The 72,089-nt window shown below is 40.6% G+C and overlaps 1 long non-coding RNA gene across 4 annotated transcripts; it reads left to right on the forward strand.

The window, feature by feature from the left end:
* Positions 1–4,328: 4,328 nt before the first annotated feature.
* On the forward strand, positions 4,329–53,893 carry LOC112929931 (uncharacterized). Of its 4 annotated transcripts, none has more exons than XR_011998350.1 (6): positions 4,340–4,443; positions 22,574–22,646; positions 36,872–36,943; positions 44,741–44,873; positions 51,201–51,251; positions 52,646–53,893. It is a non-coding gene; the product is annotated as an uncharacterized lncRNA (long non-coding RNA). The 4 variants fall into 4 exon arrangements; XR_011998351.1 differs by lacking the exon at positions 4,340–4,443 and adding an exon at positions 4,454–4,617; XR_003237017.2 differs by lacking the exon at positions 44,741–44,873 and having other exon boundaries at positions 4,329–4,443.
* The last annotated feature ends 18,196 nt before the right edge of the window (positions 53,894–72,089 follow it).

Raw genomic sequence — 72,089 nt, forward strand, 5'->3', positions numbered from 1 at the left:
CTTAGTGTGGGTTGCTTGATAATGGACCTTTTTATTGGCTGCCTTGTTTTTCTCTGGCTTACTTCCCCACTCCTGTGTGGGTGTTTCTAGGGATCACTTCCTAAAGCAACCACTTGTACTCTGGCCCTTATCTCAAGGTCTTCTGGGGGAACCTGCACTAAGACCCAGTCTGTTGGTGGGGAAAGCAGACAGACTGACCAGCACGAAGAGTACTACAAGAAGTCCAACTGGCTTCACGTTACGATCCTTTGGCTTAATTTTCTGTGTGACATTCAGAGTCCTCTGTCACGAAGAAGAGCAAGAGGTAAAGAAGCACTTATTCTGCTCTTCATGGTACAAGGAAGAGGTTTCACTGCTTTCTGGAAGAAAGAGGAATACGATTAGGAATCCAGCCATGAGCATGATGCTTCTGCCCTCCACATTAAGAAGGCTGGGGATGCTGCAGGTGTGCATTGCCGAGTCTGGCGGGGGGGTGGGGACTACAGGGCTCTGTTGGGCGGCAAGGAGAGGTGAAATGCAGGTCATAGTTTCAAGGCCTTTGGGGTAGGTTCAGTAACCTGAAGCACACGCTTGATAAGTTGATATGTCATGCTCTTTGTTAGCCTTTAAAACGAAAAGCAAAAGGATCCAAAGTAATAGGATCGGGGCTAAAGAAAAAAAAAAAGAATCCTGGGGATCCCCCGGGGGGCTCAGCAGTTTACCACCTGCCTTCGGCCCAGGGTGTGATCCTGGAGTCCTGGGATCGAGTCCCACATCGGGCTCCCTGCATGGAGCCTGCTTCTCCCTCTGCCTGTGTCTCTGCCTCTCTCTCTCTGTCTCTCTCATGAATAAGCAAATAAAATATTAAAAATAAAAGAATCGTTTTCTGGGCAGTTACTGACCATTACAAAGGGGCTTCCTTGTGTTAATAGTGACAAGCCACCAGTCTCCAAATTATTTATTGCAGTGTAACAGCTGCAAGTCTATGACTATGGATGTATTCCATAAAACCTCTTAAGCCTCCTTTCAAATACTGATTTTATTAGCATCAGTGATCATGTCTGTTGAGTTGTTCAGCACAGAGTGAGCTACACTGTGTTTAGCCAAGGCTCAGAAAATGTGACTTAAGCAACGCGGAGGAGAAAGCCATTGTGTTTGGGGCAGCCTGGCTCACATCCCTGGCCCCTCGGTTAACCTGCGATTTCCCTAGTGTGGAAACGGGGCACTGCAGCGCAGAAATGAGAAGTGGGATGTGAACCCCCCTGGGCGTCCCTGTTCAACCTCGCCACCCTCTTTGGCTGGGAGCAGCTCCTTCCCGCGGGAACCAGGAGAGGGGTGCTAACAGCGTGGGGGTAAACTGCGCTCCGAATCTTGAATCCTGTTCTTCCGGGCCGGCTGCAGGCCTGCGCAGCCTCCGAGGACCGGGGTCTCCTGTCCTCCCCCGCCCCCCCCACCCAGCTGGGCCAGAGCGTCCCAGGCTTCGACCCTGCAGGAAGAGGAGCCGGGAGGAAAAAGTCGAGGCTCGAGCTCCTTCTTGAAGGCTGCTCAAGGCGCCGGAGATTGACCGCGTCCTCCCCACCGAGAGGATCTCCGCAGGCACGTCCCCTCTGATCCAAATATAGGGCGCGCGCAAAGGCGCACAGTTCGGAGCCGGCACCCACAGCCGCTTAGTGTCACTTTCAAGAAGAACCTTTCTTCTTCTGAGAAGCAGTAGAAAGTTGTTACTGTTTGCTCGCAGGGAGGATAATGGAGATCTGGATGCGACAGAGCCACGGATGCGGCGTAATGGGGAGCCCTGGCAAACAGAGGCTGCCGATTTCACAGCAAATGATTTGATTTCTGAAATTGTTCCTTAAAGAGCCCATTTTTTTTTTTTAAATGAGGATTCCACCTGCTGTACAGGGAGGGAGGAGTGAAAGAAAGTCGCCAGGAATTGAAAGCCTGGTGAGGGAAATTCGAGATGGCGAGTATTCTTAAGGAACCGTAGCTAACGCTGGGCACAGAGGTTGGCGCTGGAAGGGGGCCAGCCTGAGCCACAGGAGCCCACTGTCCTCCTCGCCGACTCCAGTGGGCACAGAGAGCAGAGGGGAAGCTGCAGAAAAGGGCAGTTGAGGAGGGTAAAATGTGAATAGAAGGGAGACTATTAATTCAGAGTCTTGAAGAATCGTTTGTGCTTTGACATGGCAGCTGTTAAGGGAACCAAAGGGGAAAGAAAGGATAGATCCCCAAGTCTTCTTCGAGAAGAGTTACCAACAAAAAACACAGACCTTTCTCTGTTGCTTCTTCATTAAGCTTTATTTGTTCCCCGCATAATTCTCCCTGGGTCTTGCTCCTCCACGGAGATCTGATGCATTAAGCTACGCTGGTGTGTCATTCAGGGTTGCATGCTCGCTGCGTTTCTCTGCTCAGGTAGTATGTTTGTATTTAAAAGGGGGTCTAGGGGATCCCTGGGTGGCGCAGCGGTTGAGCACCTGCCTTTGGCCCAGGGTGTGATCCTGGACTCCCTGAATGGAGCCTGCTCCTCCCTCTGCCTGTATCTCTGCCTCTCTCTCTCTCTCTCTCTCTCTCTGGGTGTCTCATGAATGAATAAATAAATAAAATCTTTTTAAAAATAAATGGGGATCTAGACTGGAAGAAATAATTTATCATGGGGGACTGGTAAACTCAATTAGGCCAAAGCCAAGTTTTATCACCCCTTTCTTGCCACAGAGCCATTGGTTGTGAGCTCAAGAAATACCATCTCTCTGAATTTCTATTGAACTATTCATCACATTCCTTGAATGTGTGGAATGCAAAAAAGGAAATATCATTATAGAAAAATGTGAAGAAATAACAAAAGCAGGTTCCAAGACTGAATGGCAGAGAGCTTACCAACGCCCTCACCCCAATCAGCCCCATGTTTGGCTGCGGGCGTCCTCGGAAGCTGCAGGTTTTGCTATTGTGTGGGATCTGAATTGAACTGCATCAGAAAGCTCCACCTCCAAGGGACTCAGGCCGAGTTGGCCTCTTGCCAGAATTTTCCAGGCTACAATGGCTTGTCCTGGAGCCTCTCTATGCCTGTGGCTCTTTGACAGGTAACCACCCAACTCGTAATTTACACCCTGAGGTACGAGCTGAGGTATAAACCCCACCAAATTCCAGTCTGTAATGCACAGATTTATTTCAATGCACTCTAAGGTAGACCAGCCCTGTCCAAAACATAGCCAAAACATAGCCATTAGCCACATGTTATTGGAGCACTTGAAATGTGACTAGTTTGATCGGGGAAATGGATTTTACATTTAATCTAATTTTCATTAATTTACATTTTAACAGCCACATGTGGCCAGTGGCTGCCGTGTTAGACACAGGACAGAAGCAAACCTTGGAAAATGATAGCAATGCTTATCTTTAATGTCAGAGAGAAGCCTGATACCATGGAGTCACCCATTTAAATGGCCTTTTTTTCTGGGTGGCCATGTCTGTCCCTGACTTTGAGTGGGTGTCATGCTACTGTGTCTTTGGGGAACATGTAAATTTGGTGTTAAGGGTAGAGTTCCCATGTCTTTTTCTACAGCCTCCAGATCAGACTAATGCGTAGGGCTGTTTTCTCCTCCAGACAATAGGCATTGCCTCCTAAAGCTGGATCTGTTCTTTCAGTAAGAGTGAGAAGCTGGAGTCTTTCCAAGGTATAAAAGCTTTCCTTGAAGACAAGACATTCTGCCTAAGAATGACAGCATTAGTGGTTTGAATACGTTAAAGGCCGGATCACTCTATGCCCACTCCAGGCGGATCATATATATATACATATTTTTAATTCCTTGCCCTTGGTCAGCCAACATAAGGGAATTGGGACTGAAATCCCACGTGAGCCTCCTTGGAATTTAAAGCCCACTTTGCTAAGACAGGATTAGGCAAGATAAAGGAAAAAGCAAGAAAATGAACACAAACACAATTAGACTAGACCAGCCCCCGAGTCAAGTCATGTGTAATTTCCAATACAAAAAGATTTAATTATGCCATCATGACCAAAATCACTTATTAAGTGCCCATTTATATGTGATGCTGGACCAGGAAGATATACAGAAAAAGTCAGCTTCAGTCTCAGCCCACTAGACAGACAATAATGAAACAGAAAGATACTCAGGATGGGAATTAAATACATTAATGAATATTTACATTCAGTGCAAATGTAGCCCCCACAGAGCAGGCTTGAAACTCCAAAGACCAAAGAACAAAGCTCTGGACTGTTCTCCCTTGGATGCAGAAAGTGGGGGAGGAGGAGAGAGAAGGCTGTATGGATCTCTTATTCTCTTTGCAGTGTGCATGAACAAGCTCTTTGTCCTTTGGGAAAGGTGTGGGGGGGGGCAGGGGGGGTTTCAGGATTTTTGCAGCCTGGAAGCTGTTCTCTTCCTGCTCCAAACCAGAGAGACACAGTGAACCACCACCTCTCCCTGCAGCATGCACGAATATAGGTCACAGAAGGTGAGTGGATGAGAGAGAGAGAGAGAAAGAGAGAGAGACAGAGACAGAGATACAGAGAGAAAGAATGAGAACACTGGCAAGTGAGACAACAGAGGAACTCCATTTGCTACACACCACCGGGAGTCCCTCTGGACTGAGGGTGAAGCAGGGATTTTCTTGCCCAAGGTGGTGAAGGTGAGACGGGTAAACTAGACTTAAGGTCAGCCCTGGTAAGAAGCACAGAGCCAGGAATCCAGAAACCAGAAAGATGGGAAAATTAATATAAGGAGGAAAAAGAGGAGAAATTGGGGGCAATTTCTTAGAATAGTCCCAGTTGTTCAAAGCTTGTTTTTAGGCTGGCACATGCTGCGGTGGCTTGGCTAACTTTGAAAAGTTTGATGGGTCGGTGAGGTAATGACAACCAGTGGCTTTGTAGCTTATAGACGGGAAGTTCCAGCATTGCACGAACCTGTGCAATAGCCAATTAGAAACCTAGAGCTTTAGGATAATCCATATTCAAACCAAAGTGGCTTCCTTGAGAGATTAGGGAAAAAGTGTGAGGATTCTCTAAGTGCGATGACTCTGATACAAAGAAAGTGGCAGGAGAGGTGGAAAATGGGATGCAATGAATTGGCATTTTCAAACACCAAATGGCCTCTTGCACAGAAGAGCTAGCATATTAGTTGTAAGAATTCGGCTGGTCTGTTTGCAGTTCAGTCTCCACATCTGGTGTACAGTGAACCAGTGCCTTGCTCATATTATTACTGTTCTTAAATAGTTGATCTTATCCCTCACCTCACGTGATGCAAAACTCTTCTTTGAGCACGCTGCAGTAAAGTAAATCTCAGAGCATGCTCCAGCTACCTGTCACCCCAAATTCCTCTATCTGCCTGCCCTAGGCTTCTGCTCTGCTCTGAGTAGCCATGGAGCCTGTTCTGCCTTCTGGTAGAAAGATAGTTCAGGCTGGTTATTATGATTACAGCTGTTATTTATTACTAACATTTATTGACTTCTTACTATGTACGGGGACTGTATGTGTATTTGTTTTTAAAGATTTATTTATTTATTTGAGAGAGAGAGAGTGTGCAAGTGTGTAGGGGGAGAAGCAGAGGAAGAGGGAGAGGGAGAATTTCAAACAGACTCCCTGTTGAGCACAGAGCTCCATGCAGGCTCAATCCCAGGATCCTGACATCATGACCTGAGCCAAAACCGAGTCAGACACTCCATTGACTGGGTCACCCAGGTGCTCCCATGTATTCTTTCATTTAATTTTTACAGTAACTTCAGAAGGGCAGTACTATTATCTACACTTAAAAAAGATTTTTTCAAAATTATTTATTTGAGAGAGAAAGAGACTGAATGGGTAGGGAGAGGGACAGAGGGAGAGGCAAACTCCTCACTGAGCAAGGAGCCTGACCTGGGGCTCGATCTCAGGACCTTGGGATCATGACCTGAGCTGAAGGCAGATGCTTAACTGATTGAGCCACCCAAGCACCTCTCTTATCCACATTTTACAGGTATGGAAACTGAGGGTTAGAGGGAGTAATGGGTTGAACAGTGTCCTCCCACCCCCAAATCCATGTGCATCCAGGACTTCAGAATAGGACTTCATTTGGAAATGAGGTCTTTGCAGATGTAATTAGTTAAGATGAGGTCTTATAAGATTAGGGTGGGCCCCTAATCCAATGATGGCTGTCATTGTAAGGAGAGAGCACATGGTGATACAGAGAGAAGAACCCATGTGAAGACAGTGACAAGGATTGGAGTAATCCAGCAACCACCACCAGAATCCAGGAAAGAGACATGGGACTGATTTCTTCCTTAGAGCTTCCAGAAGGAATCCATCCTGCAGATGCCTTGCTTTAGGATTTCTGGGCTCCTGAATTATGAGAGAAGACACTTCTGTCATTTTAAGTCACCTGGTTAGTGGTAATTTCTAATGGCAGCCCTGGGAAATTAATACAGAGGTGGTAAGTCACTTGTCTAAGATCACACTGTTAATAAAGATCACATTGTTGAGGCCATGGCTTGAAACAAGGTCGGTCTGATTCCAGAGCCACAACATTGAACACATATGCTCTCTTTTTTTCTCTATAGTACATCAAAACCCTTCCACAACCCAGAAATTGTCCCTTTTATGTTATACTAAGAAAGCAGTAAGCATTCTCCATGGCCCTGAGAACCTGGGTTTTGCTCTTGACCATTTCATACCCACTTTGTGTGAGTTACACCAGGTCCTCTGGTTAAAAACATATGTGTAAGTACAGATGTACGTGTAAATACAGATGGAGAGAGATATAATGAAAATTCAGTGTAGAGAAGGTTTTCTCTCCTAGTTGCCACGTACATGGTATAGTGGTCTCCATAGGTGACCAAAGTTTGATAAAGTTTGATAATTAATTAGAAAAGAAAGAATGTATATCTTCTCTTGAGGGCCTTGTAATCTCATTCCAAAGATAAAGTAAACCACGAATCCCAAGTCTGTGCATCTAGTTAAATAAAGTGAGGAAAGCTTAGAAATTAATTTTTTTAATATGCAGCAGTGAACAGCATGGGCTCTTGAATCACTGGTCCTGGGTTCACTCTCATCTCCACCCCTTCTTAGCTGTGTGTCTTTGAGCAAGTTGATCTATCTCTCTGAACCTCCTTGTCCTTATTTTCAAAATGATGCTCATAATAGCCACTGCATAGGGTTTCATTAGTATTAAATGAGTTTATGAGTAGAAAACACTTGGCACAGTACCTGGCTCATACAAAGAGATCAGGCATGGTGGTTCTCAGAGTTGTAGATGTACATAAACTATGGCAGATGCCTTACTAGGATTTTAATGAGATTTTATATATATAATATATATACAGAGGACTGTAATATATATATATATATATGTACGTATATTTTAATTGCTACTAAAGTTGGATTCAGTTATTTTCAATGAACCTTTGGGTTTTCTTCATATAGTCCTCTGTTAGCAAATCCCTCTAGGTCGTACTACATATAGAAAGCTCCAGATTTACCCCAAAGATACAGATGCAATGAAATGCCGGGACACCTGCACCCCGATGTTTCTAGCAGCAATGTCCACAATAGCCAAACTGTGGAAGGAGCCTTGGTGTCCATCGAAAAATGAATGGATAAAGAAGATGTGGTCTATGTATACAATGGAATATTCCTCAGCCATTAGAAACGACAAATACCCACCATTTGCTTCAAAGTGGATGGAACTGGAGGGTATTATGCTGAGTGAAATAAGTCAATCAGAGAAGGACAAACATTATATGGTCTCATTCATTTGGGGAATATAAATAATAGTGAAAGGGAATAAAGGGGAAAGGAGAAAAAATAAGTGGGAAATATCAGAAAAGGAGACAGAACATAAAGACTCCTAACTCTGGGAAACGAACTAGGGGTGGTGGAAGGGGAGGAGGGCGGGGGGTGGGGGTCACTGGGTGGCGGGCATTGAGGTGGGCACTTGACGGGATGAGCACTGGGTGTTATTCTGTACGTTGGTAAATTGAACACCAATAAAAATTAAATTTATTAAAAAAAAAAAAAAAAAAAAGGAAAGCTCCAGAATGGCAATTGCTGCTATGTTCTTGGTGTACTGAGTGGGCGGAGGAGGTAAGCAATCCCTTCTCCCCCAGGAAGCTGGTTGCCTTCATTAACTACCTGGACACCCATGGATGATGTCCCAAACCTTGTGCTATCACAATGCCTGCACTTAGCAGATGCTGTTTCAACGTGTCTGTGCCTTTAACTGAATTCTTATTAATACCAATCTCTCCGAAAACTGTTGGTTGGAAATTGCTAGCAATTACATATCTAAAAATTTCTCAGTAGGGGAGAGCTGGGTAATATCATATAATTGGAAGGTACTAGTGATCTGGCTGTGACTGCTTTTGCAGAAGGCCTGGCATCTCATCCATTTCTGGGCCTTCTAGATGAAGCAAAGGGCTCAAGTTCTGATGCTCCGAATGCAAACTCCTTGGTCAGCCAGTTACTCAGATGCAGGCCTGGATAAATCTCCAGAGCTCTGTTTCCCTTCCTGCAAAATAACATTCTTCTTCCTCACCTCTCATTTCTCTTGCTGAGTGGGGAAAGTGATATCTTTATGACCCTTAGAGGCAATGCATGATTTAGAATGGCTAAGTAAAGAGAGCTATAAACAATGGTTGGGACGCAGAGCCCTCACCACCTCCTAATTTATTTTCTCTCCATCTGACTTCCGACGGGAAAGGAAAAGTTGCTGTTTATTTGCAAGAACAATATTTTTATGGCTCAGCTTTATCAAGCTAGGTTTTGAGTCTGTTTAACATAGATGTCTCAGAGTTAAATCTCAATGGCATTGAAATTTGCTCAGGTGGAAGTATAAATGAAGTAAAAGTTGGGCAGGACAAATATTTTGGTCAAATCATCTCTATATGCCCTCTGTTGAGGTTTTGGGGCCAGATGGGCCGAATATACCTGGAGGAAGGTGGATAGGCCCTCTCCCCCGGTCCTCAGACTCTGGTAAATGGGGCTGTGTTGATCCTACAATATCTTTATACCATGAGATGTTTCCTACTTCAGACTTGATCTCCTTCTTGCCAGTATCATGCATGTCTAGTCTATTGTCTTGGTTTGGATCATCCTCTACCACTCCCCAAAGCAGACCCTGAGATGGGGATTTGGGGGCAGGTTATTTGGGAGGGGACCCTAGGAAACAGCATGAGGGAGAGAGAAGAAGTGAGACAAAGAGGTTGGGGGGGAATGCCAATAAACGAGGTGTAAGCAAACAGGTTACTTCTGTGGGCAGCTAGGCAAGTACCCACGGGGGTGCTTCTAAGAGACCGTGGGAGGTGCCTCAGGATAAAGTGGCAAGAAATGGGGGTATTTATCTGCCAACTTCCATCTCTCTTTGGTTGATGGCTGTTCCCAGGGACCTTAGTTAATTTCTTGACACTTGGGGCCTGTCCTGCGGTTGGGCTGAGCAGTCTTGAAGCTGGAGAAAGCCAGCAGGCAGGGGGCCTGCTGCAGCAAAGGCCTTGGAGGTGCGCAGAGACACGCAGGAACTTGTCCTCTGAAGCAGCAGGTGACTTACTGGCTGGGTCACCGGATTATGGACGGGGAATCACGGCGGTTGTAACACCTCATAGTTTGCCTCCTGCATCTCTGCTCCATCCTCTCTCCAGCCCCACAACCCCAGGCCACTCACCCTGCCTTTCGAATCTCATTCGGGTAAGCTCAGCCCCACCCAGCAGCGCCCACTTGCTATTGTACCATGCTGCTCCCAAATCACATGCTCACCTTCCCTGCTTGGCTCCTGGAAGCCTCTTTCTTTCTTTCTTGCTTTCTTGCTTTCTTGCTTTCTTGCTTTCTTTCTTGTTTTCTTGCTTTCTTCTTTCTTTCTATCTTTCTTCTGTCTTCCTTCCTTCCTTCCTTCCTTTTTTTTATTCTTGGAATAATTAAAGAATGGACAAGGCTGATAATGGATAGGGTCCGGGGAAGCGAGAAGTATTTGCTGTGCCTGTGGCTTAGAGTGGCCGGAGCTGCCCGGGTGGCTCAGCAGTTTAGCACCACCTTCGACCCAGGGCATGATCCTGGAGACCCAGGATCGAGTCCCACATCGGGTTCCCTGCATGGAGCCTGCTTCTCCCTCTGCCTGTGTCTCTGCCTCTCTCTCTCTCTCTCTCTCTCTCTCTCTCTCTCTCTGTGTGTGTGTGTGTGTCTCGTGAATAAATAAATAAATAAAATCTTAAAAAAAAAAAGAGTGGCCAGTGCTGAAACTAGGAGAGGAGATTGGAGCCAAATCATGAGGCTTTGGAAAACTTGCCAAGGACAAGGTGGATCCATCACCTTACAGTGGTCAACTGAATATCAGGGGCAGGCCGACTCAACATTTTGGGAGAGACCAAGAAACTGCTGTGAGCTCTCCACGGGAAACCTTTCAGTTTCGAAGTTTCTTGCTCACAGGACTCATGGGCTCTCTAGGACATAACACCGACAGCATTTAGATACTGTGCATTCAATGGGCATTTCAGTCGCTGCCTTTCCTTATTTGTTTTCATTGTTGAAATAACAAGCTTTGAAAATATCATTGATGTCAGAGACATATGCCTTGACCTTCACCACTGGTTCCTGGCAACCCACAGGGAAAGCAGACAGTACAGTGAGCAAGGGCTCAATCCAAAGCAGGATTGTGATTTATCCTTTCTGGAACACAGACTGAAATGGACGCCATGAAAGGTACGAGTAGGTATGATTACTGCTTGGTGAGTTGAACCACATGCATCTTCTTAGCAGTCTAGCAAAAAAAAAAAAAAAAGTCACCATCTACAACATTTTTTTAAAAGATTTTATTTATTCATGAGATACACAGAGAGAGAGGCAGAAACACAGACAGAGGGAGAAGCAGGTTCCATGCAGGCAGCCCAACGTGGGACTCGATCCCCGGACTCCAGGATCACACCCCGGGCCTAAGGCAGGTGCTTAACCACTGAGCCACCCAGGCGTCCCTCCATCTAGAACATTTAAGATAATAAGCTGTGAGAAACAATAGTGTAATGAAATGCACTTTCTCCACTAATTCTCCAGGACTGCTTTTCTCTTCACTATGATTGAGTAGGAGGAGAGAGGTTTTTAGGAGGCTGCTTTGTTCACTCTTTAGATGTTTACTGAGCACCTACTATGTACAAAAGATTACTCTAGACCTTGGGCAAACCGCAGCAGCTCAAGGCCAAGAATAAAAAGGGAAAGATGGCATTCAAGGAAAGGGGTGGGAGTAGACTCTCACTTCTCCCATCCTTTGTCTTGTGCTGGTTCTTTTCCTTCACTGATCTGAAAGGATAAACCAGTAATTGACAGCCTGAGACTTTCCTCCTAATCCCCTTGTTATTTCTGTGGCAAAGAAGTGCTCAGAGCTTGTGCTGAGTGTAGAGTGGTGGCAGCCTCCTCGCAGGTGACGTTCCCCTAAGGCTTGGGTGGTGGTGGTGGTGGTAGGGGGAGCTGACTGAGAAAATACCACTTTATTGCAGGAAGCGTTTGAATCGATTTTGGTGTGCCCACACCTACTTCAGGAGCACACCATTGTCTAGAGCACAGGCTTTCTGGGAAAAGTCAACTGCGGTGGATGCCATGACGCGCAGATCCCCCTTCCAGAACAAGCATTTGCTCCTCCAGCCACCTGCAGGCAGCTTTCAGCTGGTAGTCTTTGCAAGTCTGCCCCCACTGAAGAAAGCTGCCTGGCCCAAGATCTTACCCTCTTCTGGGGGAGCCAGCATCTGATGACTGACTGGTGTGCAGATAGGAAAGCACAACCCACTTGTCCTCATCTGAGACAATGCTGAAGGCCACCCTGACACCATGGATCCCTGTGGGGCTGACAGACTCTTGCATGAAAGGCCAGGGGACCGTGAAAAGCAAAAGAGGCACAGAGATTAGTGAGCAAAGTATTCTTTGCTCCTGTGTGCATTTGGAGAACACCTGTGTTACGCGCAAGTGGGTGGGAGGCTGCGGGTGTACATTGTTAATGTTTTCCCCTCTGCAGTGGATGACAGTTGGCTGATAGAGCTGGAGGTAGGGATGGGGGCATGAATATAGGACTTTGCCAGAGTATTGTCTATAGCTGTTTGCAAGCAGAGACTCCAAAAACCCGGTGGCTATGTGGATGCTGCGTGTGCCTTTCTGGCTGGTGTGTTTGTCAGTTTTGAGCATTGCACATGCATTCTGATGTCTTTGGCAGATGGCATTGGGAAATGCCTATCAAACCTCTGGCTTATTTGAGAAGACGAAGGGTTCTTCAGTGGAGTGGAGGAACAAAAGAAGGCAAAGAACTACCTCTAAAAATATCAAAGGGCAAGGGGACATAGGAGAAGTCTAATGCAATAATGCAGGCAAGCACCTGCTATGTTAGTAGCTGCTTCAAAGCCAGTAGCAGAGAGTATATGAGGGAATCTGGGCAGAGAGGTTGAGCATGTGTGACAGGGAATGAGAACATGCTGCTGAAAAAGTAGAGAACACCTTTGATTTATTCATCTCTCCATCACTAATGCTTAGCACAGTGTCTGGTACATAGTTGGCGCCCATTACATGTTTATAGCAGGAATGAACAAACACACTGCTGTGATAGGTGAGTGTAAGCATATAAGCGCTGCAGGGGAGGAAAAGAACATATAGTCGGGATTGGTTTAGGAAGGCTTGCTGGGCTTTGAGATGGGCATAGGTGGGACTGAAATATTTGGCATGGTATAGAACAGTATCTTAGGTGGAAGAAGCTGTAAGGGTCAAGGTAGAGAGGCCGGACTTTCAGGGTAGAAAAGGAGAGAGGTCTGTAGGAGGACACATTCTGGGCTGGTGACCAAAGCAAGGAAAGAGAAGGGTCTAACAGTAAAGTAGGACCATTTATGTGGGACCTTGAGGGCTTCATCTGGCTTTGATGTGATGATCAGTGAGGAACCATCCAGGGCTCTTGAAGAGAGGACACAAAGGGATATTTTACAAATGTAGGTATCTTTATCTTGCTTTACAGGATTTGTGTTTTCCCACCACCATCACTATCACCACCTTCAGCTAATATTTAATATTCAAATATGTATATAAAAAACAAGAGTCAAATGCCCCTTTACATTTGATGAGTTGAGCACATGCATGTGCTTCCTCTTCCTCCCAGCACCAAGTGACAGAAGTGGAATAAAAATACAGAAACTCATGGCAATGAAGAGAATGAGAGAGAGAGAGAGCTGGGAGCAGGTGAGGTAGTGCAAAACATCTCCCGAAGGCAGAAAATATACACAAGAGTTAGTCGCACTAAGGAAGCAAGTGAAGGATGCCAGAGAGCCCATAGCATGCATGGAGGGGCTACAGCAAAAAAAGGCCACAGCCTGCCCTGCAGAACTACAGACATAACAGAGGGTGATCAGGGGGAGACATTGAGGACTTGTTGGTAGTCTGAATATGAAACAGAAAACTCCCCATCCATCTTGATTGTAGCACATGTATCATGTCTATCACTCAAGCAAAAAATAGGAGACTTCATCTCAAAACAAACCTAAGGTCCTGAGATAAAAATTTTTCTCCATTCTGGTATTTAACAGCCACACAGTCTGATGGCAGAGGTTAGAGGTCAACAATATCCAGATATGCAGGGCTCCCCTCTTTTACTCCCTCCCCACCTCCAGCAAGCATTTAAGGAAAAACTCCAATGTGAAAAGAGATTTAGATAAACAAATAGAAAAAAAAGCAGTTGGAGAGGCGATAGAGAACTGGAGGAAGAGAAGAGAGTTTGAAATCCAGAAAGAGTAAAGTAAGTATTGTATTAGTGAAACAAGTATAGGATACTATGAAAAAGGGAATGTCTGAGAACAAGAAAGTATACTTAGAAATTGAAGATGTTATTGCTAAAATAAATTACATGGAAAAGAATTAGAAGAGGAGGTGAAGGAAAATCTTTCAAAAAGTCTAATTTAAAAGACAAAAAGATGGTATGTGTGTCAGGGTTCTACCAGAGAGAACAAACTTTATATATATACATGAATTGATTTGTGTGAAGGTGCGTCTGAAGGTCATGAGGAAGGGCAGGCGGGAAATCTTTGATAGGAGCTGACCACAGGTAGAATTTCTTCTTCCTCAGGAAAATTCCAGTTCTGCTCTTAAGGCCTTTCAACTGATTATGCCAGGCCCACCCACATTGTGGAGGATCTGCCCCTTTACCTAAAGTCAACTGATTATAAATGTTAACCACACCAACAAAACACCCTCACAGCAGCACCCAAGTTAGCATTTGATTGAATAACTGATTACTGTAGCTTAGCCAAGCTGGTACAAAAAATTGACCATCACAATGTAAGTGATAAAACACTGAATTATACTCCAGAAACCAATAGTGCACTGAATGTTAACTAAGTAAAATTTAAATAAAAAAAAATTAAGTCCTCAAAAAAATTTGACCATCACAGATGGAAACCACAACAAGAGCAGAAGAAGAAGATCCATTCAGGATGTCCAACATCTCTCTGATTAGGAGTTTTAGAAAGAGACGATGGGGAAAATGAGAGGGGGAAGTTATCAAGCCAACAATGTGGAACCTGCAGATCAGGAGCATGAGTATCCACATGAAAATGCCTGCTATGTGTCCAGCATAAGGAATATACAGACAACCAAACAGAACCCTGGTCTAAAGAAATCACCAGGGATACATTTAAATTCTTAGAAATTTTCAGAGAGTAAAAAGAAATCACTCCCTACAGGAGATAAGAATAATATTGGTATCAAACTTTTCATTGTCGATACCATATGCCAAAGGATATGGTACATTGCCTTCTAAGGGATGAGAGAGAGAGTAATTTTCAACATGTGACTTTTCACTCAGTGAGGCCCAATCTATTCTCATATATGACAGTAAAATAAAGACACTTATAGAAATTTCAGAAAACTTGTCCTCCACACACCTCATCTTAGGATATTACTTGAGGCTGTATTATGGCAAAGCAAGGATGTAGATAAGCAAAAACATGGGATCCAGGAAGTGGTGACATCCCAGGAAAATGGGGAAGGGAAATCCCAGAATGACATCTGTGCATTGCCCCCCTACCCCACCCCACCCCACCCCACCACCTCCAGGGATGGGGGGGGTGCAATCCTGCAAGATGGTGCAGGAGGATGGAGAACTGAGGGAGGGAGATGTTCTTAAAACATACACACTTACATGTACACACACAACACTACACAATACAGCAAGACATCATGATTGGTTGGAGAGTTTAACCATTTGTCTGGGAGAGAGATGTCTCAAAGGGAATAGGGGAAGTCTATTATAAGTATAGTTTGGTTTCGTCTTAGAATTCGTATAATTAGGTTTCATCTTAAAAGCTCATACATGCCACCTGGGTGGCCTCAGTTAAGTGTCCAACTCTTAATTCCAGCTCAGATCATGATCTCAGGATCATCATCCTTGGAGCACTGGGCTCCACACTCAGTGCAGAATCTGCTTGAGACTTTTCTCTCCCTCTCCATCTCCCCCTCCTCCTCGCTAGGGTGCTTTCTCTCTCTCTCCCTTTGTCTCTCTTTTAAATAAATAAATAAATAAATAAATAAATAAATAAAATCTTTTAAATATTTTCTCATACATGATACATTACAGATGAACTGTGAAGATACACTAAGTGAAAGAAGCAGGTCACCAAGGGTCACATACTCTATGATTTCATTTATATGAAGTGTTCAGAAATCCATAGAGGCAAGTCCAGGCAAATCCATAGAGATAGAAAGTAGATTAGTGGTTGCCAGGGGCAGAGTGAGGTGTGGTGGGGCATGTGTGTGGGGAAATGAGAGTGATGGCTAAGGGGTGCACGATTTGTTTGGGGGGTGAAAAAAAGATTCCAAAACTGTGGTGGTGGAGTCACAACTATGGAAGTCACTAAAAGTCATTGCATTATATGCTTTAGATGAGTGACTTGAGTGTAAATTATATCTCAATAAAAATGTTAAGGAAAAAAATGCTCATGAAGACTAACTGGAAGTTCCTCAAGGGAAAAACATGTTGTTATCTTGCCAGACTGGCACAATATTTACAAAAAGTGTGCTACCATACACAAACAATCTTCCATTTTTCTCTGAGCTTCTATCAGCCACTTTCCTAGGCTGCTCACAGCAGGTCTGCCTTGGGATGAACTCTCCCATCTCAGACCCAGCCTTTCCCCCCAGCTGACTTTGGTGCCTTGTCCTGTCAGACTGGCTCCACAGTTTTTACCCTCATTTCCACCAGTCCCAATAGCACTTACCCTCCTTCTGCCTCAGTATATCAAGCAATTTCTAGCACATCATGAAAGTAGCCTCCCTCATACCCATGCAGATACATCCTTTTTACAAAATAATGTCCACCATCCTCAACATGGGTGAGGCTGGGAGACCACCTGCCAGAGATGCTTGGGGGGAGGAGTTCTCCCACTGAGAGGAGATTGGATTCGAATAACCAGTGCTCCTCGGAATTTAATGCACACATGAATTAACAGAATCAGATGGGGATCTTGTTAAAATGCAGATGCTGATTCGGCAGCTCTGTGTGGTATGTGCCCAACAAGCTCTGGGTGGTGTTCCAACTGCTGGTCCTAGGACCCCACGTTGAGGATCAAGGAGATAGACTGTCTGTGAGGTCCATTTCATTTTGGACTTTTCATCTTATACCTGACCAAACTGATAGGAATCCCAGATACATCTCATCCTACACTGCTAATGTAGCTTGTAAACATGAGCTCTCTCTGGAGGTCCTGGAAGCGTAAGTTACAACTTAACAGAAAGGAAAATAGCTTTTCTTTTAGGAAGGATAACCTTGCTAGCATTAAGAAGCCTATGGGCCAAATATGGAACATAAAATAGGATTAAAATACCATAGAATCTTCTCTGACCTATGGAAGTTGATTAATTTGGGGGGAATGTTTCTTTTTGACTTATATTTAAGTGTTATTTGTGATTGAACAGTATATAAACCATTTTTAGAATCTGGCAGACTGGGCCAGGAGGAAGAGAATACACCATGATCATTTTTATCTCAACCATGGAGTCATAACTCTGGAAGTTCAAGAGAGTAAAACCTATAGATTTCCAGGTTACACTAATTATTATCATCACTGATTTTGCCTCTGTTTTTTTGAAGATCTATTTATTCATTTTAGAGAGAGAGAGAGCAAGTGCAAGTGGGAGGAGAGGCAGAGGGAGAGAATCTCAACCAGACTCCCTGCTGAGTATGGAGACCAATGCGGGGCTCAATCTCTCTACTCGTGAGATCATGACCTGAGCAGAAATCAAGAGTTGGATGCTTATCTGACTGAGCCACCCCGGGGGCCCCTAACATCACTGCTATTATTAATTTTATTGTTATTATTTTAAATCAGAGTAATTTGTGAACATAATTGAAAAACTCAATTTGTGCAGGAAAGTGTGTGTAAAAAAAATGCTCAGTAATGGCATCATTCCTTCCCAACTACATCTACTTTTAAATGATTTTGCCCCTCTTATATTGTAGTTAGCTCCACCTTGCTAAAGCCAATATATATTTTACTATTTCTTGATTTATCAATTGTATGCATCATATATTGACTCTCTGCTATGGGAAATGAGAAATTTCACTCACTCAGGTGTTTCTTCTCTGCCAACCAATAAATTCATATCTCCCTTTTGTTAGCTCTGTAGCCTTAAATAATGTATTTTAGTTTCTCTTTTATCAGCTAGAGAAGAAGTAAATATCCTTGACTTCACTTTTTAAGATGAGGATCTTAGTGATGCTACCCTTCCACAACTCCATTGCCAATGCCCACCTCCTGACTTTTGCCACCATATACTTATTTACATTTACTCTTGCCTTTGAAGGTTGACAACAACTACAAGTACCAAATTCAAATAAATAAATCCTTGCTTTTTCTATGAGTTGGTTCTATGAATGGAAAATCAAAAACAGTTACATTATCGTGCCTATGTACATATTATTCACTGTTGGCAAAAGAGTATCTTATGACACCTCCTTTCTCCAAAGCTACTTCTGGAAACTTCTAATTGTTTTTGTAGTGCCCTAACAAATAGACCCTTAACTTATGGAGATATTCTTAGTTGAAGAGTGCTTACTTTATCAGTTAAAAGTGTCAGAAAATTCCCAGCTCTTTTTTTTCTTACCTTAACATGTTTTGAGGGCCTGTTTTAATTTTGTTTGGGCCCTGACTCATCCTTGTCTCTGGCTCTTAATGAAGGCTGAGCTCAGGTTGCTCCAGGAAACAAGATAAGAAGGAACATATGGTTCTTCAAAGCTTGCTCTAGAGTGAAAGACCCACAAACCTTAGATTACTAGTCAAATGCCAAAAGGTCAAGATTCCCTTCCCTTACATCAGTATTTCTTTAAGTTGAAGTATAATTGACATGCGACATCTTATTAGTTTCAGATGTACATCACGGTGATTTGATACTTTTACACATGATAAAATGATCCTCATGATAAGCCTAGTACTATCTGTCACCATACAAAGTTATTACAATATCATTGGCTATGTTCCCGATACTGTACTTTTTTCTAACTGCAGGTTATTAACTCAATAGTGGGTCATGAAATCAATTTACTGGGTCACAACTAACAGTTTTTAAAAAGTGAAGTAGAACAGAATAGGCAGACTTCATCACCTACAGTAAAGTTTAAGCATCATTTAAATAATAGGTATGTGTAGATATTCGTATGTGTGTTCTGCTTGCATGTGAAATGGAGGCTTTGCTTATTTTAGTGCTGGTTGCTATTGAAAAAGCTTGAAAGCATCTATCTGGCATGCTGAACTGATCTCCTTTTAGACTAATTTCTGGTCTGGAAGTTGCCTTCCTCAACTCTTCGTGGTTTAAGTTGCTGGGACAAAACCTTCAATGTGTCTAATGGAGCTCTGGGCTCTGCTCCCCTTTCTCTGAGATGTATCTTCCTAGGTGGGTTAACTGAGACCTGTTATGGCTCAAATTCATCTTGGATTTTTAGATCTGCAGCTCCAGTGGGACTCCTGGTGGGAAACTGCTGGTCTCCATCAGCACTGTGCCTTGGTGTATTGACAACCAGAGCAGACCATTTCTTGACAAAATTATCTTCAGGAATAACCATGAAGTTAAATGAATAATAATAATAGCTAGAAAAGAAATGTAGACAGGGAACGTTTCTTTTGAGCAAATGTTGGCTATCTTATACCAATAAAAAAAATAAATAGTAAGATAAATTTACAGTACAAAAAAAAAGCCAAAGGTACCAGATTAATACTTTTAAATGACATTATTGTCATTTAAGAAAAATGACAAACAACAAAACAGGGAAAACACAGTGAAGATTTGTTTATGGCCCTTGAATAACATTAGGGAAATAAATGTGTAAAACACAACCCAGTGATTCTTGCTCACAGCTAGCCCCTTATTTTCTTTTGCTGGACTCTAAGCCAGGGAACAGGTTTATGGATTTTTCCTGGCCCTGAGAGAGCACCCCCTGTGTGTATGTGTGTGTGTGTGTGTGTGTGTGTGTGTGTGTGTGTAGAGCAGATTGCTGGGGAAGGAGGGTAGGCATTGGGTAGAATGAGGAAAGCACAAGACAACAGATATGGCTACACAATGTACGTAAGGTATACATATATGCTAAATGGAAGGAAACCCTTGAGCATTCCCTAATGCTTTTAAGATAATTTAAAGTATAACTAAAATCTTGGTTTTTTTGTTTTGTTTTGTTTTGCCAATATGCAGTAGTTCTCACTTATCTGTGGGGAGATAAGTTCCAAGACCCCGGGTGGATGCTTGAAACTGCGGATAGACCCAAACTCTATTATGTATTATGCTTTTTCCTTTATCACACCTGTGATAAAGTTTAATTTATAAACTAGGCACAGTAAGAAATTAATGGCAACAATAATAAAGTAGAACAATTATAATAATGTATTGTAATAAATGGGATGTGAATGCTCTCTCTCTCTCAAAATATCTCATTGTACTGTATCCATCCTTCTTCTTCTTGTGATGATGGGAGATAATAAAATGCTAATGTGTTGACATGAAGCGAGGTGAATGTCACAGGCATTGTGGGCTAACGTTAGGCTACTATTGACCTTTTGATGATTCTTTGGAAGGATCATCCACTTCCCAATCAGGATTGACCACTGGTGGCTGAAACCTCGAATAAGGGAGGACTACCATACGTGCGAGTTCCCCTGGCCATCCTCAGGGACTGTGTCTCTGCTACCCACACCATCCCCAGTTGTTTCTCTCTCTGTTACAGAAAGCAACTCAAAATAAACCTTCCTCAGAATCTCTAAACAGGGCCGCAATTCCATTTTGTTTGCCCTTGCCTTATTTTTCTTCACCTTTCAAGTATGAGAACATTTGAGACTGACTCACTTTGCCTTCAGCATTATCCTTCCCCTTTACTTGCTTAGGTCTCTCAACAACAAAGGTTTCCTAGCTTTGTATGCATGCAGCTTACCTGGGGCTTACCGAGGCTTACCACACTAATTCCCCCCAGCCTCACCTGGCATTCAGAGCCCAATGGAGGGATTTCTTCCAGAGGGCATGCAAGGCTGAAAATGGAGGAACAGCTTGGTGCCAATGAAATCTTTTGAAACAGTAACTCTCTGACTTAGAGTGGCTTTCCCATCTTCTTTAGAGCTCACCATTCTCTAGGTAAGAATCAGCCTAGACTTCTTGATTTCTCCTCTTGTTTTATACATATTTGTGGCCTGACCTTCTGGTGCCCCTGGACCTCCTCCAGTCCTTAGGGCCGGTTTAGCCTGTGCTCCTGCTTCAGCTTCAACTGGTGAAGAAGGTCTTAAGCCTGTTACTTTCTCATTGCCCATGTGATTTGCCCAGCTTGCTGCTCTACAACGGCAATGTCCACCTGGGGGTCTTACATAGCCAATGGATTATAAGCTACTTGAGGGCAGAGTCTGTACATCTTGAATGATTTCACATCCACCATGGTGTGCAGCATATATCCTTGAGCATACTGTATATGGAATAAATTTGCCTAGTAAGAAAAGTTTAAAAATTAGAAAGTATGAGAGACTTATAAAATGTACTCTTGTGTTCATTTGAGTACGTGTGTGTATGCGAAGTTACCATTTAAGAATCTTTTATGATTTTGTCACTATAAAGCAAAGACTTTCAAAACAACAAGAAAAAAAAGCCCACTCTAATAGATAGTTTGGGAATGATGTGAACATTTCTTTCATATGCTTACTGGTTATTTGTTTTTCTTCTTTTGTAGAATGTTGAGTATCAAGAGCAATCAAAGAAATACAAATTAAACAATAGCAAGAAATCGCTTTTTGATCTACCTAAGTGGCAAAGGTTTTTAAAAAATGTGTAATACCCCCTACTGTTAGGAAAGGTTCCACTTGGAGTCTCATATGCTACTGAGAGACCGTAAGGGCAGAGAATCTTTGTGAATGGCAGTTTTCATCAAGAGACTTAAAATGTGCATATTCTACAACTTCTTTGGAAAGACTGACAGTATCTACTGAAGCTGAACATATGCCGTCTTTTATGATCTAGCAATTCCATTCCTAGGTACATATCCAACAGAAATGTGTACATATGTTCACCAAAAGACATGTACTAGAATGTTCATAGCAGCACTGTTCATAATAGCCCTAAATCGAAAAAGTACTCAAATGCCCATCAACGGTAGAATGGGTAATGAGGGGTGGTATGTTCACACAACGGAATACCATCTAGCAAAGAGAATGAAGAAATTATTACTACACCCAAGGACATAGATGAAGTGCACCAACGACATCCTGTTGAGTGACAGGGGCCAGATAGAAAAGAATGCATGCCATATGAATTATTCTTCTTATATGATGCTAAAAAAAAAAACTGGCAACTCTCATTTATTGTGTGAAAAGTCAGTATAGTGGTCACCTTTAGGGTGTTCAGAAACTGGGAGGATGGCTTCTGGGATGTTGGTAATATTTTTTTGATCTGAGTATTGGTTCTACCAATGTGTTCACATGCTAAAAATTCATCAAGCAATCCGCATATGATTTGTGTACTTTTCTGGATATATGTTATACTTTTATAAAACTAAAAAGTCTGCATACTCTTTCACCTAGTAATTTCACAATTACTGTGTTTTATCCTGCTGAAATAATTATAGATGTTCACAAAGAATTTATATGCAAGGCTTTTCCTTCAAAGTGTTACTTTTAACAATGAGAAATTGGAAATTATGGAAATGTCAAATGATTGTAAAATGGTCAAATACATTATGGAAGAATATTTGCAGCCTTGGAAAGTCATGTTTATGATGAATATATAATGACATGGAAAAATATGATTTCATGTAAAGTGATAAAAAGCAGGATGCCAAACCGTGTGCGGAGAATGATCATAATTTCATTAAGAAACATATCCATATTCAACGCCAACACCGGTTATTTTGGAGTGATAAGTTTTTCAGGTGGTCTTATTTTCTTCACTATACTCCCTCTCATTCATATTCTGTTGTGTGCAGTGATTACATTATTGCTTTGTAATCAGAAAACATATTTAAAATTTTTATAATTTCATGATCCAAAGAAGATTCTCATTGGTCCACACTTTTTCAAAGCCTTTGAAAGCAGAAAAGCCGAACAGGCAAACTCCATTCTTGTTACCTTGGCACTGAAGCCAATTTTCTCTCTCCAGGCCTACTGACTCCAACAAAAGTACTTGAAGTCCATGGAAAAAAATCTCACAAATCCTCCAGGAAGTTAAAGAGGTAAGTGAGTAAACCTCATTTCTGAGTAGCACGTGTGGACTGGTGGTGGAAGACAGAAAATGCTGGAGGCAGGAAGCCAGTTGAGAGAAATATGGTATTTGTTCCTTTCCCAGGCTCACAGGGAAGTGAGCTCGCTGTGGGCTTGGAAGAGCACTGTTGCAAACAGTGCTTGAGCCTCCAAAGATGGAGAGTGACAGTGGAGGACAAACGCTGGGTCATATTTTCTGTTTGTGAGGCTGAATGAATGACAAATTACCTTGTGTCCATGTTGGGGGAGACAATCTGATCTGAATTGCATTCTTGAAGCCAATCGGAGGCAAAGGAGGGTGGCATTTCTTAGACCCGGGTAACAAGACTTTATCAATTGATTGCAAGCCAAACATTCTACTTGTTAACTGTAATATAGCCAGTTCATCTTAGATATGATAACTCACAAGGCACCTTGAAAATCAGAGTACAGAAGTTTATGGTAATTCACAGGGCAGTACGCCATACCTGATAGTTTGTTGTATGGGCAAAGGGATGCTGTAGGCAATTATCTGACCAGAAAATTTGTCCAGGTCACAATACCTTTGCCAAATGGAAGGTCTCATCCCAAAGCATCAGAGAATGTCAAAAGTATTCCTCTTCAAATGCTCAACATCTGCGATTTTGTTCCTTGCAAGCATTATAATCGTAAATAGCATGTGAAAGATGTAGCCACGTGAGGTGGTACTCAAGAACTTGGTAAGAAGGTATAAAGCAGGGTACTCTGTGAGAGATAAACAAGCAAAATATACAGATGCATACTAAATATATTTAGTTAAAATATTTCCTAAATTTTATAAATATATCTTACATTATATTAGAATAGAATATATATATATATATATATATATATATAAAGCAGTTGGTGAAGAAGAAAAAGAAAGGAAAAAAAATGCCCTTCCAGCTGACAGGAGCACCAGTCTGCCTGCAGGTTATATGTTTCCACTGTGGCAGGAATACAGAAGGTTCTTGAGGCCTGATGTCATCAAATCATATACCTTCTCACCAGCTGCTCTGACGTTTTGTGGAGATGGAAACCACGTAGTTTTGGTTACCACTATATTCCTCACATGTACACAATTGGTACGCACCTGGTGGCCTGTATTAGTTTCCTATAACTGCTGTAACAAATTGTTACAACCTTGGTGCCTTAAAACAGCAGAAATTGATTTACTCAGAGTTCTGGAGGCCAGAAGTCTGAAATTGGTATCTGGGGCCAACGTCAAGGAGTGCATGAAATCAGGACTGCTTTCCTTCTGGGGAAAGTCCACTATCTTCAAGTCCCCCTCTGCTCCATCTTTACACAGCCTTCTCCTCTGTATATAGTCAAATCTCCCTCTGGCTCTCTCTTATGTGGAGACTTGTGTTGCATTTACAGCCTGCCTGGGTGGTATCCCCATCTCAAGCTCTTTAACTTCATCTGTAAAGACCCTTTTACCGAATAAAGTAACATTTACAGGTTCCAGGGGTTGTGGCCTATTATCTTTGGGTGCCATTATTCAAGCTACTACAGTGCTTAATAAATATTTGTTGAACCAATGTTGGTTCTACCAATACGACTCTTCAGTCCAGCTCGAAATTTCATTTCTCACTGCAAATTAAATTTGCACTCTGAATTTACACATCAATCCCTAATGAGCTTTGTCAGTGGGAGGCAGCATCCAGCATAGAATCATCTCAAAGAACCTGGGAAGTCTGGGTTTGCTGAGGAACACGCTGGGCTGCAGAGAGATCACTAAAGCTCCTCGTGAGCACCAACCACATTCTGAATTTTACTGAAGATAGCTTTCCTCAAGAAAAGATCTCCTAAACTGAAAAGTCTATTTCTACAGTTTTGTATAAAAGAAGCAATCTGAAAAAAATGCTTTAGAGAAACTTCACTGCTGGCTTGACATTGCTCAAAAATTAATTTTAAGTGATTTTTAAAAGTCACAGCAAAATGAAAATGAAAATACATGTATGTACTTTTTTTTTCCTTCAGGGGTTAGCATGAAGTTCATCTTTATGTTAGTTGGTAGGATCAAACTCCTTATGGCAAGCCCTGCCCTTTGTACATGAAAGCAAGCTACAGGGTCGGGTATCACTGGGTCCTTCTGCTTTCAAACATGAAGAAGGTAACTGGGCTGGGAGAACTTGGCATGTAAGTAAATAAAAATATAAGAAGAACAACTATTAAAATATTCAAAGCTGAAGGGAACAAGTTATGATGGATAAGTGACAGTCCAAACACACAAGAACACGAATATGCATATTAAGAGCTTCCTGTTAATTTATCTAAGCTGTTCCTGCATTTATTCTGAGACTGGGCTAGCCTGAGCCGAATCAAAACTAAATGGTCTAAATAGGCAAGCAGGCAGGTGCCTTGGCATGAGCCAACAATGGCAATCTCCACCTCCTGATGCAAAGCATTTGTGGTCATTCCTTTCAAGCAAATGCTGGTGACTCAGGCATGTGGGGGAGAAATGCTCTCTTGTACATGGATTTAAGCCAGAAAATGGTGTATTCTTTCCTTTCCACTCTCATCCTTCCCAGAAGTCACGTTGAAATGTTGGTTAGAAATGGAAAATACGGGACGCCTGGGTGGCTCAGTGGTTCAGCATCTGCCTTTCGTGTGATCCTGGAGTCCCGGGATCCAGTCCCACATTGGGCTCCCTGCATGGAGCCTGCTTCTCCCTCTGTCTACGTCTCTGCCTCTCTCACTCTCTGTGTGTTTCTCATGAATAAATAAATAAGATCTTAAAAAAAAGAAACGGAAAATATTCTATTAACCATTTATAAGTGAAATATGACTTTGAGATCAGAGAGACCAGAGTTTAACTTCAGCCTCTCAGTGGCTATGGGACTTTGTCCATGCTGTAGGCATCCTGAACTCCATTTCCCCATTTGTAAATTTAATTCGAATTAGAAATTTATAAAATGGAGATAGTGATGCATATTTGTGGTGTAAGGCCTACAATTAAGGCTCGATGTTATGCATTGTCTTGATATCTGGTAAAATTGGGAGAGCTTGGGACAGCCTAACCACGAATTCCCTCCCTACTCTGCTCTGATGGATAAGGTTCCCTAGGCAAACATATCATAGGGACCACGCACAGTTCTTGCTTATCTCTCAGGAGTGGGTTTCAGTTCTTGCCAGCCCATGATATTATAGAAACAAGCCAATCACATTCTTCTGCGGGAACCAGATGGTATCCCGTTCTCTTGATACTACAAAGCCTGCCTCCTATAGCACCTGATGGCTCACTCATTTGAGAACATCACTCAGATGTTCCCAAATGCAGTCCCCATATGGCCCCGCATGGCATGGTGTCTTCTTCCTCTGGGCTGTGAGTGTATGTGACTAGTAGACTGCTATCAATCTCATCTGTGCAGTGTTGGGTGCCATGTACTCAGTCATGCCCATACCATTACCCTGGTATAGGAATCATTCCCTCACCAATGGGGTAGATAGGAGGCTATTACAAAAGTATCTCATTGGGCTATTATGACGAATAAATGGAATTAAGTTAAATACTTGGGGGAAAGATCTGTGTTACTTCTCAGGATATGTTGAAGTACTGAAGAAGAGAGAAAGAAGGGTTTCTGCCCTTAAGGCATTCGACGCTTAGTGGAAGAGAGGTATCACCGCACTGTAATCCCTAATTGACTTGTGAGAGCGAAGGTGTAGAGGCCAACCTTGGGTTATCTGTGAGTCAAAAGAAGGCATACAACCTAGTAACCTTCATCACTTCTTCTGTAAAATGGAGATAATGATACCTGCCTCTTAAAGTTGTTTTGAAGATTTAAATAAACAATGCATAAATTTGGGACACCTGGGTGGCTCAGTGGTTGGGTGTTTGCCTTTGGCTCAAGTCTGACCCTGGAGTCCTGGGATCGAGTCCTGCATCAGGCTCTCCATGAGAGCCTGCTTATCCCTCTGCCTATGTCTCTGCCTCTCTGTGTCTCTCATGAATAAGTAAGTAAAGCCTTAAAAAAAACGCATAAATCCCTTATCCCAATTTCTGGCAGGTAGTAAGGACTTAATAAACAGCAGATCGAGTTGAATTTGAAGGACCAATAGTCATTACTAGATGAAAAAAAAGCATTTTCTGAAAAAGATTTATTTATTTATTTTGGAGAGAAATAGTAGGGGAAGGGGCAGAGGGAGAGGAAGAGAGAAAGTCTTAAGCAGACTCCACACTGAGCGGGGAGCCCGACATGGGGCTGGATCTCATGACCCCGAGATCACGACCTGAGCCAAAACCAAGAATTGGACACTTAACTGACTCAGCCCCTCAGGTACCCCTGAAAAAAAGTTTTTTACAAATGCAAAAACCCCCAACTTATTGCCAGGGATTCCTTTTTCCCCCCAGGAATATCTTTTCTAGGGGAAAATGGCCAATTAAGATGAACAAAATGATGCTGTTTCTTACACTAGGCGATGCCACACTTTAGGTCCTATTACCACTGCCACAGAAGTCCCCAAAGAATCCTACGAAAATACGTGCGCATCAATCATTGTGCCAGTCCTGGCATGTTTCTTAGGCAACTAGGACTGGTTGATTCCATGGATTTTGCTGGTTTGTTTGTTTCCTTTTTTCCTGTGGTTTTTAAAAAGGCTTCCTGTAGTCATTGCATCATTTTGTTAATGATGAAAAATATGGGCAGTGTTCAGGGTGCGGTGATAAATATCACTCCCGTCTTATGATGCCTCCTCAAAGATGACCCATATGCAGTGGATCCTGTAATAAAGCTATCTTATTGTGAACTTAGGTTTAATTGGCAATTACTTGCAATCCTTGACTGTTTATTCCCCACTTATTAGATGAAAGGGCAGCATGAAAGAGCAGAGAGTGACCGATTCAGGTGTCACCAGACAGTGTCTTTTGTCTCAATTCTGCCCCTAGCCAATTGTAGCACCTAGAGAATGACCCTTAATCTCTTCGGTTTCTTCTTCCGTGGAATGAAGTGAAGATCCCTTGTAACTAAGAGGTTGGGAACGGGAGGGTCAGACTTAGGGATTTGGAGCCTGACAGATTTGCCTTTAAATTTTTATTTGTCACTCATTAGCTTAGGGACTAGGTAAGATCTCCTTGAGGATCAGTTTCCTAATTTCTCATAAATTGTATTACCCTTATTTTCCTAAGGGTTGTTATAAAGGTTAAATAACGTAACCAATCCATCGGCAATCCTATTGGGTCTACCTTCAAAATAATTCCAGAGTCTGATGACATTTCATTACTTGAAAGCTACCATCACATCTTGCTTGGATTATTCCCATGGTATCCTCAACAGTCTCTGGAACTTCCGTCTTGATTTTCCCACCCCCCCCAACAGTCTGTTTTCAATGCAGCAGCCAGAGTGATCCTCTTAAAATACGTGAATTCATGTCCTTCTTCTGTTTGAAAATTTTCCAGTGGTTTCCAATCCTATGCAGAGTGCAAGCTCAAATCCTTACTGTGGCTGACGAGGCTGCACATAATGAGGCTTCCCACTGCTTCCTCTCCTGTGACTGTCTCTCATCACTTTACTCCAGCCATACTGGCCTTCTTCATGTTCCTTAAATACTTCTTCAGATATCCTATGGGGGTACTACTTCACTTTCTTTGGGTATCTTTTCAAATTTTATCTTATCAGAGAGCCTTTTCAATTTTTTGGTAAGGGGGCATTGTTTTTATAAAGGTGTAGTGGATATGCCAGGGATCAAACCCAGGGCCTTACACATGCAAATCAACCAATCTTCTTTAAAATGGCATTCCCTAACCTCCATCCAATTATTCTCTATCACCCTTACCCATTTTTACTTTTACTTTCTAGCACTTATCATTTTCTTCTGTCTCTCACTGACTAGAATGGAAATTTCATGGGGGCAGGGATTTTGTTTTGTTCCCTGAGGGGGGCCTCATCTCCTAGAATATTACCTGACACATAGCAGGCACTCAACAATTATTTGTTGATCAAATTAACAAGATATATAAATTTTTAGGCACTCAACAAATGTCACTTGCCAATGCCTCTCTTAGAAACATAATACTCGACATCCTTTAGTCATGGTATTTAATTAAAATTCAGTGCTGGACAGAACCTGGTTTCAGCTCTGACATGTAAAGAGCTTGGAAGTCCTCTCTCCTATCCTTATGAAAAGAAAAATCTATACAAACTGAAAATCAACAACTTTTCTCAGCCTCACTAGGGAACTGAGTTTCCAGGCAAACCATCGCTCCGAAGTCCGTACAGACAGATGCATTCACATAGTCACAACTGAGATCTATTAACCTGGGGTAGAAACCTCTAGAGATGTAAACTTTTAGGAACATTTAGATAGTAATTTTGCTGGAAGCTTGAGTGTGGACTAGCAAGAGAGTAAGAAAATCCTTGGGCTGTAGTCTTAAAAGGCCCCACAGTTTTGTGGGGTTTACCTCTAGGATCCCACTAGATTCTCCTGGTGAAGATTGGAGAAAGATTTCCCTCTTGGTTTGGCAAGGGGAGAAGAAGAGTAATCATTGCAAAATAGTTTCAGGGTCTTCTCCATAACAAAAACCCTCCAGGGGACAAGACAATTCCTGAGCCTCATTCCTCCCACATCAGCCAGGTCCTTCTAGTCCTTCTGGATCACCTAGTGGGGAAGGGATGCATAGACCACAATGGTCAGGGCTTCAAGGAAATAGATTGTGCATGCTTCAGCCAGTAAAGGAGTAGGGGGCAGTGAAAAAACAGCTATGCCACTGGAGAAATATTTGGGAAGACTATAGATATGAGACACAGGACCATAATAACACTTAGATTCAGGCAGAAATTAGGTAACTTACCTCCCACATACTTACCGCCACACCAAGGTTCCAGTATATTAATGTTAGATTATAGCTGAAAGCAGGGAAAGATAGACTTTCTCTGAGAAGGAATACTTTGGGAAGTGTCCTTGTTTTGTCTTTGGGAAGGATATTAGAGGATTTTGAAGTCCTTGGCACATAATGTCTAACTCGTAGCCAGATTAACATTAGTCCTCACACTGAAGACCACTTTACCTCAATTACTATTACCCAATATAATGTCTGGTTCTCAAAAACAAATTCCAAGGCATGCCTAAGGGCCAGATAAAACACAGTCTGAAGAAATAAAGCAATCTTCACAACCAGACTCAGAAATGACACAGTTGTCAGGATTATCAGACAGGAAGTTTAAAGTAACAATGATTAATATGTAAAGACTTTAATGGGAAAAGTAGGCAACATACTAGAACAGATGGGTGATGTTAAGTATAGATATGGAAACTCTAGAAATAATCAAATGAAAATGCTGACAATAAAAAGCATTGTAACAGAAATAAAAAGTATCTCTGATGAACTCATCTGTAGATCTGACATGGCAGAGGAAAGATTCAATGAGGTTGAAAATAGGTTAATAGAACCTTCTCAAACTAAAACGCAAAGAGAATAAAGAATGGGGAAAAACAGAAAAGAATTATAGGACAATGTTAAAAAGTATAACATACATGTAATTGGAATACAAGAAGAAGAGACTGGAGCAGAAGAATAATTTGAAGAAATAATGGCTGAGAGCTTTTCAAAACTAAGACAGATAGCAAACCACAGATCAAGAAAACTCAGAAAACATCATCAGGAAAAAATACCAACCTCCCAACCAAATGAAAAATAAAAAATAAACCCATACCCAGGCATATCATATTCAAACTGCAGAAAAACAAAAACAAAGAATCTTCAAAAAATCCAGAAAAGTCGGGATGGGAGGAGGGGAAATCCTTTACCTAAACAGAAACAAGGATAAGAATTACAGTGGCCTTCTCATCAGAAACCATGCAAACCAGAAGAGAGTGGAGTGAAATATTTAAATTGCTGAAGGCAAAAAAAATTCCCCGATCTTGAACTCTATATTCAAAGAAATTATCTTTTAAATGTGAAGAAGAAGTAAAAACTTTCTCAGACAAACAAAAACGGAGAGCATTTATTGCCAGCTAACTTACTGCCTGAGGAATGTTAAAAGTTCTTTAGGCAGAAGGAAAATAACATAGGTCAGGAACTTGAACGTACATAAAGAAAGGAAGAGCAATGGAGAATAAGTAACTGAAATTACAATAAAATCTTTAATTTTTATTCCTAATTGATTTAAAAGATAACTGAGATAGTAACAATAACAATGTATTGAGTGATCAAAACACATGAATAAATGAAATGAAATCTGAAGTGAAGTGAATGAATGACAGAAATGTTACCAAAATGGGAGGAAAGAATTGGAAATACTCTGATTTAAGGCACTTGTATCACTCTTAAACCTAGTTCTTTATAAAGATCAATGACATTGATAAAACTATAGCCATACTCTAACCAAGAAAAAAAAAGAGAAAGGCACAAATTGCCAAAACTGGAAATAAAAGAGACTCATTACTGATCTGATCTCATGGACATCAGAATAATAATAAAGAGATACTACAAACAGCTCTATGCCCACATATTTCTTAATTTAGATGAAATGAATCAATTCCTTAAAAGACACAAACTACTAAAACTCACAGAAGGAGAAATAAATAATCTAAGTAGCCTTATACCTATTAAAGATATTGAACCAACAAATAATAACCTTTGAAAAGAAAGCACCAGGCCCAGATTATTTTACTGGTGAATTCCATCAAGCATGTAAGGAAAAAATGATACCAATCTATACAATCTTTCCAAGAGAGAGGAAAGGAAGGAATATTTCTTAAATCATCCTATCAGGCCAGCATTGCCCTCATACTAAAACCAGATAAAGACATTACAAGAAATAAAAACTATAGACTGATATCTTTTGTGAACAAGCATGCAAAAACCCTCAACAATATACTAGCAATTTTAATCCATCAGTGTGTAAAAAGAATCACATACCATAGCCAAGTGGGATGTATTCCTGTTATGCAAAGCTCATTCAACATTTGAAAATCAGTTAATGTATCCATCACATTAACAGACTAAAGAAGAAAAGTCATATGATTTTACCAAGTGATGTAAGAAAAACATTTGACATTAAATGACACCAATTCTCTACAATCTCTTCCAGGAAATAGAAGTGGAGGGAGCACTTCCTAATGTATTCTGAGGCTAACATTGCCCTAATATCAAAACCAGATAAAGACACTGCAAGAAAGAAAAACAGCAGATTGATATCTCTCATGAACAGAAATGCAAAAATGCTCAACAAAATACTAGCGATGTGAATCCATCAATGTATAAAAAGAATCATGTACCATAGCCAAGTGGGATTTATTCCAGTTATGTAAGGCTGATTCAACATTTGAAAATCAGTAAATGCAATCCATCGTATCAACAGACTAAAGAAGAAAAATCATATATTTTTATCAATTGATGCAGGGCAAGAATTTAACATGATAAAAACCTTCAGCAAACTAGAAATAGAGGGGAACTTTCTTAACCTGATAAGGCACATTTACCAAAAAATCTACAGCTAAAATAAGATCTGATGGTAAGGAGACCTCTCCCCTGAGATCAGGAGCAATGCAAGGATGTCTTTTCTCATCGCTCCAATATCATATTGGAAGATCTAGTTAGTGAAATAAGATAAAAGGAAGAAATAAAATGTATACAGATTGGAAAAGAATAAATAAAACCATCTTTATTTGCAGATGACATGATTATCTCCATATAAGATCCCAAAGAATCTATAAATAACCTCCTAGAAATAGTGTAGAGGTTGTAGGGAACAAGGTTAATATACAAAAGCTAATCATTTTCCCATATACCAGCACTGTACAAGAGAAATATTAATGGCATTAGAATCCCCAAAATTAAATACTAAGATAAAAATATAATATGTATAAGATCTATATGAAAAACTACAAAAATCTGATGAAAGAAATAAAAAAAATCTAATAATTGGAGCAATAGTCTGTGTTCATGGATTGAAAGTCTCAATATTATTAAAATGTCAGTTCTTTCCAATTCAATCTATGGATTCAATGAATCCCAAGCACATTCCAGCAAGTTATTTTAGAAATATCGAAAACTGGTTCTAAAGTTTGTGTATGGAAAGGCAAAAGATCTAGAAGAAGTCAACACAATACTGAAGAACAAAGTTGGAAGACTCATACTACTTGATTTCAAGACTTACTATAAAGTTATCAAGATTGGATGGTATTGGCCAAAAGATAGACATGTACATCAATGGAACCGAACAGAAAGTGCAGTACTGGTTCTACACTAAAAAGGTCAACTGATCTTTGGCAAAGGAACAAAGGGAATTCAGCACAGAAAGAATAATCTTTTCAACAAATAGTGCTAGAACAACTGGACATCCACAGGCAAAAAATGAACCTCCACTTAAACCTTACACTTTTCACAAAAATTTACTCAAAATGAATTGGGCTATAGACTTAAATTTATAATGAAAAACTATAAAACATATAGAAGACAAAATAGGAGAGGATCGAGGTGACTGTGGGTTTGTTTATGTATTTTTAGGTAACACCAAAACATGATCCACAAAAGAAAGAAATTGGTCAGTTCCACTTTATTAAAATAAAGCCACTCTTAAGAGAATAAAAAAGACAAGCACAGACTGGGAGAAAGTATTTGCAAAATTCATATTTATAAAAGACTTGTATCCAAAATATACAAAGAACTCCTAAAACTTGAAAAGAAAACAAACAACCTAATTAAAAAACGGATGAAACGGCAACTGGGTGGCTCAGTCAGTTAAGCACCTGCTTTTGGCTCAGGTTATGATCCCTGGGATCAAGTCCCACATTGGAGTTCCTGCTCAGCAGGATGTTTGCTTCTCCCTTTGCCTCTGCCCCTCCCCCTGCTTGTGCTCTGTCTCTATCAAATAAGTAAGTAAAATATTTAAAATAATAAAAATAAAAAATGGATGAAAGATTTAAACAGAGACCTTATTAAAGAAGATATATAACTGGGACACCTGGGTGGCTCAGCAGTTGAGCATCTGCCTTCGGCTCAGGGCGTGATCCTGAGGTCCGAGGATTGAGTCCTGAATCAGGCTCCCTGTGAGGAGCCTGCTTCTCCCTCTGCCTATGTTTCTGCCTCTCTCTCTGTGTCTCTCATGAATAAATAAATACAATCTTTAAAAAACAAAAAGAATATCTATAGCTGAAAAAAAGAGACAAAAAATACTTGCTATCATTTGTCATTAGGGCGATACAAAGTACACCAATAATATAATACTATGACAGAACTCTTAGAAAAAAAGGTTAAATCCAAACTCTGACAAAACTGATTGCTGGCGAGGGTGTAGAGGAGAATAACGAGAGCTCTCATTCATTGCTGATGGGAATATCCAAACTCTAGACCCAACATGGGGCTTGAACTCATGACCCTGCGATCAAGAATCTCATGCTCTACCAACTGAGCCAGCCAGGAGCCACAGTACAGCCATTTTTGAGGACCATTTGACAGTGTCTCACAAAGCTAAACGTAGTCTTACCATATAATCTGGCAATTGTGCTCGCAGGTATTTACCCAAATGAGTTGAAAATTATGTCCACATAAAAACCTGCATGTGAATGTTTATAGCTGCTTTATTTATGCATAATCATCAAAAACTAGAAGCAAACAAGATGACCTTTAATAGGAAAAGGAATAAACTGTGGTACATCACATAATGTAATATTATTTAGCAATAAAAAGGAATGAGCTATCAAACCATGCAAAGACATGGATGAGTCTTAAATGCACATCGCTTAAAGAAGCCATTCTGCAAGGTTACATTCTGTATGATTCCATTTATATGACATTCTGGAAAAGGCAAAACCCTAGAGCCACTAAATAGGTTAGTAGTAGTTGTCAAAGTTTTGGTGGGAGTACAGTGGATGGGATTGGGGGAAGGTTGAATAGGAGAAGTACAGGGGATTTTTTTAGAGCAGTGAGACTATTCTGTATGAGACTATACAATGGCAGATAAATGATATTATGCATTTCTCAAAACTCATAGAACTGCAGCCCAAAGAGTGAACCTTGATGTATGCAAACTTTAGAAAGTCATTTAGGAGGTCAGTGAATCCCAGGATGAAATGCAGAATGTGACAAAAGAATCTAAGTATTATAAATGTATTAAGCAGCATAACCAAAGAGGATGGAGAGGAATGTACTAAGCTAATGAATAAAGTTTATAAGACTGAAGACAAAAGGCACTGTATATAAGCACTAGAGTGGATAAAATTGTTTCCTATTATTGGTTAACAATTTGGTTAACTATTCTGAAGCCACTATCCATGTATACTGGGATTAAACATTTAAGTAAATGGATGGTAGATGGTGGGAGCTGGTTTCTCATTGTTGAAGTGAGAAAGTTATAGAGAAGCAAGGAGAAGAAACTAGAAGTGTCCATGTGGTAATGGATTGGAGTTGGAAACATTAGGATGAACTCATGTTTAACTTACTATAGATACAGATGGCGACACATAACAATATTTAGAGGTATGTGCACACACATGAGTTTATTTCCTTGCACTGTCTGCTGAGAAGGCCTAGAAGCTAAAACACCCCAGGTGTAGTCATCACACCCAGAATCCAGGTCTTGGATTTTTATAGTCCAATCCAGGTACTTTATAGTACCATTCTCCAGTAAAAGAAACCAAACCTCCTTGAGAATTGGCTGGTTCTAGGACTGGGGTAGGAAATATGCAGATAATCCTAGAGCATCTCTTACTGCTAGAAAATAAGGAAGTTTTTAAGAAGATCCACAATGATGGTGATATGTCAAACAGAGCCAAGAACTAACTGAAAGAGCCCTGTGCTGGCTAAAACTGTAATGATTTGAGGAACAAAATAAAGTAGTATTGGATTATAAGCCAAAGTATAAAATAAATATCCATGAGTCCATACTGACATATTCAATGATTGAATAAACAAATGGAGGGAAATAGACAAACATCCCCTACAGAATCTATTTCAAACAATTTGTGTGGGTACTCGGCCCTCTGATAGGCATAATTCCCCTTTCTCTAAGTGTGGGCTGCATGTAGTGACTTCCTTCCAATGAGTTCACTGATAGAAAGAGGGGAGAAAGAGAATAATAAGTACAGTAGAGAAACCTGATAAACACTATCTTAGCGAGGTGATCAGGGTCAATATCAACAGTGGTAAGTCATATTGATAGTTGATATCACACCTTGCATATGGTATGACCTTGGTGCTTTATCTCTGTGGTCTTCTTCCCCAAAATTTATAATCCCTGCCTAATCATGAGAAAAATATCAGAGAAATCCCAGTTGAGGGACATTCTACCAAATATGTGACCAATACTCTTCAATAGTGTCCAAGTCTTTTTTTTAAGATTTTATTTATTTATTCATGAGAGACACAGAGAGAGAGAGAGAGAGGCAGAGACACAGGCAGAGGGAGAAGCAGCCTCCACGCAGGGAGCCCAATGTGGAACTCGATCCCAGGATCCCAGGATCACGACCTGAGCCAAAGGCAGATGCTCAACCACTGAGCCACCCAGGTGTTCCTGTCCAAGTCTTTAAAACTAAAGTCTGAGAAATTGTTGCAGCCAATGGGAACCTAAGGAGACGTGATGATTAAATGGACTTTGGTAACCTGAATGGGATCTTGAAACAGAAAAGGGATATTATTTGAAACTAAGGAAATCTACAGAAAGACTTTCATAAGTAATGATGTATCAATATTGGTTCATTAATTGTGAGGAAATGTATCATACTAATGTAATGCATTAATAATAAGGAAAACTGGGTGTGGGGTATATGGAAATTCTCTGTACCATTTTTGCAATTTTTCTGTATGTTCGATACTATTCCAAGAACTTTAAAAGTTTATTTAGAATGGCAATGTTGATATAGAGTATTCAGTTTTTTGAGGCATAAGACCTTTATTTTTTAGCACAAAGGAGTGTGCTCAAGAATCTGTTGCGAAAGCAGAGAATTGGAAATTCAATACACTGGTATTATTCACTAAAGCCCAGATTTTATCAGCAAAGTCTTCTCATTTTGTTCCTCTGCCTTTATTAGCATTTGCAACACTCTCAATTTAGCATCGTTTGCAATGTCATTACCATACTGGTTATTTCCTCTTCCAGATCATTAAGTTAAAATAGACCAACTCTGATACCACACCCTGTGGCAGTTCTGAGACCTTGTCCTCAAATGGCTGCAGAACTATGAAGTTAGAAACCAGCTAAATAATAATTATCTGCAAATGGCAATTTCCTAACTTAATTGGTTGAATTTCATTCTGCAGGTGGTGATATTAAAGCAAACGCTTTCCTGCTGTCCAAACAGACACGCTGTGGTTCTGAATTCTGATGGAAAGGTAACCAAGTGAGCTTGTTGTGGCGTATTGTTTGTCACTCCCCAGGGCTAATTGTTTATATCTCAGAAAGCTCACTGCTATCAGATCAGTATTTCCATGATCCTCCTTTATCAGTTTGTACTGTTTTCCTGTGGGTGGAGTGGGTTTGTTTTAGGTCTCCCCAGAGTAGAAACTAAACTAGGTGTCTGTCACCCACTACTTTCTTCCTCTGGAGTCACCAGCCATAGAGAAAGACATACATATGGCAGATGTACATCTCAATTCATTTTCACAAGGTTGAACACATTATTATAACCAGGACCCAGATCAAGAAATAGAACATTACCACTACCCCCCCAGAAACCCTCTTATGCCACCATCCAGCCTGCACCCTCCACCACCACCTCCCAACCTCAAAAAGTAATCCGTACCCTGATTTTAAAACCATGGATTCATTTTGATTGTTTTTTTTTTGCATGTTTTAAATAAGTAAATTGAGTCATACATTATGTGTTCTTTTGGGCCTGACTTCTTTGCTCAGCACTGTGTCTCTGATAGTCATCCATTTGTGATGTGTAGTTGTAGATAATTCCTTCTCACTGCTCTATAGCCTTCCACTGAGTAAATAGACTTCAATTTGTTCAACTGCTGATGTGGATTTGGATGCTTTCTAGTTTGAGGCTGTTAAGAACAGTGCTGCTATTTAACTTTCTAGTTAGTATGTGTCTTTTGATGACTATGTGAATGCATTTTTGTTGGGTGTTGCTTAGCTATAGTAGATACACGAGGCAGTGAAATATAAAGTACTTGCAGCTTAAATTCAGATAAATCTGATTTTAAATTTCAGCTTGGCTACTTACTAGGAACTTGCACAAGCTACTCAACCTCTCTGAGCTCACTTTTTAAAATCTGTCAGATTGGGGTGCCTGGGTGGCTCAGTCGGTTAAGGGTCCAACTCTTGATTTTGGCTTAGGTCATGATCTCAGGGATATGCGATCAAGCCCCCCATTGGGTTCCATGTTGGGTGTGGAGCCTGCTTAAGATTCTCTCTCTCCCTTTGCCTCTGCCCCATCTCTCTCTCTCTCTCCCTCTCTCTAAAAAAAAAAAAATCTGTCAGATGGGGATTCAAAGAGTCCTTGCCTCATCAGGCTGCTGTTCAGATTAAAAGAAATAATATATGACCAAAGTGTGATGCAGTGTTTGGCATAGAACAAGTACTCAATAAATGTGAGCCATTGTTATTTGTAAATATCACTTATTGAAAAGTAACTCAACATTATTTAAGCTTCACACAGAGGTGAAATAAGCAGATTATTTACAGATTTTTTTTAAAAAATTGTAAGATCCTGAAAAAAATGTGTACAGACCATAAAATGCTATTTAGACCTCTCCACTCAGCTACATCCCAACTATTGCTCCTCATTCTCTCAAATTCTGAGCACACAGAGATATGCCTGCAGCTAAGCCTTCTCCATCCCACAGGCTCCCATGAAAGCTGAACATAAAATAAAAGAAATAAGTCTTCATTTCTGTCACAGTTTCCTTGTGGAAAGAATCGAAAGAATATTTGATACCTGGGACTCACTGCCAAATTTGTATCCATTTGGAACCCTTCATCTCTTCTAGATTATTCAGACCAGATCTTTATTATTAAAAATATATTTCACAGTATTGTACAAATACTATGTTGAAATAAAATGTCACACACAAGAGATAGCCCTGTCTTCTGTGGGTAAAAAGAAACTTTTTCCCTTTCAATAAAAATAATTCATGCTGTCTGTAAAGATATGGAAAAACTACAGAGAAGCATCGAGACAAAAGTGAAGAATGTTTGTAATCTTATTGCCCAGAGATTTCTGGGTATTCTTTGCCATTGAAAATTAATAAATTAATAAATAAATAAATATCCAATTACAAAATGTGGAAAATTTTTTAAAACATTGAAAAGCAAAATGAAACAGCAAATAAGAAGTCCCTTGTGGTCTTACCCTTCTAAGATACCTCTGTTGCTATCAGAGTTTGCTATTTTGTTGCTGTTTTTTCCCTTATCTATATACTTCTTCCTTCTTTTCCTTCTTTTTTAAAAAGATTTTATTTATTTATTCTTGAGACACACACACACACACACACACAGAGAGAGAGAGAGAGGCAGAGATACAGGCAGAGGGAGGAGCAGGCTCCATGCAGGAAGCCCGATGTGGGACTGGATCCCAGGACTCCAGGATCATGCCCTGGGCCGAAGGCAAGCACTAAACCGCTGAGCCACCCAGGTGTCCCTCCTTCTTCTTTCTTGAAATAATTATATCAATTATAATACTCTTTTGTAGTCTTTTTTTTTTTTTTTTTACCTCTTTTGGACATATCAAGTATTGAATGTTTCATTAACTATTCATCTAAAGTTTGATTTTTATTTATATAAAGTCTGATTATTTAATGACTATGTGGCATTCCATTTTATGAATTATTTGCTTAACAATCTCCGGGCATTGAGTATTGTTCACAATTTTTCATTATTATTAAGAAGCCTATGTAGAGGTTCACTATATATATATATATATATATATATATATATATATATATATCTTTTGCATCTCTGTTTATTTCCTTACTATGGTTTTCTAGAAGCAGAGTTACTGATTCCAAGCCTATGCCCATTAAACAATGTTTGATAGCATTTGCCAAATTGCCTTTCTAGACATTTTACCATTTTGTTTTTATTTTTGAGAAAGAGAGAGTATGTGAGCATGAAAGGTGAGAGACTTGGCAGGGAGTGTGAGACAAGGCAGAGGGAGAGGGAGAGAGAATCTTTAGCAGGCTCCATGCTCAGCACAGAGCCTGATATTGGGCTTGATATCATGACCCTGAGATCATGACCTGAGCCAGAACCAAGAGTTGGATGCTTAACTGATTGAGCCACCCAGGCACCCATTGAAGTTTCATCATTTTAATTGCTACCATCGGTTTTAGGGAGAGCCATTTCATCATGCTTTTGGCAGTATTGAGCATTATGATTTTAATTTTTACAAATGTATTAGGGAAACATTATTTCAATGTTTTTATTTTTCTTTGACAGTGAGGTTGGATATCTTTTCAACTATTTTCCATCTTAATTTCTTCTATGAATTAGTTTTTTTATATCCTTTGACTTTTTTTCTTATTTATTTATGTTTTTCTCATTGGGTTCCTAGTTTGTATATGTTCAATGATTTATAGATTTTTTATATTTTTTAATATATTGACTAATCTTTGTTTTTCTTATTTACTGTTAATACATATCTTAGTTCATCATATGACATTCATGGTGTCCTTGGACATAGAGAAATTCAAAAATTTTAAGCCAAGAACCAAATCTTTATACATATATATATATACATATATATATGTATATATATAATCATTCTATTAGCTGTTCACAGTATGATGTCTTACATTATATGTAGAAATCCGTTGTCAGTCAGAAGTTAATAAAATTTTAATTTATAGTTAGTTTCTGCCTTTTTAAAAATAATTTTGTTCTTAACATTTGACTCCTTGATTCATCTAGAATTTACTTGACATTATAAGATTATATTATGAATCTAACTTGATTTTATCCAACTAGTTAATTTTCCAAACCCCTCTGTTAAATAAACATGTATCCCTATTCTTTTTGGGATTCCTTCTTAGTTGCATTTGAGATTAAAATACATACAAAGGTATGTTTCGTGGTTATCTATTTGTTCCTATTGATCTTTTATTTATGGGATAAATCTCTATTATGTATCTATACATACTGTGTCCTAGACCCTGTGGCAGATACTGGGACATATAAGCTCCATAAGTTCAAGTTTTCTTATCACTTCCTATTTTTTTCCCCACTTGCTTCTTAATATCCAGTTAATTTGAAAGCCTTTGGACTGTAGGAAACAAATCTTCTTTTTCCACTCATTCCTCCATGATGTTTTTGCCAAGGCCAGATGCATTATAGGGCCTTGATTGATTGGGAAAACCAATCAAAAAAATGTTCTGCTCCTTCCATTCCACCTTTTTAAGCAAAGGCAGAAAGTTTCTTTTTCAAGATGCAGCTATGGCAAGTGAGAACATTAAACCTAGTCAGAAAGCCTTGTGTTGTGATTATATACTAACTTCATGGCTTTAGAAAAATGTATTCACTTCTTGGACTTTCAGTTTCCTCATCTTTAAAATGGAATTAATAGGGATGCCTGGGTGGCTCAATGGTTGAGTGTCTGCCTTTGGCTCAGGGTGTGATCCCAGGGTCCCAGGATCAAGTCCCACATCGGGCTTCTTGCATGGAGCCTGCTTGTCCCTCTGCTTATGTCTCTGCCTCTCTCTCTCTCTCTGTCTTATGAATAAATAAATAAAATCTTTAAAAAATAGAATTAATTGCACTTGTCTTATGGGAATCTCTGAGGATGAAATGAAAATAGGTATTATAAGTCTTCAAAAATTGTAAAATGGGGATTCCTGGGTGGCACAGTCGGTTAAGCATCTGCCTTCAGCTCAGGTCATAGTCCCATGGCCCTGGGATCAAGTCCCACATCAGGCTCCCTGCTCAGTGGGAAGTCTGCTTCTCCCTCTCCCTCCACCCCTCCAGCCCTGCCCGTGATCTCTCTCTCCCAAATAAAATAAAATCTTTTTAAAAGTTGTAACATGTCATGAAAATATAAATTATTATTGTTATTTTTAGTCAAACTGATGTTAAAAATAACCTGAAAGCAGGGCTTGTGTAGTGTTGCCTTTGTGATCTCTTGTCGACGAACACTTTATTTAGTACTTATACTCATAGGGAGCCCTCAGTAAACACATCAATACATTTCCCTGCTCAGGTAGATGCTGTTCTAAGATGACCTGATGGAAACATTCCCTGCTCAGAAAATCCAAGCAAATAACTCATTATTTGCTATGGATTCCAGTTGCCTTTAGTAGCTTATACAAGCCTCCTGCTATCTCAAAGTTTGGGGACCATCTTAAATATTGTTTAAAATAATAGAGAGGATCTATAAGATAATACACAAGCCTTTGACATTTGACAAGGATACCTCCCTAAACCCTCACAAATCTCCGAATTTGCAAATACTGTGATAGTGTACACTTTCCATCATTGAATACATGATAATGTGACTGAAATATTTGTGGTCATATTTTTGGTGATTGTATATGTCTCCTGGTCCCTTGATCTTGAGTCAAACTGGTTGGACTTTGTTTTGCCTTAGGAGGTGGTCTTTCCTGTTAGCTCCTTGACCTGCCCTTAAAGAGCACTCAGTAGACTTCCTGAGTTGCCCAAATGTTGAACCCAGGATGAGCAGAGCTTATGCCCAATTGACATCCCTGCTCAAACTTGAATCTTTTCTATCAGGAGAACAATTCAAAGACTGCAAAGTGGGTGAGGCCAAATGGATAGTGGGAAGATGGGGAGACTTGAAAACTCTAGCTGAAAGAAATGGGTCGATGGAGTTCATTGGTCCTGTCAGGGTTTTCATTTCATTTTACAGATGAGAAAAACTAAGACTCAGGGGTTTTAATAACTTGCCCAAGGTCAAAGAGCTTAAAGAGTCAGGATTTCAAGCCCTATTAGAATCTGTATTTTATACTCTAAACTACCTTGCTCTATGATAATGCCAGAGTCTTTTGGATATCAGTTTTTGCCTGGTAGGCACTCAATAAATGTTCAGATAAACCAGGGATTGTGGGGAACAGTTTGTGCTTGTTATGTAATTGGAAGGTAAATTTTATTTTGCCTCAAATATCTCTGTGAACAATGGGGAGGCTTAAGCAGCTGGCAAGCAATTAGGGATGTGGACAGCTGAGCTCCACACTGAGCAAGAAAGGCTGGCTAGTGGCTGTGAGGGCAGGGACTGGATGCTCAGTGCAAGCATTATCTGGCAACTTGGTGACCCCAGGATTCTGATCCCTGAAGCCCCACAGCACCTTCACTACTATGCTTAATTAATTCCTGCATATGTCAGCAGATGCCCAGGCATTTCCAATCCCCCATGCTGATAGCATTTTCTCTAAAGAGAAATCTGGAATGAGGAGGGCCAGCTTGGAGCCCTATCTAAGAATGTTTAATTTTGTTACTGTGGTGTGAGAAGGTTCTTTTTTTGTACCTCTTCTCACCACCTGGTTGGCCTGTTAAAGATACAAAATGTGCCTCCCCATCCTAGTGCCCCTTCCTTAACCCCTGCCCCATTGTCATCTGTCAGGGAGGCCTCCCCCCTCTTCCCTTGTTCCCATCAAGCCCAGCCCTCCTCTGGGACCAAAAAACAAAACAAAAACAAAAACCAACCAACCAAACAAACAAACCCGAAAAGCCATCTCAGGATTTCCCTTCATTTGAATTTGGAGTCATAGACATCTTCCAAACATTCCCGGGATTATCTATTTCCCATCAAGATTCATTGTTTTTATTACTGTACACTAAATACACATTGTGGCCAAATGCTAAAAGGCCAGTATCTTAAAAATCATATTTGGTCTAAGCTAAAGCCAAAGGTGAAAATCACCGTCATAAAATGAACTTCTAGGTCATAAGGCTAAATCTGAAAATGCACCAAAATATTTATTATTAAGAATCTAATATTCAACTTTTCCAAGACTGACATTGTAGATTAAAGATAATATTTTCTCAGGGACAGTGAGCTGCTTGCTTGATTGTGTGATCACTATAACGTACATTTTTGATACCAAATGGGTGCTCACTTTCAAATGAGGTTGAGGGATAAGCAAGATATTTTGAGGCTTGTTCTCTTAATATAGGATTCTGCTGGGGGAAGGCTGCCATCAGATTGCTAAGTCAGCCTTCCTTTCTACTAGCAACCAACTAAGGTTAAGAAAGTTTCTTTCTCATCTGTTGGACTTGAACTTTGGTCAAGGTGAGGCATGAATTGAAGCAATCCCCCCACCCCCGCCCACCCCATGAAGCTCTGTGAGTTGCTTGAGAAAGATGCTTTTTTAAATGTTCCGAAAGAGTTTCCTATGTTATCTTGTTTAATAGTATAAGTGATAGCCCTGTAAACAATCTCTCAAAAGATAGGCTTATGCTATAGTTTAATCTCTATCATTTGGACTTGTATTATTTCTGAATTTAAGTGTTGGCAAAATGCCTGTGGGTTCAGAAAGGAATTAATGTTCTTCTGAAACTTATCAACTAATACTCTATTAATCTGGTATAAACTGTCAATCTAAATATCTACTTATTGAACTTTTTGAAAGTTCTTAATAACTGTTTTGGAATATAAAATTAATGGCTTTCACATCATCATTAACTGTAGTAGTGTTTAACTTTTGCAAAGATCAATATGCATTTAATACTTAAGCGGTTTGAAAAAATTTCAATGTGTGAAGCACATGAGGAGAATTTTTTTGACTCCAAGTCATATATAGAATCCCTATCTCCAAAGTACATCTCAAATTTGAATACTAACACCTGATAATAACAATAAATAGGAATTCCGTGTCTTACTCATTTCACAAACATCATGTTTACAAAATAGGAGACTGATCCACATTATATTAGCATGTGATCTTTGTGCACAAATTTAAGGATACCAGAAATGCTATAGCTCTTTAAGCTTTTTGGCCTTCTAAGGACCAAGAGAGATGCAGATTTTGTCTTTAGACTGAGTCCAAAGCATACTGTTGAGTTCCTCATTAGTTTCCAGCTTAGATTGTTTTAGGGCCAAGTTCAAACCAGCCTTCCTTTCAAAGGTCATCCCTTCATTTGACATTAGAGTTCTCCCTCACTACAGTTCTACTACTTTCCTTCTTTTGTGGCCATACCGCCCAACAAAGGTCTTCCCCTTTTCCTTCTATTTCCAGGCTACTCCATCTCTCATCCATCCATCAAAGATTCTCTGAGCTAGTACAGTATACGAGCAGGTCCTGGAGGTACAGCTGGGAGCTAAACATTCCCTTCACTCAAGCGGCTGCTACTTTAGAGGTGGAAAGATGGGTAAATATGGGATTAATGTCTATGGTGTGTGATTAAATGCTATGCGGCAGGAGAGCACAGGGAGCTGAAGGAACTCATAGGAATGTGGCGCCTTGCCCAGCCTAGAGAGGCAGAGGAAACTTCCTGGGGATGCCCAACGAACTAATCCTAAGAAGCTGACTGAAGAAGAGCTGGGGGAAAACAAGCATTAGTTTGGGTCTTATCTCCCTTGCTCATCCCAGTTGGTATTTTGAAAGACCATTAAATGACCTTTTCATTAAATCCAATGGTTCTTTTTTTTTTTCTTTTAATGGCATCCAAGACTCTTGACCATGACTATTTTCCCTTCACTCTCCTGACATGCTGATTGTCCTGGCTGTCATAGTCTCATCTGCTCCTGCTTTTCCCTATCCTTGCTGATGTCTCCTTCCGTGCCTTGTTGTTTGACCCTCTTTCCCTTCCATACATCTTTGTGTGCAGTTCACTGAAGGGTCAACCCAGAATTCTTGGAGTTATCTTCTCCTTCTGGGAGAGTTCATTAATCCTTAAAGTCTCTATATCTCTAGCCTAACTCTTCATTAAATTCACATACACCATACCTCAAACTATGTAAAACCTGACCCCATTCTCTGTCTTCATATATCTACATTAGTCCTATCATAGTCCTCCTTCTACTGCAAAACCCACCTAGAGCATAGATATCAGTAATTATTAACACCTCAGTTAGAATTTGTTTTCTCCTTCTAGTAATGGTGCCAATGGTTACACTTTAAGTCTCATCTCAAATTGTAGAATATGGATTTTGTCCCTTGTTAGGGGAATCTTAACCCCGCTACACTGAAGGAGATCAGAATATGCCACCTCAAAATATGCCACTTGGCATAAGGATTATTTTGAGCTGAAGGCAGTTGAGAAACAGCAGATGTGGAGAAACATTCTCTACCCTCCCCTTTCTGCCTAAAGGCAAAGTATAAATTTCCCTTTGTGAAGATGTCCTTCCTCCCCGCTCCCATCCCAAGGAGAAGAAAATCACCAGAGATGCTCTTATCCCCCCAGAGACTGTATGATATTGAATCTGAGTAACAAAACTCACTGAAGTAAACTTTGTCTTTTATTAGTTTTTCCCATATATTTATCACCCACAATTTACCACTTCTAGAGACTCAAACTGTTTTTCTTTGCCTTGTCACTTCTCAACAAATTTATTACTGTTTGTTAAAGTGGTATATAAGCTCTCAGGCCTACACACTTGGGTTTTACTTCCTTTTCTGTGAGGTCCCATGTACATCTAAGTGTAATATTAATATCAAACAAAACTGTATACACTTTTTCTTGTTAATTAGATTTTTTGTCTGTTTATTCTGCCCAGAAACTGAACTTAAGAGGGAAGAAGGAAAAGATTTTTCTTCCCCTACAAGATATATGGAGTTATTAAAAAATTTTACAGGGGGTACCCAGGTGGTTCAGTGATTGAGCTTCTGCCTTTGGCTCAGGTCATGATCCCGGGATCATGGGATCATGTTCTGCATCAGGCTCCCTGTAGGGTGCCTGCTTCTCCCTCTCCCTGTCTCTGCCTCTCTCTGTGTCTCTCATGAATAAATAAATAAAATCTTCTGAAAAAATTTTTTGGAAGGGCTATATGTAATTCCTGACTGTTAAAATCGTCACTGAGGATACATATGGAAATAAGCTAATGATATATTATTAATAATAAAAAATGAAGAGGGTTACAAAAAGACACGTAAAGCATTTTCCCATGGGGGGGAATATATATAGTGTATACTGTGTATGTGTGTGTGTTGTATGTATGTATATTAATTATTTATTACTGTTTAACAAATTACCTCAAAACTTAGTGACTTAAAACAACAAATGTTATTATCTCATAGTTTCTATGTGTCTGGAATTTGGGAATGGCTTGGATGGGTGGTTTTAGCTCAAGTCTTTGGAGTCAGAATGTTGGCTGAGACTATAGTCTCTGAAGACTTGACTGGGGCTGGAGGATCTCCTTCCAAGATGGCTCACTCGTGTGGCTGTTGGCAGGAGGTCTCAGTTCTTCACCATATGTGCCACTCCATTGTGCTGCTTCAATGTCCCCATATGGCAGCTGGCTCCCCTAGAGAGAGTGATGAGACAAAGAGAAAGGGAAGGAGGGAAGGAGGGTGGGGAGGGAAGGGGAGAGAGGGAGAGACAGAGACAGAGAGACAGAGAGACCGTTTTAGAAATCACATACCATTGCATCTGCCACATTTTAATAGCTAGAAGTGAGTCGTTAAGTCTGGCCCACTCTCAATGGCAATGGAATTAAGCTCCACTTTTTGAGGGAAAGAGTGTCAAAAACTTTCTTGGACGTATTTTAAAACTACCACAATTTGTGGGAAAATATCTGTAAGAATAAATGCACCATTTTTAACAATGATTATCTCTGGGCAGAGGGATTATGAGTTATTCATTCATCTGTATTTTTAAGTTTTTAAAAAACGATTTTTAAAATTTATTTATTTAAAGATTTTATTTATCTATTCATGAGACACACAGAGAGAGAGGCAGAGACATAGGCAGAGGGAGAAGCACACCCCTTATAAGGAGCCTGATGCAGAACTCAATCCCCGGACTGGGATTGCGCCCTGAGCCAAAGGCAGACTTTCAACTGCTGAGCTACCCAGGTGTCACGATTTATTTATTTACTTAGAGAGAGTGCATGTGAGCTTCTTAGCTCAGAGCTGAGCATGGAGCCCCAACCCACACAATCCTGCGATCACAACCTGAACAGAAATCAAAAGTTAGATGCTTAACCAACTCGTGCCCCTTACGCATTATATATGAACATGAATATATTAAAATTATACACATTTTTAAGTAGACTACAAAAAATGTTATATGATGCTGATGTTGTACAATGCTGAACACATTTCTTGAGACATTCTCCATAAATTCACTTAAAATGACTTGACCAGAAATGGCTCCATGACACAGAACTTCTGAGGTACATATCACATAATTTTCAGTTTATAAAAAACCAAGGCATAGAGAGGTTAATTCAGGTTAAATAACTACCCAAGGTCATAGAGTAAGTAAGTGGTATAGATGGGATTTGAACCTAGGCAGCCTGTTCTAGAGCCCATGCTCTTAAATTAAATGAAACATCCACAGTACATATTGGACTGTATGTAGTCACACCACAGATCATACAAACAATATGATCAGAGAAATGAAAGAGCTCAGAGAAATGAAAGAGCCAGAGCTGATCTATGCAGGAAAAGCTTCACAGAAAAGGCAAACAGTGAGCTGTGTCTTGGAGAAAAAGTGGGATTTGGAAAATCTAGAGATGCCATTCCAAATGAATGGAACAGCCTGGCCAAGGTCCAGAAAAAGATTGGAGCCCGGCCTTTCCAAAGATGTCCCACTGAGAAGAGTAGTTCTAGCAATGGGTTCAGGATGGGTTCAGTAGTTCAGGATGGGTTTCTGGTGAGTTGTGCGAGTTAAGGCAAAATGGAGTAAGGTAGCGGTGGAAGTGGGAGGCCAGAATCAGAGAAGCCTTGGTTGCAGTTAGGAGGGCCTACCTTTAATTTATGTTCACACACAGATTTGGAGATCTTGGTTCTTCACCACCAGGAGGGAACTTAGAGATTTTCCAGTCTGTAATTTTTTACTTTAAATAAAGGAACTGAAAGCCTGTAGAAGAGAAAGATTTACTCCCTTCCAAATTTATTTTATTTACATACTCTGTTAGAAATAGTTGGAATGCTAGGGTGTTTTTCCTTCAAAATTCCTAATTACTGTTTTTTATCATTAACTTTTTTTCTAGTAAAAATAATAAAGAATCCATTTTCTTAAATGGGCCACTGCAAGCTATAGCTTATTCTGCACTAATTGAACTTATATAAAGTCTGTGTTCTAGACTACAATATTGCCATCAAAGAAAACCCAGTTCCAAAATTACCCAGGGCATGGCCTGTTGATATGGGAGATTTACTTATTTGTTTATTTGTTTATTTAGTACATGTTCTGTATACAAAGTCTTTTTCAAACCTGATATACAAAGCTGTCCCCAAAAGATTTAACAGTTTATGTCCCATGGAAACTTGGAAATCACTGAAGTTAGACCTGCTCAGGAGACATTGATATCTTATTAACTCTCAAAAATAATTTCCAGGATGGAAAATATTAAGATATTCAAGTAACAAAAATACCCTGTTTGCTTTCTGTTCCGTTTATCAAAGTTTATGTTGAAATGAAGCACTGAAAAAGCAGAGATCAATTCTATGTGGTACTTAGTACCCATTTCACACCACAGGCTCTTAGATGATGTCATGTCAATTACCCAGAAAGGCTGGATGAAACAATTTTTTCCTTTGATGACTGATGATAACTGGTGGATTCTACTCTGTTCTCCATGTTTATCCAACAAGGAGTTTTTGCTATAAATTAATTATGGGTTCCAACTCCTGGATCATTTTGAGTCCCCTCATTGAGACTGAAGATCAAAGTAATTCAGAGTATGCACACATGGCCCTGGGAACTAAAAGGGACATCTTTACCTTGCTGGGTAATTCCCAGTGTATCACCACTGCTTTACACATGGGCTCCAGGAACTACCAGGAGTGAATTATAGCTTGGTCTTTGCTCCTCTTATCTCCTTCCTCCCACCCTTGCTCTTTTCCTTCCTTCCTAGCAATGAGATGAGACAAACAATATGGAATTATTGCAGGGGCAGGGGCACTCCAAAATCAATCAGGGAAAAGAACCGTATATGTGACATTATCAAAGAGGTCAGGCTATTAGCAGGGCGATTAATGTACCCAATGGTGCCTCTCATTGAGGGTCAAGTCTCCTTAGTAGCTAATGTGGGCAAAATGATCTTTGAGCATCCATTAAGGCTCTCAGATAAATGCTCAAAGGAGTTAATTCAATAGCTACCTCTATTTGGGCCCACTGTTCTCCCATGACCTGGGCCTTCTTACCCAGCTACTGTGCTAGCCTCCCCTTGGTGATGCGTCAGGCTTAGATCTACATGAAGGGCACTGCTCAGATTTTCACTCTTCTCACTCTTCCTGCACCTTCGGGGACCTCTTATCTGTATACTCACATGGTTAGCTGTTCGTCTTGCTGAGCTTCCTTTCCTGAACCCCAAATCATTCAATCAACTTAAATTGTCTCCATTTTGTGTTACTTTTTCTCAGGCTTCTTATTGAGTGCCATACTGTCAGGATTTTTTTTTTTTTTTGCCCTTTTGGTTTTTCTTCAGTCATAATTTTTATTCTTTAAAACTTTACTATGGTCTTTTCTAAAGAAAATTGCCCCCACTAATGGAGATGAGGTTGTGGGTAGATAAGACACACATTTAGCAAATGTTTCCCAAAGACAGCATACATGATTTCCCTCTTCATGTGTATTTATTGGTGAGTTTTTCAATTCATGACTATTTTGGAGTGAAATTAGGCTATAGATGTTATATCAGGGGGGAAACACTTCAGCTCAATATCTGGTCATTCAATTACAATTTCTGCCACATATTAGTCAGATTTCTGTTGAGATAATGCTGCATAAAATGCAACTCCCCACATCTCAATGGTTTGCAACATCAAGCATTTTTTTCTCACTCTTTGGTCTTTAGGTTGGCTAGGGGAGTAGCATATAGGTCCTTGTGATTGAAACACAGACATGGAAAGAGGACCAGCAGGAAGCAGTTGGAGGGAGATTAATTTCCACGCACAGGCAGGTGGTAGGTTTAGAAGGGCCTCGGGCAATAAGCAAACAATGGGGAATCCCAGAGCTTTTAAAGTAAAGGCATGATTTTATCCTAGAGCATAGATAACATTGATGCTGTGTGGAGGACAGGTTGGAGCTGGAATTGCCTAGAATCAGGTGCCCACCTGGAAGGCTGTGATGGAAGTTGAACCAGGAGCTGGTGAATCTGTGAAATAAGACCATGGCCATAAGATCAGAACCTAGAGCACAGATACTAGAGATTAGTTTCAAGAGGCAAAAATTAGCAGTCTATTTGGTATAGGGAGTAAGAGAGAGGAGAGGCTAGGATGAAACTAAGGTTAAGAGGTCATCTGGGAAGAAAGTCATGCAGTCCTGGAGAGTGGATGAACACAGGAACAACACAGAGAAAAATGAGACCCCTGGTATCCTGTGCTTACCTCTTCAGGATATAATAGGACAGGCACTCAAACTTGTTTCCTTAGCCACAGAATTAGTGCAAAATGTGGGTGATGATGAAGTTGACAATTACCATTGATATTGACAATGACCCCAACACTGTTTCCTTCCATGCATTATCTCATTTGATCCCTCCAACAATCCTATGGAACGGGTATGTTAACTCTCCTCATTTTACAGATGGGGAACCTGACGGGTAGCGTTTTGTGAGGATCCAAAGGCACACAGCTGGTAAGTGGTAGAGTAGAAATTTGATTCCAGGTATGCATGTCTCCTTTTTACGTCCACTTTGGTGAGGTGATTGTTAATCAACCCCAAAGCTGGGCTGATATTCAGGTAAGGCTGGCTGGCTTATGCCCAGAGGGATGATGTCACACTTGCCTGAAGTCCTCCTAAGACTGAATCATTGAAATCAGTGTCTTTATTTTACACAATCATTGACTAAGTGATCGTTGTGGCTTCATGACGATCATCTCCCTAACTAAGAAAGTTACCCCTTTCATGAGTAGCATCTTTTCACTTCACAAAGATCTTTCCTGTGCATCTTCTCCTTTGTTACTTACAAAAATGGTGCAGAGAATGTAGAACAGATATTGTGATCGCTAAGGGTCAGCAAACTTTTTCCTTGAAGAGTCAGATGGTATATATTTTAAGCTTCCTGAGCCATGTAATGTCTGTTTCAACAACTCAGCTCTGCCCTTGGAACATGAAAACACCCACAGACAATTCATAAATGAATGAGTATGGCTGCATTCCAATAAAACATTATTTTCAAAATTAGGCAACTAGCTATATTTGGTCTGTGACCCTTAGTGTGCCAGCTCTTATTCTACATGAATATGCACCCATTCAGAATGGGTGCCTGTCAGTGGAGTGTGCAACTCTTGATCTCAGGGTTGTGAGTTTGAGCCCCACATTAGGTGTAGAGATTACTTAATAAAAAAATTAAAACAAACCCCAAAACCCCACAAAATGACTAAAAAATCCTCCCAATTTCACTCAGCTTGTAGAAGTAGGAATGGAATCGAGGTTTCCTGCTTGCTTTATTCATTCAACGAATATCTGAGTCCCTGTTATGTGTCAAGCACTCTTCTAAGTCGTGGGGACAAAGAAGGTCCCTATTTCCATGCAGCTTACATACTTTGGGGAGACAGATGATGGACAAGTAAATGAGCAAAGGAGATAACTTCGGAAAGTGAAGAGTACCATGGAGAAAATGAAGCAGTGCTAACTGGAGGACGACGTTAGCTATGGGAATCAGAGAAAACCTCTTTGAAACAGAAAAATTTGAGCTGAAATCTGAAGGAAGGGAATAAGTCAATTACACAGAGATTTGGGAAAGAGGATTCCAGGCAGGTGGAATAGCTAGTGGAGAAAAAACCAGTGTGGCTGGAACAAAGTGAACAGGGGGCGGATAAAACCTGAGAAATAGACAAGGGGCATAACAAAGGTAAGAATTACAAACCATGGCAAAGCATTTGAATTTTATTCTAAATTAAATGGGCAGCCAGTGCTTTTTGACTATGACATGCTGTTCTTAAATCTCTTTGTGTCTCTTCTGCTGTCTAAGCACATGGCAAATGCTCTCAGAATATATTCATTGACTGATGGTTTCTGTCACTTAGGTTCCCTCAAGGCATGAAAGACCCATCAACGTGCTGAGATCATTGAAGACTCTTGTGAGGGGACATGTTTAATAGATCCTTTTTAAAAAAGATCTCTTTGTTCTCTCCTGGGGTGGCACTGGGCACCATCCAGACCATCTGCTCTGGCCCATGCTCCCTGGCCATAGGTTCTGCCGCCATTTGCCAAAACACTCCAAAAGCCAGCCATGAGATGTCTGTGACATCACAGCCACTTTGTCGGGATGAGCCATCATGGTTGATGAGTTTTGCGGCCATCTAGTTCTAAGTGTACAATGGAACGGCTGTGGATAAGTCTTCTGTCTCCATTTTCTCATCTCTAACCTCAAGCTGGTGAAAGAAAATTATGTATGTGAAAGGTCTGAGCCAGAGAATGCTCAGCATAGCAGTTCTCTTTCCTTCCCAAATGTTCTTGTGTTTAGTGATTACTAGCCAAGTCCCATCAAAAGTAGTGATTCACTTAGCAGCCTCATTTTATTAGAATTTTTAAAGTACTGAAAAATGACAACAATCCTTAAATTGGACTTAATAATTGGAAATGTTCTGGAGCTGTGTAGCCATCTCTGGTGCGATGGACTTCAGAGAAGACCATTGTGGTAGACCCTGTGATACTCCCCAGCTAGCTTACCCCTTCAATGAAGGATGGTTTGCTGCCAGCAGTCAGCCTTCAAAGTCAGCCTTTCAGAGACTGCCTCAGGCTGCGGTGCCATCCTTCCAAGGCCACCCCTTTTCCAGGTGGCCCACTTGCAATCCCTGATTGATGAGGGGGTACAACAATTTGACTATCTTGGCCCAACTTGGGAGGGCTCTGAAGGCTCTGATCTCCTCGAGGGGGTCAGCTGAAGCTGTTCTTGGTCCTGAATTTTCAACTCTCCCTCTACTCAATTCTGCTGCTTTTTCCTTCTTCCCACTGTTGTTCATCCCAAGATCACTCCCTAAAAACCATTGTGCACTGTAAGCTCCACGTCAGCCTGTTTTTCAGAAAATCCAGCTTGTAACCATTGTGTGTAGGTGTTTTGCCTTCTTAGCATTTCTGTGGCCATCTATTAGTGAATCTGTTGCTCATGTATTGTTAACACTTTATGCCCTGTATCCATCTGGAAGGGGATATGACCCACGTGTTGTTGACAAAAGCTTTCTTCTACAAAGTTTAAAAAATGACAGAGAAGTGAGACATTCGCTCAAGTATCTGGAACATATAATTTGTCCAATTAAAGGAATTTTAAAGGATCCTTGATTACTAAATGCTCATTAATGAGGCATGAATGCCATGAGATTTATCAAGCGAGAGATTAATCACAGAGTTAGCTAATGAGGTTATGTATCATAACAATATGCAAAGGAAGAAGGAAATACTAGCATTTGAGGGGTTAAGTCAGGGTCAGAAAAATTAAGAAATTTAGAGAAGTATAAGAATGAGGGTATCCTATATTTGTTTGAATCCCAGACAGCCTGAGAATTTTGCAAATGATTTTAAATACATGTGTAGGGTGGTGTGTGCCCTTAGCAGAGAGTGTCCTTGGGCAAATGAGTCTTAGAGAGGTTAAATGAGGGTTGTTGTGGTGATTAAGTGAGAAAATGGATAGATGGTACTTGGTAAGTGCTCAATAAATGTTAGCTGCTGCTGCTGTTGTTACTCAAAGTGGCATCTGGCTAACAGTCCCCAGGGAAGCCTCTCTCAACATCTAACAAAAACCACTAATGAAGGCCTACAGGGAAAAATAACGCTCCCAACATGGAAAATAATACTGATAGGTAATATAACACCAGAATGTTGAAGAAACTGGAACAAATTTCTGGACAAGAAGTTGGGTTGGAATGCCAAAGACAGCTTCATAAAAGGTAGAAAAGTATGTTGTGCTCCAGTCACTAGAGATTCTCCCAGAGATTCAAGATTTGAACCAGCCAAATACCTGGGTACCTTTCTTTTTTTTTTTCACCTGGGTATGGGAAGGAGCAGTACAAATCCAGAACATAGGATTATAAGGCAATATGTATATGAAACCATTGTAGGAAGAACCCAGCGGACAGTGCGTGCTGGGAACTATAGTTTGTTCATGTAACACATCAGTTCAGAGAACTAGATGGTGGGGTGGGAAGAAGATATCCCCCTCACATGGTACAAATGTACACAAAGTTAAGTTTTGTTAATAATTGCACATCATTTTCTGGTTAGTAGGAGAAGGGTCGTTCTAGCCTTAGCAGGGGACAAGGTGTGGGACAAAGGACTAAGGTGAATAAAGAGGAAAGTAACAAGATCTGTGAACAATACTTCAGAATGAGAAAGAGATGTACCTAGAAGACTCAGAAGAATAACAAATTTCTGATAATCATCTACCAATGAATCCAGAGGAAAATTTCAAGACACTACCTAACATTTACAACAGAGCACTGGAAGACACAATCATCATAAAATAGCTGTAGAATGGAAGGATAGCATATTATATATAAAAAAAATCTGACTATAAAACCAAATAAAAATGTCAGAAATCATTCCCAAATGAGAAGATACATGATTATTTAAAAAGATAGTGGACCTAAAATTCTTTATTTTGTTATTAATAAAAACTGAGGTAGCAGGGGCCAGGTGGTGAGGGTGCAGAATGTAAGATTGTGTTATACCCTTTGTCTCAAATAAGGGAGACTCAAATGTTATCATTTCATTCCTCATTTGTACAGATCAGATAGATTGTAAAGTTGTTGATAAAAATAAGCTCTAAATAACTGCTCATGGAATTAAAGTCAAATATTGTCAAGGAATGGAAAACAAAGGAAACCAGAAGGAGGAATTAAAAATATTAAGGTAGACAATAAGATGACCAGGGAAATACAAATCAAAACCACAATGAGATGGCACCTCACACCAGTGAGAATGGTGAAAATTAACAAGACAGGAAACAACAAATGTTGGAGAGGATGTGGAGAAAGGGGAACCCTCTTGCACTGTTGGTGGGAATGTGAACTAGTACAGCCACTCTGGAAAACTGTGGAGGTTCCCCAAAGAGTTAAAAATAGAGCTACCCTACAACCCAGCAATTGCACTGCTGGGGATTTACCCCAAAGATACAGATGCAGTGAAAGCCCAAAACACCTGCACCCCGATGTTTATAGCAGCAATGTCCACAACAGCCAAACTGTGGAGGGAGCCTCGGTGTCCATCGAAAGATGAATGGATACAGAAGATGTGGTCTATGTGTACAATGGAATATTCCTCAGCCATTAGAAACAATGAATACCCACCATTTGCTTCGACGTGGATGGAACTGGAGGGTATTATGCTGAGTGAAGTAAGTCAATCAGAGAAGGACAAACATTATATGGTTTCGCTCATACAGGGAATATAAAAAATAGTGAAAGGGATTATAGGGGAAAGGAGAGAAAATGAATGGGAAAAATCGGAGAGGGTGAGAGAACATGAGAGACTCCTAACTCTGGGAAACAAACAAGGGGTGGTGGAAGGGGAGGTGGGGGGGGATGGGGTGACTGGGTGATGGGCACTGAGGGGGGCACTTGACAGGACAAGCACTGAGTGTTACACTATATATTGGCAAATCGAACTCCAATAAAAAAATATACAAAAAAAAAAAGAAAGAAAGATGACTGAAGCCATATTAGTAATAACAACAAATGTCAGTAGGTTAAACCGGTAGATTTCAAAATTTCAAGCACTCGAATCTTATTTCCAAATGAAATCATACCAAATTACAAAGCTATGCTTTTTCTTAGTTGCCTCTATTCAGTATAAAGGCAATTAATGTGACCAAAGATAATGAAAAAGTGACCTCAACTGTTTGTAGGCCACTATCTCGGGCTGTCAATTTATCTGACAGTTAATCTACAGATTAAGGCAATTCCAATGAAAATACAATGCAATTTTTATCAGAACTTGACAAAATGAGTCTAAAGAACATTCTGGAAAAGATGAAAAAAATCAACAAATACTTAAACAGTAGGAGTAGTGTGAAATTGCTATACAAGATATCAAAATGTACTAAAAAATCTCTAATGATTAAAAGCATGATGCTAGCCCCGGAATAGCAATAGCATTTTAAAAATCCAAGTATGTGTGAGGGTGTCCATATTTTTTAATTTAGAAAAGTTTGCAAGTCAATTCAGTTGGGAAAGTATGGATTATTCAATAAACGATTTTAGGCCAGGTGGCTAGCCCATTTGAGAAAAAAATTAAATCAACAAAATTAAGTATAAATGTATTAGAACCAGAAATTTAAGAAGTGAAGCCATAAAAGTAAGAATAGACTGTGACTAGAATAGAATATAGAATAATATGTCACTGTGGTGGAGAACCACTTTCAAAGCATGGCACTGAGAGCTTAATGTCAAGGTGGACAAAGTACTGCCCACTCATGGCCAAATTTTGAATGAAGACACATGCATTCATTGAGGTGTCCTCTATGGCCACTTCTGCTCTGCAAAGACAGTATTGGAACGGAGACTGGCTGGCAAAGCCTGAGATATTTATTCTCTGGCCCTTTACAGCAAACGTTTGCTCACCCCTGGCATAGATCATAAAATAATTTTACATGGTCAAATCTTAAAAAAATTGAACTTCGGTGTGGAAAATAACATCATAAACCATCAGGAACTGGGAAGAATATTTGCAATACATATGACAGATCTATAAATAGATCTATTTTAGAAACAATAGAAGTTGTCCAACAAACCAGTGAAAAATGTCAGCCTCTACTAGTAATTTTTTTATTGCCTCTTTAAAAAATATCACAAATAGATATTAGGCAACCCAAAAGAGGGAACATACTTAGCGTGGGCCAAACTGCAGACAGACTCTCTTGGGCTATTGGTGGGTGTGTAGACTGTAGGGGAATTCATAGCCTAGAGAGGGAAAGCTTTGAGTGTATATACCTTTTGATAAAATGGCTCTGCTACCAGGATTTACCAAAAGGAAATAATGAAAGAAAGGTACAAGAATTCAGTTCTAGGGATATCCAGTGCAGGGTTATATATGTATATATGTTGGTAAGGTGTTGGAAGCACCTCTAAATAAGAAAGGTCGTGACGTTGCTTGAGACCTTCAACCCATGGGATAAAACATTCTAAGCGATTGCAAATTATGTTATACCCCTATTTTAAAAGTTTTTATTTATTTCTTCATGAAAGACACACAGAGAGAGGCAGAGACAGAGGCAGAGGAAGAAGCAGGCTCCCTGCAGGGAGCCCATTGTGGGACTCTATCCTAGGACCCCAGGATCATGACGTGAGCCGAAGTCAGACACTCAACCACTGAGCCACCCAGGTGTCCATGTTATAACCCTCCTCTTTTTTTTTAAGATTTTATTTCTTCATGAGAGACAGAGAGAGAGAGAGAGAGAGAGAGAGAGAGGCAGAGACACAGGCAGAGGGGGAAGCAGGTTCGATGCAGGGAGCCTGACGTGGGACTCGATCCCCGGACTCCAGGATCACACCCCGGGATGAAGGCAGCGCTAAACCGCTGAGCCACCCAGACTGCCCCCACCCTCCCCTTTTCAAAATCACAACTGTTCAGAATATATTCTTAAGAATAAAAAGATAGGTTAAAAAAAAAACAGCGAATACATTGTAACTGCATTTTTGGAAAGACATTCATGTAAAAAGCTCCCGCAAACATCAGTTAATATTAGTTATAGCTGCCTTGTGGGATAACAGATGATTTTTATTTTCTCCTCTTTGCTTATTCATAGTAAGTGTTTTATTGAACTGTCTCAGCTCTGTGGGATACAGAGAGGAAATGGTTTTATTTTTCACCATTCCCAGCCGTCACTCTTACAATGGTGCCATATGAAAAGTCCCTCCCCTGCTGGGTCACAGACCCCCTTAAGGACATTTGGGGAGGATGCCTTGACTTCTTTTGTGGATGCTATTAAAAATCTGTCCATTTCATTTACCCTTCAGAGATTTTTTTCCCCCATTCCCCAGGGCTTGCCAGGTCTGTGGCTCAAGATGCCTGGAGTGAGCGTGGTGTGTGGCTGGCTTCTCCGGGATGCCACTCCTCTGGCCCTCATTTTTCTTGCCGCTCCTCTGTTGTGTTGTAGGGGAATGAGGAGGGATTAGGGGAAAGGGCAAATGACTTAGCTGGGCTCCCTGACAATCTGCTGTCAGCGGCTGCTACTTTTCCGACAGGTGCCCGCTACCTGCTGTGTGACGGGGTCTAAACACCTGCTCTCACACAGGGCAGTGAGAGGTTTACCATCTGACTCTTGTTTGAGCCCTTTCAGACCCCACCTCCTCATCAGCCCTGCTTGGCCCCCAGCCTCCCGCTGTCCACGCCTCCCCTTCGGGTGGGGGCACCTGCAAACTTGCTGGAGTCTGGCTTCCTCCAAGCCGTCCACGTGACACTTGTGAAACGCAGGCATTAATGCCAAATCTGGGTGGTGCAGACCTCTGCAGGGTCAGCCCTGCTATCTCCTCTGCTGCCCTCACCCTTGCTCAGAAGGGCCCCAGGGAAAGATCTGTAAGTCCTCTCCCCTGCTGGATTTTAAGACAGGACCTGGTGCTGGCTTCCACCTCTTCCAGGGACCCATAGAATCTCTAATGACCATTCCCTTGGAGCCTCTTCCCTGGCTTGATGATCACTGTGTTTTGCTCAGCTTTGGTTGTGGGGAAGACTTCAGGTTATTCGGGAGAGTGGAGGGAAGAGAAGGGAGTTCAACAGCCCTCCTCACTTCTGCAATGGTCAAGGACTCCAGCAATGCCTTCTTTTCTCCTCCCTGGACCCCTCTTATGGACTGGGAATAAGGTGATTTTTTAAGTCCCAGTGGAGTTATCTTCTTGGAATATTACAGGAAGTCCTTTGTGAAGAAGGCACTGATGAATAATGTTATGGAACGTGAAAGTGTGGGCAGTTAGAATGACTTGCTTTACTGGATTCCAAACATGTTATAAAACCACAACATCATTGTCACCAGAAATATGGAATGATCCACACGAGAGAACAGATCGCCCTCAAGCAGATCCTAACATATGGAAGGACTTAGTGTATGCTGAAGTAAATATCACAGACTGATGGGAAGGGACGACATACTCAACAAAAAATGCTGAGAAAACTATTTGGGAAAAAATATCATGTTACAGTCCCATCTTCTATCATACATGGAAATAAGTTTCAGATGGCTTTAGAGTTAAAAATATAACCACAAGATTTCCAGAAGAGCATTTATCATAGTGAGCACTGAGTAATGTATAGAATCATAGAATCACTATGTTGTGCACCTGAAACCAATATAACATTGTATGTCAACTATACTTTAAAAAAAAACCCAACCCCTAGAAGATAAAATAGGTAGTATTAGAACTGATCTTGAATTGAGGAAAATCTTTCTCAGCCTAAAAGCATTGGAAGAAAACAAGAGGAAAAATGAATAATCATTTTGGGTTAAATGAAAAAACATGCAAATTTTTTTTAAAGATCTATTTATTGGGCAGCCCCGGTGGCCCAGCGGTTTAGTGCCACCTTCGGCCTGGGGTGTAATCCTGGAGTCCTGGGATCGAGTCCCATGTCGGGCTCCCTGCATGGAGCCTGCTTCTCTCTCTGCCTGTGTCTCTGCCTCTCTCTCTCTCTCTCTCTCTCTCTCTCTGTGTCTCTCTCTCTGTCATAAATACATAAATAAAATCTTAAAAAAATAAAGATCCATTTATTAATTTGAGAGAGAGCACGCATGAGTGCAAGTGGGAGGGACAGAGGGAGAGAATTGCAGGCAGACTCCTCGCTGAGCCGGGAGTCCCTCCTGCACCTGGATCTCATGACTCATTAGATCACAACCTGAGCTGAAACCAAGAGTCTGAGACTAACCCACTGACCCACCCAGCTGTCCCAACATGCAACTATTTTCTAGGTATACTGAAAACTCCATTAAAAGAGGCAAGTGAGAGATGTTGGGTACATTCTGGTATATTAGGGCAGGCAGAAGGTTAGTATATTCAATACATAAATATATTACCAATTAGCAATCAAAGCATTAATGTCTCTGTAGAAAAATGGGCCAACACACAAACGGAGAAGAAAAATATACTTATGGCCTCAAATTCTATCTAAAACATATCTGACTTCCCTAGTAATAGAGAATACAAACCCAAACACGATACCTGTTCACCTATAAGATAGCAGGAGGTTTTAAAAATGTACAAAGATGTTGACAGTCCAGTGAGCTGATCATTTTTAGCCACTGCTGATGAGAGAACGAATTGACCTAAGTGTCCAGGAAAACAATGGCAAATAATGTAAAAAGAGCCTTAAGGTTGCTGGTTCTCTTCTGCTCAGCTGTTTCACTCCTAGGAACCTATCTCAAGGGACCATCTGGATGCACAAAACAATTTAGGCACAAGAATATTCATCATATGTAATTTTTTAATAGACCATCAAAAGTTGGAAATAAGCCATTATCCTGTTCTTGGGTCCTCAGGTAAATGAATGACAATCTCTTCATTGGACAGTTTTAGCATTTGTGAGATATCCCAAACATTCCATGTGTTGGGGAATTTTAATTGATATGGCAAAGTGCTTCTGTGAAAAAAAGCTAAATACAAAGCTATTTATAGCATGACTGATTTTTTTTCCCCCTAATCTCACAAACATGGCTCTGATCACTTTAGTTTTCATGCTGTTAGGTTGTGCTTTTCTCCGGACACACAGAAAGAGATGACCTTCCCAAGGTAGGAGAGTTTCAGCCGAAAAAAGAAACAAGGAATTCAGTTCTACATTTCAGTTATGGCGAGCATTCCTACCTCCTTCACTCTCCTTTGTCAATGCGTTCGTTGCCAAAGGTTCTTTAAAATTATAGTGGATTCAAATACTCTATTTTGATTTCCTTAATTATATTTCCAAATAACTTGTATTTCTCTTTATATTGTTTACATTTTAAAAACAACTTAACGGAGGTATAATTGACACAATAAACTACATGTATTAAAGTGTGCAATTTGATACATTTTGACATATGTATACGCCTGTAAAATCATCACCACAATCAAGATAATGAACATAGCACAATTGGAATTTGAGTACGAAAACATATGGCCTAGAATGAACTACTCTACAATGCTCAGATTATTTATATTTAGAAAATTTTATTTTACTCTCTTTGGATGTACTTTCAAAAATTTCTGCAATCTGCATGTGTTAATTTTTATGAGCAGAAAATCCCTGAGGAAAAGTCAGTGACAGTGACAGAGTGGGTGGTAGAGTAGTAGGTCAGGAGATGGTGCCTTATGGAAACCAAAGAAAGAGAAACTTGAAGTTAAGGAAGGCTCAAGAGCCTTAAATGCCATATACTGTATCATATATAATATAGATGATAATATATTAAGACTCTACCAAGAAAGGTCCAGAGCTGTTTTGGGAAAACTGACAGCAGAGGTGGAAAATAGCGGGTTTATAAGGAATAAATGGGATTGGCAGAGTGGAAGAGGAGGGGCCAGAGCCCAGGTTGACAAGGTAAGCCTCGACCATGAAGGAGACACATCTCTTTTCTGGAGACCAGAAGTAATGATGCTAGAGAGAGGGGTGCGGTATCATACAAAATTCCACATTGGAGGATGGAGCGTTGACAGCTCCACTTTTGCCTGTGGTGCAAGAGGTAAGATTGTGCCCTACCAATAATGTGTCTTAGATGGCATGATGGAGAATACTGGTGAGTTTTGTCAATGGCAACTAAAAAGAAACAGGTATCAGCAAGGTATATCTGCATTGAAGAACAACCCGGAGGCCCTTTGAACCAATTTCAACTGGTTGAAATGGTTCCTATTTCCCTGTGTGTTTTTTTTAAAGGTTTATTTATTTATTTGAGGAGAGTACGTACAGGCAAATGGTGGGAGGGGCAGAGGATGAGAATCTTCAAGCAGACTCCCCACTTAGCGCAGAGCGGGATTCAGGGCTCGATGGCACAACCCAGGAGATCATGACCTGAGCTGAAACCAAGAGTCTGATGCTTAACTGACTGAGCTACCCAGGAGCCCCACTTATCTCCTTGTTTTGATTAATTTTATTAGTAGGCTAGGGACAGAAGAGGAAAAAGGAGTTGTGGGATTAATTCAGTGTGGGGAGGGGATTGACAAAGAAGGGGGAGGAGGGTAAACAAAGAAACAAAGAATTAGGGATACAAGTTAGCTAAGGGACACTTTATTATTGGAAAAGCAATCATTAGCTTTTCCTAATATAAGCTAGGAATGCCCGGTGTTTTAAAAAAGCAGAGGTTATATGCTTTTAAAATTAAAATTATTATTTTTGGTACATGGTTGACTTTGGTCATATTCCAAGTTGGATTGATTCTTCACCAATATCATTTACTTCACTTTTTTTTAACACTCCTGCTAACTCATTCCATTGTTACAATGTAGCAGTTAGAATAGTTCTTGTCTTTCAGATCAAATGTCAGAAGCTTTGTCTGCACATGGGTAAGCATTCAACAAAGGTATCGAATAGATGAACAGACATTCTTGTGTGTCTATAGCCATACATAAAGCAGTGCATCATTGAATAATGGCTTTGAGATTCTTTTAAACAGACCTAATAGGTAAAGATTGTGAACATTGGCTGTAATAGGTATTGGGAAGAAAACTAATTCATAAGTATTCCAAGCAGGGTCTCCAAAGTGGAAAAACAGCCCACCCAGTCAAATCAATGGCAAATCCTGTATTGTCCTCAGTTCTGTGCAGAACAGATGACAACTGCAAATGGGTATTATCTAGTGAAAATTTCCCACCGTATTATACTCGCTTGCTTCAGGCATCTCCATGTTTTATTAACGTACTAAATAAATTGCCATTTCCTTAACTGGCTCTTGGAATGTTCTAAAGTTTCTGAGAACCATTACTTTTCAGAGAGCACATGAAATAATAGAACTTGTTTATCAGCACTAGGTATCAGCACAATCCACTTCGAGGATTGAGGTTTAAGGATAGCATATATTTATTTCCAGCAATCATGAAAGCTAAGGGATATTGTCAAGGACTAAACAACCTATTTAAGCCCACCTCATCGTCGAAGACTCACTGTCTTGAGTTTATATTCTTAAAGTTGCCAGTCTGTTGTTGATTTATCGAGTATTTCTGTGCCTGAGTTTTTGTTCTAAGTTTCATCTTTTTTTTTTCCATGAAGAACTTCCATACAGTGGTTGGGTGAGGTGACCTTCATACTCCATTGCTATAGTGATATCTCACCAAAGGCCTCAGTCTTCCTCTATAAGACAGTAGTAGTATCTTTGGTTTTAACCTGCAGAACTTTTCAGAGGCTCATAAGATTTTTATGGATAAGCACTTTGAATTCAGGACAAAGTAAATATAGGAGACTTTTCTTCTTAGAAGGAGAATTCAACTCAATGTCAACAAAGGTTCTGTCTTCTAGAGCATCATTTCCTTCTCTCAGTATTTTGTTGAAGATTTCCAGTTGAACCACTCTTTCACTCACTGGGCAGTATCTCTTTTTAGTCTCTTCTAGGTGGTAATTTCCATTTCCCTGTCCTGGGCCATAAACATTTGGGGCAAAATGGCACCCAAGACTCCAAGAGATAACATTTAAGTCTTTTGAAACTTCGATATTTGGATATCATTAGTCTCCTGCTGAAGGGGCAAAGCCATCTTGAGTTACTGGAAAATAGTTTTTATGTTCAGTTTGATTTCATTCCTGATAACTTAATTGTTATACTGATTTGTTTATAATATTGAAATTACCTCTCAGCTCAGTCAGTAATGATTTATTTTGATATTACAAAAAGTCATTAAAGGTAAGATAATACTCTTTCTTCTATTATTTTGCTGCTTTCCTAAAGATAATTGCCTTAGGATTTATAGTTCTCCTATTCCTAAAATAAGAACATTTGCCCACACAAAACTATTTGCCTAGCTCTAAGAAAATATTATCTACATAGACTTTTTTTCTGGAGAAAGAAATATACTTGAATGCTGAACACTTTCACTCTGGACTTAATCTCTACTGCAAACTACAAAGGTTGTCAGTGTGAAGATGAGTCGGTGTAGTAGAATGAGTATTAGCATTTAATGCCTTGGCATGGAATGATGGGTGTAATTGGAATTGTTAGGACTTTGCATGAGGACTTATGTCTGTTTCTTTTCTTTTGTAAGGGCTGTGGAAAGGGCTTTACATAGCTGCACCGGTTTACCAAATTACACCTGATTGGTGGAGGAAGCAGATGCTGTCAAGGCCCCACCATATCTCCTCGGTCTTAACTATTTCAATGCTTGCCAACCAAACTTTAAATGCCAGAAATTTGGATGCTTGGGTGGCTCAGTGGTTGAGCATCATCAGCCTTTGGCTCAGGTTGTGATCTCGGGGTTCTGGGATTGAGTCCTGCATTGGGCTCCTTGCAGGGAGTCTGCTTCTCCCTCTGCCTATGTCTCTGCTTCTCTTTCTGTGGCTCTCATTAATTAATTAATTAATTAATAATTAATTAATTAATGCCAGAAATTGCATCTGAGGGCTTTCTCGGACTACTTGAGTCCATTCTGAGGTGTGTGTTCTACACTATTTCCCCAGAGTTCCCAGTAGAATTGAGCCCACATTGCCCCCAGTGGTACATGATAATGCCACTTCCCCTTGGCTTCCTTTCCCTTCCTCTCTCACGTCTCCACTCCCTTTCTGATATTTTCTGGGATCACTCCTCAAAAAACTAATTGCTCTGAAATCCTTGACTCAAAGTCTGTGTCTGGGGGAATCCAAAGTAGGGCAGTTGGGAATCTAGATTCTCTGTCCATACAATTATGTTTCAGGAGGGAGAGATGAGAGCTGAATCAGTAAAGGGATCATGGGAGGACGGTGAGCCATCTTGTCCATTCAGATCAGATAACTGTTCCTGAGGAGTGATGCCATCAGGGAGAAGGCTTTCTGCCCTTAAGTAAAGGGGCAGGTGGACAGATCACTGAGTTCATGCAGCTGAAAGGGAGTGTTAGTGGGGCAGGAACAGAGCTTGAAGTTGGCGATGGCACATGAAGGCCTAGGAACAAGAGCGCTCCTCTCCCCGACCTTATGATACCACCACCTCATAGGAGGCGGGGCTAGGACTTGGTTTTGGATTCCCATGTATCTCTCCCCAACTGTATGATTTGAAAAACAAATATGGAGAGACCATTATGGTGGAAATGAGAAATCCATAGATAGTTAGTATTCCCAGTTAAGGGGCAGCAAGCAGCACTGTAAGGGGAGCAAGATGTTGTTTGACATTTAAAAATAGACCTAACTCTACCAATTAGTCTGTTCTGCCCGCGGTAACCTTATTCAATGTTATGGTGGTAATCGCTTCTGGAAAGCTTTGACATATTTTATAATTGAACTGCCAGGTTCACACTTAGCTATAATTCATTCACAGATAAGTGTGTCTTGTTAACCAAATTATGTTGACTCCCTTGGAAAGCTGGTGTGAGGACTTTCTTGTTTGCTGTCTTCATGTGGTTTTACAGTCTTATGACAGACCATTAGCATGATGAAAGATTGATTATTGTCTTGGGTACCAAACTGTAATTTGGCCCCATTTTCATTTTTCTTTTTCATCAGCTGCAGAATCATATGCATTTATCAAAATGGGTGTCATCTGTTGTGAAATTCATGAAGTTAGATTGCACACTTGTCAAACTTTTTTTTTTTCCTGGCATTGACAAAAACATCAACATCCAGCTTCACTTAAGCTATTTAGAAATAGAGATGTCCAGGTGAAAGACTGGTGGAATCAAAAGAAAAGACTAGGGCCTCGAATGGCTCATTCATTTCACCACCATTTTCTGAATGCATCCGGTGTACATGGCAAAGTTCCAGACATGGGCTGCAGTCTGTGAGGGGTTGGAGGAATGTGAGGCTGGCTCATTCATTCAAATGCATTTAGAGCCTAAACTGCTCGACGCTGTACAAAGCTCTGAGAAAATAGCAGTAACAAAATACTTGAAGCCCCTTCCTTCACAGAGCTTATATTCTAAAGAGTTTCCAGGAGATAAAAGAAAGGGACTATTTTGCTTTTATCCACAAAGCACTTACAATCTATGTGGAAAGACATAGGATGTGCACCAAAGTTAAAATTCCAAAATGATGTAACAATGAAGCAACTGAATTAAGAATGCATTTCAGACGTAGGGGATTAACACAAGCACAGTAAAAGAATGACCCAACACTGCCTCTGCCAGACACTTGCCAGGACACCTCAAGGTCACTTAATGCCTCATTCTGTTTCCCAAAGCAGTGCTCCAGGGGCAGTTGTACTGCTGATTAGCGCCTCCAACATCCATCTTGAAGGCCATTCATGATGAGTCATCTGGAAAAAAGGCAATCCCTGAATGCAACTTTAAAAAATCTACAGCAAATACCATCCTAAATAGTGATGCCTGTGTTCCTTTAAAATGTACTAATGAGATAAGAAAGCCTGTTTTCACTGGCTTTAACATGGTATTAGAAGCTGTAAGCAATGCAACAAACAAGGAAAAGGAATAATGGTTTTAAGAATACAAAGATAGAAGTTTAATTGTCATTATTTTCAGAAACCTAATTGCGTACATCGAAAATTCAAGAGACTCAACAAGCTATTAGAACTAATAAGAAATTTCAACAAGGTTAGTGGATAAAAATAAGATTTAAAAAGTCAACAATGTCCCGATACATTAGCAACAACCAATTAGAAAATGTAACTGTAAGAATCCTATTCACAAGAGCAATGAAGCTTACTGGCAAATAAATCTAATCAAAAATACATACTACTTAATGGAGAAAACCAGGTGGAGAGAGTTACATGTTATCTCAATAAAAATCCCAACAATTTTGTATGTGCATACATGTGTGCGCACGCACGTGTGTGTGTGTGTGTATTGATAAGATGATCTTAAAATTTAAAGAGAATGGCAAAAAGCTAGAAGCACCAAGACAATTTTGAAAAAAAGCAAAATAGAAGAACTTGCCCTACCAGGTCTATATCTATATCTAATCTATTGCAAGCCTACATTAATTAAGGCAGTACAGTGTTTGTGCAGGGATAGAAAAGTACACCATTTGTCATAGGAAACTACAAATATTTCTGTGTGAATGTGCTTGTGTATGTGTGGTTCAGGATATGTGTGTCCTACTGTAAAATGGGACTCTTTTTTAAAAGATTTTATTTGTTTATTCAGGAGGGACACACAGAGAGAGGCAGAGATGTAAGCAGAGGGAGAAGCAGGCTCCCCCTTGAGCAAGGAGCCTGATGCAGGACTTGATCCCAGGACCCCAGGATCATGACCTGAGCCAAAGGCAAATGCTCAACCACTGAGCCACCCAGGTGCACCTAAAATGGGACTCTTCTTGCCTTAGTTTTGGTTGAAGCATGAAGACAATTCATCCTGTACTCCAGAGGCACTCCTGTGCTGACATTTCAAAGTCAAAATAGCAGAACTGTGTAGGAGGCTCTGGAAGCCCTTACTTTCATAGAGGATGGAGAGAAGAGTGGAGTGGAGACTCAAATGCGGATTTGTCAAGAAAATGTCTCTGGTAGATGCTGGCTATCTCACTTCTAACCCCTTCTAACGCAGGAGGGTTGAGTGCTCTCTCTTCCCCTCACGCCCAAAAAGAGGAGATGTCTGTGAGAGGTTGGCACATACCATCCATGGTTGGCAGGGCTCAGTGAACTGGCATTTGTCCCTTTCCAGCAAATCCAGAGGCTCTGCGAGGGGTCACTGATCTGCTTTGGTGGTGGAGCAAGGTCGTGGGCACTCCTGCATCAAGATTGGCCTCTACTAGTGTTTGCTGGGACTAAGGAGGCAAAAGTGGTTCTGTGGATGAGCTGGACGCTCATGCAGAGGAGACAGCCAGCCTGGAGCTTTCTACAACTCTGTCTTCGAGAACCGTGAGCAGAGGCAGAGGAATGACAAAAGAGGGTAGTCCATATGGAGTGGGCAGCCAAAAGAACAGTGCCAAGAGGAAGCCCACAAGTCGGAGGAAGGGGTCAGCACTTGCCGGCTCATATAAATGCCTCATGGAGAAGCCTCTGTAAAATCTAAGGAAGCCAGCTTCAAGCGTCTGCAGGACCCCGTGAGTGTGAGGACATCTTTCACTTCCTCTTCTCTGACCTGCTAGAATCAGAGAAGTGGTGAGGAAGGCAGGCGGGTGGAGGCATTAGGTAGAGAGTGAAAGCAAAGTATTATATATATATATATATGACCTGAACACACACACACACACACACACACATACATGCTTATAAAATATGCATTTGTGGAAAACCTCTCATGCTGCAAAACCACACTCTAAATAACTGCTTTATAGGGAAAATATAGTTGGGGCAGACTGCTGAAAACATATGTAAATTTCTTTTTAAAAATATTTTATTTATTTATTCATAAGAGACAGGGGGGGGGGAAGCAGAGGGAGAAGGAGGCTCTATGCAGGGAGCCTGATGCAGGACTGGATCCCGGGACTCCAGGATCATGCCCTGGGCTGAAGGCAGGCATTAAACCACTGAGCCACCCAGGGATCCCCAACATATGTAAATTTCTAACTAGACTACTAACAAGACCCCTAACAATCCTACTTAAAAATACTGACAGTTCAATCTCCAATGATATTAACACCCAGCCCTCACAATCTGATCCTTGCCTGCCCTTGGCCAGAAACTTCTCTTTTCACCTTTGAGATGTAAGATATTGGGGGCATTGAATTCTAAGGAGAACAGTTTCATCAAAACTAAAACTCAGATGTAGGGTGGTGTGTACATTCTTAAATTAAGGTCTTTCCTTCCTCCCTCTTTCTTTCTCTTCCTCTCTCCTTCCCTTTCTCCTTCCCTCCTTCCCTTCCTGGAAACATAGGAAGAGATGTCTTTGCAACTTCTCTAGACAGTTTAACACATAAAAATTGTGGTGGTTTTTGAATCCACTAAAGTAGCCACTGCTTGCACAGCCCAAGAAAGGCACTTGGGATGATTTTTTTTTTTTACCTTTTTTCTTAGGGTCTTTGTGATGGACTGAGTACTATGTCTCTTCAAGATTCATATGTTCAAATCTTAACCCTCACTGTGATGGTTTTAGGCGATGGGCCCTTTGGGAGATGATTAGGTCATGAGGCTGGAGCCCTCACGAGGAGATTAGTGCCCTTACAAAAGGGATCCCAGAGAACTCTTTTGCCCTCTCTTTCCACCATGTGAAGATATATGTCTGCAGTCTACAATCCAAAAAATGATTCTCACCTGAACCCGACCATGCTGCCACTCCGATCTTGGACTTCCAGCCTCCAAAACTGGGAGGACTAAATTTGTGTTGTTGGGAAGCCACTCGGTCTGTGGTAATTTGTTTTAGCAGCCTGAACCGCCTAAGGCTAGGGCTTTCTCTTTAATTAGGAGAGAACTTGCCTCTGATCTTTTTCAAATCATTAGCATGCTAGGAAAAATCACATAAGCACCCACACAACTTTCATATGATACTGGTGGCTTCCCCTATTTGCTTATTATATTTGAGCTAAATGTTGTTAAGCAACACAAGCTCTAATAGAGTGTACACAAATAAAAATGTGCCAATAGCAAGATATTAAGATGAGATATGATTTCAGGTCTGGGCTGGGACCCCCAAAACAGTAGGGGAGGTGAAGAGCCAGACCACCTAAGCATCTCCAGCCTATAAAAGAGTTTGGAGGAGCTGAGAGAGTCAGAAAATAAAGAGGCTTTTTTAGAGGATGTTACTATGCCCCATGAGGCTCTGTCCCCAAGGGAAAGGGATAGAGGATCCTTTCCCATCACCTCAAGTCTTTTTCGAGAAGGCTATCGATGAAACCACTTCAAGATTTTGTATATGTCCTGTGGTGTTTGGGAGGCACTATAGACCAGTATATGGTACCCTTCTGAGGAATCTAAGGTCCTAGGGCTTGGCTGAAGCAACCGGCAGCTGTGGCTGGGAGTCAGTGACATCTATTGATGATAGATCACAGATTTCAGTTTCTGATGGACTAAACATGGGTCAGAGAGTAGGTGAGCCTAAAATCACTTAAGGGGACTTTGCCCTAGAGGGGTAATGGGAGAAGGAATATGTGGAGGAAGAATTCCAAGAAACAGTGAATCCATGATAGATTCATAAAAGGCCAGGTGGAGAATGCTTCCCCCATGTCAGGAACCAGCAGGTGGAACATCCTCAGTGATGGGTGTGGATGGGTTCTCTGAAGAACCCACGGAGCATCCCACAAGAAAGATAAAAGTAAAAATTCACCACAACTAGAGGAAACCAATAATTGCTTTTAATGCTACCAGTTAAGGCCTTTTTGGTTTCCCTTATTTCTCTTAGTCAGTCACCAAAATTTGACCCTAGAGTGGTCAGAAACCATGGTTAGCAAGCTGGAGGCAAAGGGGTAGATGTTCAAAGTGGTACAGTACAGAGAAAGCAAACCTTGGTCTTTCCCAAAGCAGGTTTTCTACCTGGATTATGTCTCAACTGGGACAGAGGAGAAGCTCTGACTTTGATGAGAGTTTTAAATTTTGCATATTATTTCAGAGTAGAATTACTGAAGTAAAGTTGTTTTGGGAATTGAAGAGGGCTTCTCAACCTGAAAGTGAAAAGAAAAATTATGGGTCCTGCCATAGTTTTCCTGTAAAAGGCAAGGGAAATGAAACAGAGAAGCTTATGGGGTGAGGAAGGCTACTGGTAATTGGGTGTCTGCCGTGGTGGTTTTCATGGTGTGTGTGTGTGTGTGTGTGTGTGTGTGTGTGTGTGTTTGAAAAAGCTCGAAATTAAAAATCTAGCAGAGGAACATAAAAAGATCGAATGACTTCTAATTGATCAGCTTTATATAATGTCTTGCCTAAGGCAAAGAATCTCAGTGTCAAATTTTGGAAAATTCTAAGAAGTTATTTAATTGAAATTATTGAAAGAAAAATTTTGGTGAAACCATGAAGGATGTTCACCAGCACATTGATCCATCCAGGCTCTTATTTCTACATCATCACTTACTTGGCTTCGTTGATGGGTTATCTCACCAGCCATCCTTTGCCTTTTGCCTGGCTCTCCATCAACTACTCAGCTGTCAGGCCCAATGCTCCATGGTCTGTGTCTGATTTGTGTGCTGTTTCTCTTATGTCTTCTTTTTTTCTCTTTGCTTCCATGGGTTTTTGTGTGGTACAGGTATATACATGTAGAACAGAAAAACCACTAACTGAACTATAAAATTAATAAATACCTCCAAATATCAGCTAAAATCTCTAACACTGGAACAACTATATCTGGGAAATGATATTATGTAAAATTTCAGAAATTCAATTCAACACCAAAAATGTACTTGATGCTTGAAAAAGAGAAATACAGATTTCTCTGACATTGACTACTAACTATAGGGAGCCACATCTATGGCAGAAAAGAGTCAATGGGTGCGTGTGTGTGTGTGTGTGGGGGGGGTGACCAGGAAAGGAAAAAGAGATGGATAATAAGAAAAAGAGAGTATTGGGCCACGTGGGTGGCCAAGTGGATTAGGCATCCA

The sequence above is a fragment of the Vulpes vulpes genome, chromosome X (assembly GCF_048418805.1).
Source record: "Vulpes vulpes isolate BD-2025 chromosome X, VulVul3, whole genome shotgun sequence".
Classification (NCBI taxonomy): domain Eukaryota; kingdom Metazoa; phylum Chordata; class Mammalia; order Carnivora; family Canidae; genus Vulpes; species Vulpes vulpes.